The sequence below is a fragment of the Cupressus sempervirens genome, chromosome 10, assembly GCF_028749045.1.
Source record: "Cupressus sempervirens isolate cs-2001-9-10 chromosome 10, ASM2874904v1, whole genome shotgun sequence".
Classification (NCBI taxonomy): Eukaryota; Viridiplantae; Streptophyta; class Pinopsida; order Cupressales; family Cupressaceae; genus Cupressus; species Cupressus sempervirens.
The window spans coordinates 787,025,155-787,097,243 of NC_143127.1; positions in this window are offsets into that span (position 1 = coordinate 787,025,155).

Below are 72,089 nucleotides of genomic sequence, written 5' to 3' on the forward strand. Positions count from 1 at the left end.
AAAAGGGAGCGCACAACCACAATTAGCAAGCCCAATGTATGTAGAAGCCAATACACTATTTGATGGCAAACAAGATGTTGAGGAGACACATCAAGCACACTCATGTACTGAATCCATGGAAGTGGATGCTACACATAATAGTTGATACTAAAGAGGACCCTTTTGCAACATATGGAACACTCATTGTTGGAAATATTACTGTATATACCAATTTTGATGAAGAGGATGAAGAAGAAGAAAGAAAAAAGGAATGAAGAAAAGAAAAGGTTAGAAGAAGAGAAAAAAAAGAAATAGAGAGAAGAAGAAAAGAGGAAAGAAGAAGAAAGGAAGAAATGGAGAGAAGAAGAGAAGAGGAAAGAAGTTTAGAAAGGAAGAAACAAGATGAAGAAGTAAAGAGAGAAAGATAGGAATGAAAGAAGACTCAAGAGGAAGAGGAAAAGAAGAAAGTAGAAGAAAATTCTGAGTTGAAGCAAAGATGGAAGATTATAATGCAAGAATCAACATTCTTGCCTAATCTGACACGTGGAAATAGAATCTTGAAAGGTAGAGTTTCAGCATGAAGCTGCCATACCTTATGTTGCACCAATAGTCACAACTATTACAACATCAATAACTATTCCATCATCAATAGTCAAACTATTTCCAATATTATCTAATGATGATGATTAGAAAGGACTAATGAGCTCCTTGAGAAAACTTTTGGAGAAGATAAAGTTAGTTAAGGCTCTAGAGAGAACACTAAAAAAAGTCTTGGATAGAATGCAAAGGATAGTTCACACAACTATTACAAATCCAAACTTGCAGGCTAAGGCAAAAGAGTTGGTGAATATTTTTGATGAAGAATTCACAACCTTGTCAAAAATTGCTTTAGTACAAGCACAAGCCAATCATGATGCATCACTGCTTGATATAGTATGCACTATGTGAGAAATGATATAAAATCACTTGATGTATACATCAAGGATTTGTGGAAAAGCATTGATTAATGTAAGAAATTGTATGGATAGTGCATACTATCATACAAGTATAGTACCTATCAAATTTTGAGGATAAGATCAGAGGTCAAATGAGGGAGCTTCAAACACTCTCTACAAGGTTGTAGTTACTAGAGGGTAACATTGAAGATTTTGGAACTAAAGTAGAGAAGATTCACAATGCTATCAACAGATCAAAGTTGATAAAGAATAAGTTATTTGAAAGTTCTCTACTCTTAGAGAAATTTTTTCACCTAAGATTAGCATTTTGTAGGGGCAATTGGAGAAATGAATGAAATTATTATTTGTCTTTCAATGATGGCTTTACAAGATAAAATTATACTTAAATAAAATGAATTTTAAATAGCATTTTACATTCAATAGTTCATTCCAAACATTGTCTTCAACATCCACACATTGTGTAGTTTCATTCCAAGAAAATCCACTTGTGTTTCTCAAATATTTCATGATTCAATATCCCATCTTCCAAGTTTTGAGTTTATTTTTAAAATTATCCTTGCTAAAATTAAGCTTTGATTCTTCATTAAAGTGTTACTCAATGGCAGTCCAAGCTTCATTTTGAATCCACCTTTACCTTTTCTACCTAGTTAGATTTTTTCATGGAGCAAGTCAAGGAACTTGCATTTCCATTTCAATCAACCATACAACCCTATTTGAAGAAGGAACAACATTAGTTTTCACCTCTCAAGTGATGCTTTTGAAGAAAACAAAAAATCATCAAGAGTAGAAATTCAATAAGTTGCAGATTTTGTGAGATTATAAAGAGGATGAACAAGAGGAAAGAAAAAAGAAACATCAAAACAAACATGACATAATCAATTAGAGTAAATCAAAAGTAGGTTATAACTTAATTAATTAGAGTAAGTCAAAAGTAGGTTAAACCTAAGTTATGATAAAAAAAATATTAGTCAAATTTCAAGGATACTAATTCTAGTCAAAGGTAAAGACATCGAGATAAATCTATAGCAATGCCTATTTGAAATAATGGAAGTTGCAAAGCCTATTTGAAAAAATATATGAAATAAAGTTGTCTAGTACCATTATACTATTGTACAACAAAAGAACATTATAACAACATAAGAATGAGCAATGAAAAGTGCCTTGAGAATGATCCATTATACCATTGTCTAAGATCTATTATCTTTTTTTTATAGGAGATTAAGATTGAGCACTGGCAAGTGCTTGGATAATGAGGGTCTTACCTTTTGAATAATGTATCTAAAATTCTTTCATGAGGACAAAGAAAATAGAACCATAGCTAGAAATGGAAGATACAATTTCAAAAAATGTATTGCTACAATAGGTCCCCAAGGCCCAAGCAAAGCATCCTATCTAATTAAACTAACCTCCTACACAACTACATTCTCTAGTCAAACATGACAAAGAGAGTGACAAAGATAATTGCAACTAAGAACCTAATATTTAAATAAAGAAAATGTTATGCATAAATGTGAGCATTGAAAGATTTTAAGACAGATTTTCAACATATTATGGAGGGTCCAACAAAATTGGTTTAGCCTCTTGATCATGCACCATACATAATGTAACCTGAAACATCATAAGGCAAGTTTCAAGGGAAGCTCCTTTGAGAAAATTTGTTTCATTTTGACACAGTAAAATTAAACATGCTACACAAAAAATTGAGCATGTATTTGTATAGTTGGTATCAATTCTCTCATACTAAAATGTCACATGCAATATTTGCAATGTCCTAATGGGTACCTCTCTCCATTTTTATGATAATTTGTGTGTGGGGGTACCTAATGGGTATTAGAAAAGTAAAACAATAGAAACAAAGAGGAGAATGAAAGAACTTCTAGCTTGTTTTTATTAAATAATAGATGCCAATTTATACAATGTCTTGACTCAACAATATTCCTAAATGACTGCTAATTAAATTGACAAAAAAATACTTCATGATTGACAACACAAACTTGATAGCTAACTAAAATTTATGGACACCTAATGTGACACATCTACAATAAGAATTTGACTCAAACTAAAACTCTTTGACTCAATCCTAAACTAAACTTGTGTTGCCAGCAACTTAACAAGGCTTGCCACATGTGCAATAATTATTATTGATTACCATTGGAACATTAACTCCAACATCCCCACTTAATGTGAAAACTAAAGGAAACATTATTTAAAAATTATAGTTTGAAAATATGTCATACAGGAGTAAGACTTTCTCATAATTATGAAGATATTATCCAACTTCGAAACACCATTGAACACATCATCTCTACATGAAATGTCTCATAAACAATGCCAAGCTTCTAGAATTTCAGATCTCCCTGAACTATTGGACACACTATCTCCACATGGAATGCCTCATAACCCTCATAAAGATATAGCTTCTCTGACCCTATAGCACCTCAAACTATTTGAACATACATCTAACCTCTACCACATCTTTTCTATTTTCAGAGTATAGACTTCTTTAAAATAAAACAAGATCTTCATTTTAATGCTATCATCATCACTAATAACATCAGTTGATTCAATATGAACAACAACTATATTTGTTGATTCTTTAATTTTTACCTTTGAGAAGGTCATTTGCATGAATTTTACAATTCATTGCAATATGTCCTACCTTTTTACAATAGAAGCATTCAATTTCATTCTTACCATACATTGTCTTTCCCATATTGTTCTTTGATTATAATCACATCTTGTAATGTCTATGATGACATTTGACTGAGAGTAAAAAAACATTTCTATGTTTTGAAGCCAAACTATTTAGCAAGATAGCTTTAGCATCATCTTTATCAATTACAATACCAACTTTAGCAAGCTATTTGATTAGAGATCTCAAATTACTAATGTGGTTAGACATAGTAATTTTATCAAACATTTTAAAACTAAATAGCTACAACTTTAAAGAAAATTTTGCATTTGTTTTTTTAGCTCCAAACAACTTTGTTAGTCCATCCCAAAATTTTTTAGATGGTTTCTCTAAATCAATATGATGTAGTTCTAAATCTAAAAGAGCAAGACCAATAATAGACTTAGCTTTCTCACCTTTGCTTTCCCAATCAATCTTCTTTTTAGCATCTGTAGGTACTATATCAGTGGCATTAACTATGCCCCACAAACTTTTATTTATCATATTCTCACAAAAGTAACTTCTTTTGAAACAAAGATGGCTCTGATACCATATTGGAAAAGTAAAACAATAGCAACAAAGAGGAGAAAGAAAGAACTTCCAGCTTATTTTTATTGAATAATAGATGCCAATTTATACAATAGCTTGAATCAACAATATTCCTAAATGACTACTAATTAAATTTACAACAAACTACTTCATGATTGACAATACACACAAACTTGATAGCTAACTAAAATTTATGGACACCTAATGTCAGCCATCTACAATAAGAATTTGATTCAAACTAAAACTCTTTGATTCAATCCTAAACTAAACTTGTGTTGCTAGCAACTCAACAAAGCTTGCCACATGTGCAACTATTATTATTGACTACTGTTGGAACATTAACTCCAACAATGGGTTAAAAATTAAGACCTCACTCTCATTCGATATGGGTTTGACACAAAAAAAAATTCAAAGGTATATGTAACTGGTTTTCATAGAGAATATGTAATAAAAATCATATAATTAAGAATAGACCAATATTTGAAATTGACCTCTATTGACCAACATTTTAGTAGCAGTGGCTACTTGTTGAGGGAATAAAAAAAGAAAGGTTTAATATTGAGTTTACCAGGTTGGCTCAAATTGCCATTATGCCTTTCAATTGACTTCAACATAGTAATGAAGGGTCTGCCACTCAGTGAACTAATTAACCTCTATATGTTTATACAAACCTATCCTTGTAAAATTAGTGAAGATCTGATCCAACACAATGTAACAAAGAATATGTAAAAAGTTAGTATGATATAAATAGGAATTATTTCAAGTAAATTGAAAAAATTATAATAAATAGCTCTATGATTTAAAAAACATTAATTAGTGAAGAACTAATCCTAGTAGAATGTAATAGAGAATATCATTAATCTGCAAGCCCTACCTTGACTAGAATAGGGAGATTGGTAGAACTATGAATACAAAAGGTAACATCTGGTTTTATATCTATGTGGGAAAACATCCAAAACTACACTTTTTTTTTTAAACCAAACTTTTTTCCTAATGATTTTATTAATCTGATCAAGTTTCTCAACATAGCAGTGTTAAAAATAGAACAAGCCATGAAAACAAAGGGATCAATGGTAGATTCATGGAGACTATACATCCTTTAGCAAGTGGAAGATCTTAAATCAGTGATAATAATAGCACCTATTTTTTTATCTAGAATAAATATATTCATCTTCTTTGATCAACTTAGCACATTATTTGTATTGCAAGAACAAACAATAGACAAACACCTGGGAAACAACTTCAAAGTCTCTGCGAGTTCATTTGGGATATTCACAATGCTAGTTCTCACACCATTCTTACCATTCTCTAAAATATTTATGGTGCCATTCAGCAGGCAAGTGAGCAAGGGGAGAAAATAGATAACACTTTTGTAGAGAATAGGGGTGAGATTGTTCTTGTGCATCATATCAATGGAAATGGCAGTGGTATTTGAGACAAAGTGACGGAATGTGGTAGTGAGCCACAATTTAATGGAGAAACCCACTCAACAAGGTTATAGGTGAATTGTTTTCTTAATGGTTGTGGCTATCATAGTATAAATGTTATCCAAATGGGAATGAAATAGGTTACAAGTAAATTGTTTGACAAAATATAATGGGCACTTACCACTCCATTCATATAAAATACCAAATCAAAGAGGATGAGCTGATATTATTTGTTGGAGTCTCTCAATTCTAACTCACCTCATAGGCTGCCACAATAGTAGGAAAAACATGTGCTTCAAATAAGGATTTGGAATAATGTGTTTATATTTATCAACACTTGATCCAAGAAATCACATTTTGTTGTTGCAAAAGTACTGTTATGCCTAGGTACACAAAGTATGGAAGAAGAGATGACATGTTTGAAAGATGAGATCGGTAAAATTTTGACATTATATTGATGAAGGTACAAATTAATGTGAAAAATTTGAATACCATGTAAAGAATTTGACTTCACAATATAAAATTTCACTTGGCACAAGAGGGTGCCAAGTGGTAATTTTCTTGGCACACAGTGGATGCCGAGTGATAGGGAAATGGTACTGAGTGAATCAACACATGAAGAAGCCAAGTGAGCTCGACACTAAGGGAAACTTGGCACAAGAGGATGCTGAGTTAGCTTGATCAACAAAGAGAAAATGGAGCTCAACACAATGGTTGCCAAGTGAACTCAATCTCTAAAAGAGGTGGAGCTCAGCAAGCTCGACACCCAACCAACACATAGATCGAGTGAAATTGGTCAACAAAGATATTGAGTGAAATCAATAAAAACAATAGAATAGAGAGCTTAGTTAAAGAGTAATCCAAGTGAGTTGTTTAATAGACTTATAGTCTGAGCATTTTCACCATTAAAACATAGAGGGCATAACTTCAAAACTTGCAAGTATGAATATCTCAAGCACAAAACATGTAATATCAAATAGAAGGGAGACAATAGTAAGCCAAGCATGCCCTCTTTATTTCTTTCTATTCAACTAGGTTAAACTATCACAAAATCTGGGAGCATTCAACTTGAACCTGAAAAACACTAAAACATCAATCGATAAAACTTAAACTTACAACACTAATGGCTACATATAATTAGGTCTGGAGCAATCACTACTTCACAAGATGAAAAAATATGAACTTATAAAATGACAAGGAGATTCAACATGTGCTACTACAAACATGGAAAGGGAACCTTCTTCCTATCCTCTAATCTTTGTTCTAAATATTTTTCCTTTGCTATGATTTTTTGATCTTCTTCCTTTCTCTACACTCTACTCGACTCTTCTCTGATCTCTCTCATTGAATATCTCATTGAATAAATTAGGTTCATTCCTTTTGTCAAATGTTTTACCTCTCATTTCAAATTCAAACTCACCTACCGAGTTGAATGCTATCAGATAGGTAGGTGGATGTTTGGCTCTAGGTCAACCGACCAAATGCAATAAGTTTCTAACACACCCCCTTTCTCTTGAACCAAACAAAACAAGAATCACTCCTTATCCAAATCAACTATACCAAGACTCTCTCTTAAGTGCACAAAAGTTTCTATGCCCAAAGACTTAGTAAAAATGTCTACTAACTTCTACTCAGACTTACAAAATTCTATTTTGATATATCTATTCTCCACCAAATCTTTGATGAAGTGATATATGATCTCAATGTACTTTCTTCTCCCATGGAAGACTAGATTCTTAGACAATGTAATTGAGGAGATGTTGTCACAAAAAATTATGGTTCTATCCTCTTGCCTTTCATTCAAATCTGTCAAGATTCTCCTTAACCAAATAGCTTGACATGTTGTTGCATTCACTATTATGTATTCAACCTCTTCTATAGATTGAGAAACAATAGGTTACTTTTTGGAGGCCCATGAAATTGCACCCGATCCCATATGAAACATGTATCTAGAAGTGCTCTTCCTATCATCTAGACTTCTAGGCTAATCACTATCTGTATAACCACCCAACCTAAAATCATTATTTGCAATATACAAAATCTCAAATCCTTTAGTACCATTTACATACCTTAGGATCCTCTTTCCTGCTTGTCAATGGGAGTTCTTTGGTGTTTCCATAAATCTAGATATCAAACTTATTGCATGCATCATGTCAGGCCAAGTTGCTATCAAATACATCAAGCTTCCAACCATACTCTTGTATAGTGTTGGATTCACACTTTTGCTGCAATCTTCCTTGCTCAACTTCAAACCTACTGGTGTTAGTGTTGGGGCTACCTTACCATTCTACATTTTGAATCTCTCCAAGATCTGCTTTGCATATTTTTTTTGAGAGATGAAGATACCATCATGCATTTTTTTTACTTCTATGCCTACAAAGTACTTCAAGAGACCCAGATCTATCATCTCAAATTCATTCCTCATAGCCTATTTGAACTCACCAATTAGGAAATTATCATTTCTAGTAAAGATTAAGTCATCAACATATAAGACAACAATCAACACTTTACCATTTTCTACATTGATGTAGAGAGTAGGCTCACCATCTCTTTGATAAAGTCATTGTTCATCAATTATGAGTCAATCCTTTTGTAGCATGCCCTCAAGCTTGATTGAGCCCATAAAGAGCTCTCTTCAATCTATACACCTTGTTTTCTTTATCCAAATTTTCATAACTAGGTGGCTGCTCCACATAAACCTCTTCTTTCAATACACCATTTAAGAAGGTGAACTTCACATCCATTTGATATACCTTCCATTTGTGTTGGGATGCAATTGCTATGATAGTATGCACATTTTTCATTCTTGCAACTTGGGCATATGTCTCAACATAATCTTTGTCATACTACTACTTGTACCCCTTGACCACCAAACATACCTTATGCCTATCTATTTTTCCTTCAACATTGAACTTGGTCTTGTAAACCCATTTCACTCCAATTACTTGCTTCTTGGGAGGCAATGTAGTTAACTCTCATATCTTATTTCTTTCAATAGCATCTATTTCCTCATCCATGGCATTACACCATTTCTTCTCTTTCACAATTTTTTCAAAGTAAATTGGATCACTCTAAAAAAATAATGCAAAATTGACACTCTCATCATAATATTTCTTATACCTTTCATCTTGGTATATCTCCCTTAGACTCTTAGTCTTTCTTGGTAATAGAGAGGTGAGAGTGGGATCTAAATTCTTAGTATTGTTGCTGCTACTATTTTGCATACTAGCTTAGGGCTATCTTGAAGTGCTTGGAGCTATCACTTAGAATGTAAGGGGTTGCTTGCCTTTTTGCCTTTGTTTGCAATCCATGTTTTTTGCTCCATCATCCTACTCATCATCAATATCTTCCTATTCCTCATCAATACTCGACACTTTGCTTGAAGTGCTTGAGGATTCATCAACTAAGCCATCCCATGACCAATTTTCAAGCAACTCCATGTGTCTTAAAATGATCTTCTTGGTGATTGGATCATACAATCTATAAGCCTTTGATTCTAAGCTATAACCCATGAAGATATACTTCACTTCTTTTTCATCTAGCTTTTTCCTTTGTTCCTTGGGCACATGTGCATATGCTACACATCTTAACACTCTCAAGTACTCAATTGTCTATCTATTCCTTGACTAAGCCTCAAGAGGAATCTTTTCATGAACAGACTTTGTAGGACACCTATTAATCAAATATACTACTATTGCTATAACCTTTACCCAACATTCAATTATGAGCTCTTTTGCTTTCATCATACTTCTTTCCATTTTAACAATGATCCTATTCTTTCTCTCAGCCACTCCATTTTGCTACGGAGTATAACTGGCTATAAGCTCCTTCTGATGCCATTCTGTTTGCAAAAATTTACAAAAAAATTGGAGCTATACTCTCCTACTGTATCTGATCTAAGGACCTTAACATAGTGCACATTCTTTTTCAGCCAGAGCTTTAAATTCAACAAATTTATCAAATGTTTTAGATTTTCTCTTTAAAAAATAGACCCATGTTCTATGACTGAAATAATCTATAAATGTCATAAAATAAGTACTCCCCCCAATAGAAGTAGTTTGTATAGGGCCTACTAAATCAAAATGCACCAATTCTAATTGTGCTCTAGCCCCTCTATAATTTTTAGAATTAAAGGGAAGCCTATGTTGTTTACCCAAAATGAAAGCCTCACACTTGTCATATGAATCTACATTGCTTGACAAACCATCTACCATTCTTTTCTTGAACAAAATATTTAAATGATCAAGGCTAATATGTCCATACCTGAGATGCCAAAGCTTGGAGGGGTCTTCAATCATGCTCCTAAGAGCTAATTTTTGATGTGTTATTGTACATGCATGCTTGGGAGGTGCAACGCTAACTTGAGAAGAGAAGCATGTCTCTATCCTCAAAGGGAACATTTGGTTCTTTGTCATTTGGACTGCTGCAAGTAATCTATTACTCCCATCCTCTTCATGAATAACACACTTGTCATTTTCCATGAGCACCTTGTATCTATTTTGAATGAGTTTTTCAATACTCATCAAGTTGTACTTCATACTAGGGGCAAAATATACATTGTATATCTACTTCTCACCTTGCTTGATGTGGACCATGATAGATCCTTTGCCCACTATGGGAATGGTTCCATTATTTCTCATCTTAATTTCAAACTTAAAAGTCTTATCAATGAAATAAAACAAACTTTCATTACCACTCATGTGGTTGCTACAACCGCTGTCCAAAGATCATACCTCAAGGTTGCCTTCTTCACCAATGTTGCACATTATGAAGGCTGTAAAATTATTTTCATTTCCCATATTCACATCAGCCACATTATCATTCTTCTTTGACTGATCACCTTGCTTCTTCTAGCATTCACTAGCACAATTCCCATACTTATGATAGTAGTAGCATTATACATTTCTCTTACTTGAGTTGTAATTCTTCTTACCTCCTCTAGAGTTTTTTTGAAAGGTCCTTGTTCCCTCTTGGTTGCTGGCTTATCCTGAGCTTTTTGCACTAGCATTTCTTTGACCATTCTTTCCATGACCTCTACTTCTTGAGTCACTACCAAAGCCATTTCTTCATCTCCCCCTACCTCTTGAATTCTCTTGAGCCTTGAAATATTGCTCTTGAGAAGTTTTTGTTGATCTATTGATTTGGTGCTCATAAGTTTGAAGAATTCCTATCAACTCATCTATGGTCAATGTGGTGAGGTCCTTTTCTTCCTCAATGGTCATCACAAGGTTGTCATATTTATGAGGTAAACTCCTCAACATCTTCTCCACAATTCTTTTCTCTTCATAATCTTCTCCATTTGATTTGAGTTGGTTTATCAAAGTGAAGATTTGTGAGTTGAAATCTATAATAGGTTCATTATCCTTCATCTGAATGTTCTCAAATTCTCTTCTGATCATCTAGAGCTTCACTACTCTAACCTTATCAGTCCCGTTGAAGTTCATCTCAAGGATATCCCATGCTTCCTTTGTATAATTTTTTGCTGCAATCTTGGGAAAGACTGTCTCTATCATTGTTGCCTCAATCAAACTTAATGCTTTCACATCCTTTCTCCTTGACTCCTTCAACTAAGTCTTCTACTAGTTTGTGAGGGTAGTATACAGTGCTAGGATAGTACAATCAATGAACCCATTGATCACAAACTCTAACAAACCATTAGCTACCATTATGGTTTTCATCTTCTTTTTGTACATATCATAATTTTGTCCATTAAAGGACGGTGGTTGTTGCCATGTATTTTTGGCATTTCCAACCATGTCAAATATACCTAGAAAATAAATTCCCTAACTCACTATGGATGTGGGGCCTCAAAACTCTGATACCATGGGAAAAATTCAAATACCATGTATAGAATTTGACTTCACAATATAAAATTTTGCATAGTTTTCTCAGCACACAGTGGAGGCTGAGTGATAGGGAGATGGTGTTGAGTGACTTGACACATGCAGAAGCTAAATAAGCTTGATATTAAGGGTAACTTGACACAAGAGGATGCTAAGTGAGCTTGACACAATGGTTTCCAAGTGAACTCAGTCTCCAAAAGAGGTGGAGCTCGGCAAGCTCAACTTCCAACCAACACTTAGATCGAGTGAACTTGGTCAACAGAGATACCAAGTGAACTTGGTAGAAGCAATAGAGGAGAGAGCTTAGTTAAAGAGTAAACTGGGTGAATTGTTTAATAGACTTACAATCTAAGCATTTCTGCCATTAAAAGATAGAGGGGATAACTTCAAAACTTGCAAGTATGAATATCTCAAGTGTAAAACATGTAATATCAAATAGAAGGGAGATAATAATAAGCTAATTATGCCTACTTTCTTGCTTTCTATTTGAATAGGTTAAACTATTACAAAATCTAGGAGTATTTTAATTCAACTAGAAAAACACTAAAAAACCAACTAAAAACACTTAAACTTACAACACTAACGACTACATATAATCAAGTCTAGAGAAATCACTGCTTCATAGGACAAAACAATATAAACTTATAGAATGACAAGGAGTTTCAACATGTTCTACTACAAACATAGAAAGTGAACCTTCTCCCTCTACTATAATCTATTGATTTTCTTCCTTTCTCCACACTTTGCTCTACTCTTCTCTAATCTGACTCAATGACTATCTCATCAAATGAATCAGATTCATTCCTTTTGCCAAATGTTTTCCATCTCATTTCAAATTAAAACTCACCTATTGAGTTGAATGTTTTTAGGTAGGTTTGTAGGGATTTGGCTCTAGGGGAAACCAACCAAATGCAATAATTTTTTGACAATTAATGCAGTGTCTAAAGGAAAAAATATAAAAGTAGAGATAGTCTATGGTAATAAGTTGTACAAAAAGTTGAGTAAGGGAAGAACTTCAAAAAGTATTTCAAATGAAGGAAATTCACATCTATAAAGCCAAAATTAAGAATTTGGAACACCACTTAATTTTCCTATGTCAAAATATGGGCTATAAAGAAAGTATGTGCATGCACCAAATGATGGTAGTTGGAATATTTAAAAAAAATTGTATAGATTGAAGAGGCATGTTCAACATACATTCAAAATATGTAAGCATACATAACCCATGAATTATTTGGACAAATGTCTCAAAAGGAGGTCAACTTAAGGAAATAGATGAAAAATTAAGATTGCATTAACATTATTTTGCATATAATAAGTCATATTTTGCAAGGATGAAAAGGTAGTTACAAATATCCAAGAAGCAAATATGTTATTTTAGTCTCTTTCAGTCATTCATGTAATATGTTTGATCAAGTAATATTCAAATACCATATTATTATGTTGGGAAGATAAACATAAACATACACCAGATTCTATTAGAACATTTTGTTCCATTCATTTAAATCATTTGTTCAAGGTATTCAAATACCATCCAAGTGTGAAGCTAATGCCATAAATATTTTACAATGTATATTATACAAAAAAATGTATAATATATCTCAAGTACAACTAATCTTGAGATCTATAGTCTTGCCACATCCTCCACACTATTTCATCTCAAAAATTCCCCCAATCATCTCTATCCCACTTACTCATCCTATATGTCTCAACTATTGGTACATTTACCCCCTCACACTGATCATCCTCTTTAATTTAAACTTCATATGGAATGTCATCTTCTATCATAATGAATTTGTACAATATGCAACCTGCTAATACAACCTCTGTTTATGTCATGATTGCATAAGATGTTGCATACCTCAATCTAGGAAAGTGTTGCTTCAAAATTCCAAATGTATGTTCTATTGTATTGCTAAGGGAGGAGTTTCGGTGGTTAATTAACTCTTATGGAGTGTTTATCAAATTTTCTCTAGAGAAATCCTTTAGGTGATAACGCATACACCGATAAGGGGTGAGAAATCCTTTTACGTTTGAATATCCTACATCAACCAAAAAAAATTCTTATAGAAACACACATAAAATATATTATTGTAATCTTGATACATTTCTTGTAAACTTCACCATATACTTAAAAACAAGATGGTTCCACATACCATGGGGAACTACCAGTGGATCCAATCTTGAGAGAACAAAAGCAAGAACATGGGTATCTACAACTAATCCTTCTCAATTAGTGAATGTATTGGAACTTATAATCAAAGGAACACACACCCTTAAAATTTTATGATAGGTTACCTTTCCTTTTGTGATATTTAGGTTGTATGTCCACATCAATAGTAACAAGTATATGAGTTCCATTAATTGCTCCAATACAATCTTATGAAAAGAGAATTTATAATTAAAATTGCACTAGTACAATTTAAGGTTGACAAATAAAATATGTTCCAATAGGAGAGTTACCTTGAAGTGGGGATCAAATTAATGGTCCTTCCCAATAATTTTAGGAGTGGTTGGAGCAACACGTATCAAGTAATTGACATGTAGCATTAATATAGCTCGCAATACCTTATGGAAGTGTCAACTTATTGCCTCTCTCAAGGGACCAAATTTATGAGAAATCTTATAATTCTTCAAATTATGGCCAAGCCTATGGAGGAGCATCACTAGTTGTTCTTCTAACAATATATTTATTGTATCTTTAATACTTCCATTTCTCCTTAGAATTTGTGCTAGATGAAAGAAGGCTGTCCTAGCCATGCAAATTTGGTCATGACAATCTATCTCATTTGAGTGGATAATACAATTATAAAATGGAATTTCATCTCTTATGCACTTACGCCTCTTTTGTCTAGCTTCTTGTATAGATGCTACAATCAATATTGCATAGGTGATAGGAGAAGTTACAACAACAAGAATGATTCTATTCTTCCTAGAAATGAGTCCATGAATCCTCAGATCATTAGCAAGATCCATCTCAATGACCTAAATGCACATTAGAAATAAAGATTTCAAAATGCATTCACTCTAGATAATAGATATAGGAAATTTAACACAATAAATAAGAAAATCAATCGAGATAATGATTTCAAAATGCATTCAGTCCGAAGCATTATAAAATGCATTCTAACAAGTCTTCTTGATGCAAGAGGATCTTGCATTAGAAAATAAAGGCAAACATAATTTTTTTAAAGTAAAAAATTATTTTAAAAAATAGAAATATAATGGAGGAGAGAGAAAGTGATAAAAAAGACAGCGAAGAATGCATTTACTAGGTGGCATTATTTATTGTAACTTGTGGCTTGAGGGCTTATTTAATGTAAGGGTTTATTTAATGTAACTTGCTAGGCTAACTTGTGGCTTAGTTTCATATAAGTAGAGGGTCTTGTCTTGTCATTATCATTCAGCACGGAGGAAATTAATTAGCTAGAGAGAAGTAGCTAAGAAGAGAGAAGTTGAGAAGAGCTAGTAGGTGCAGCTTGGAAAACAAGAAGATTGCTTGGTGGCTTGAGAGAACAAGTTTAGATTATTCTTGTAGTTTTAACTAGATTGTGGATCTAGGATAGCTAAAGTTTGGATCTTATGATATATTGCAAAATTACTATTGTAATTTCTTATGTATTTGGTCATAACCTAGAAGGCCTTACAAAAAAACATGTTGGATGTAAATGTTATGATTATATTATAAGAGTTGACATTATTTGGATCTAAATCTATGTATTACTCTTATTCTTTCATTGTTTGATGATTTTTTGGGGGCTAGGACATCTCCTTTGGGGATTCTCCTGCCCTACACTGCATCAAGTTGTATCAAAGCTAGTTTTCTTGAGCATGTAGATAGATCATTTAAGTTGAAGCATTTTGCACCATGACCAAGGGTGAAGATTATCAGAGTGGAGCTTTATATTGTGGTGGATCATTCATTCTAAAGTCCTATATATCTTTTTTGTAAGGTGGAAGATTGTGGTTCTAACTTACATTTGGAGAGGACTCACAGATGGATCCTAATATGGAGAAATGGTCGTGAAGATGGAATGTTGATCTTGTTGAGTGAAGATTGGATTTGGTTGGAGCTTTTTGGTAGAGGGTTTGTAAAGATCTTGGAAGATGGATCTAAGAGGATTGGACCCTAAGGTGATTGAAAATCTTCATGATGTGGTGGAGAAAAAGATTTCATAGATGTCTTCTTGGTTGGAAGCCAGTTTGACTAATCAAGTTAAGAAATACATGGTTGAATTTTGTAAAAAATTATAGAGCTAGGTTCTACCAATCTAGAAATGAGTTGTCTAGCCAGTTAGAAGAATTGTTTGGGAGAAAAGAGGGCATGGCAAGGTCGAGGTAGAAGTTGGTTTTGTTGATAAGTTTGAGTGTGATGCAAAACCTATAGAACAACTTGTAGTTGTTGCTAAGGATATTCCTAACCACTTTGATGCTAGGATGGAGACTTTTTTTCATGATTAGTTGGTTATGTCTAACATGGAAATTTTAGAGAACTTGGTCATGGATAATTAGATTTCTATGGATGTGAAGTTCTATTTTGCTGGTGTAGATTCACTAGTTGATGATGTGGTTAAGGATCTACATGATATTGTAGATTTTTATGTTCTTAGTTTTCATGTGGTTTATTTTGGCTAAGGATTTACATGTTTCTTTGAGCTTACATGTTGTTGACATGGATTCCATGTTTGAGGATGTTATCATGGCTAGTTGTGATCAGTTGTAGAGATTGTTGGTGAAGCATTATGTTAAATTTGTTCTTGGGAGTGAGCATGTTGATTGGGTTACTGAGACTCACTCTATTCTAATGTTTGAGTGGAGATTTGTTCTCTTGTCCTTGATGGATTGAAAGCCTTTGGTGGAGATGAAGATGGTTGCAAATATTTCTTTTGGTGTCAAAGTGTGGGACACACTTTTCTATCTACCTAGGGAGTATGATGCGGGAGCATCTTGCATGAAAAAATAAAGGGGGACATAAAAGAAATTTAAAGAAATTTTTCAAAAAAAATTATGGAGGAGAGAGAAAGTGATGAAAAAAGAGAGAAAAAGGCATTTAATAGGTGGCATTATTTACTATAACCTGTGGCCTTAAGGTTTATTAAAAGTAACTTGCTAAGCCAACTTGTGGCTTGGTTTGGTATAAGTAGAGGGTCTTTTCTTTTCATTATCATTCAACATGGAGGAAGTTAGATAGAGAGGAGTAACCGAGAAGAGAGAGGTTGAGCAGAGCTAGTAGTTGTAGCTTGGGAAACAAGGAGGTTTCTTGGTGGCTTGTGAGCACAAGTTTAGATTCTTCTTGGGGTTTCTACCAAATCGTGGATCTGGACTAGTTGGGGTTTGCATCTTGTGAGATCTTGCAGAATTAATATTATCATTGCTTATCAATTTGGCCATAACTTGGAAGGCCTTACGATCAAGCACTTTGGATGTAAATCTTATGATTATATTATAATATTTGGCATTATTTGGATCTAAATATATATTTTATTCTTATTCTTATTTGCTAGGGGCTAGGACATCTCCTTTGTGGATTATCCTACCTTATACTACATCACTTCTACGAACACACAAATATTTCTTAGAGAGATTTATGGGGCTCAATCAATATAGCTAAAATAGAGTTAAACTATAAAGACTGCACTTATAACTTGGTGTAATTCTCTTCTAAGAAATATAATAAATCAGAAAAACATTTGTGCACAAGCATTCCATGAACACCCAAATGTTATGTAATGAATTGACACTACATCAGAATACTTTGTAATAACATAACATTTAGTGAAGAGTGAACCAACTTCATTTCCTCAAAATGAAGAATATTTTGTTCCAACTTATAAATTTGATTTAGAAATGATTGAGAAAAGTTTTTAGATTATGCACTATGGAAAAGGATCCTAGGCTCAATCAATATAGGTTATAACTTTTTGCAATGCTTTTCTAAGAAATGCAATAAATTAGAAAAATCTCAATAATAAGCATTTTACGTGCATGTGTAAATTTGTTTAAGGCTAATTAAATTATGCTCCTAAATCTTTTACCTTTAAAATATTATCTATTTGTTTTTTGGTTTATGTGATCAATTTTTTTACTCTATCAGCCCATACTGAGTAATCATATTGTACACATTAAGCACATTTTAATCATATTTTTTAGCAAAGAATTAGAACCTATCATTAATTAACTTGTTATTAATAGTCACCCATTGAAAATCCTTGCTCTTGTAGGACACTTTGGGTAAAAAAAATTGTACTGGGTATTTTTCTTCTAAGATAGATGGATATGTAGAGAGTGTAATTAATAAATGTGACTAAAAACACTACAAGGAAAAGAAATAAAATAAAGGCAAGAAACAATTTTTGGGAGAAAAGTTTACATTCTACACAACCTATTCATCATAGCTATTCACACGGTGCCCCTTCTACCAATCATCATCAATTTATAATCATTTATTTTACTCTCGCACTACATCTTCTTTACAAGTCTCTCCTAAACTAAACTGTAGTCCCCTACATTATGCTTGGATGTGGTTGGTATGAGCTATTTATGAGTTTTGTTTAGATTATTGGCAACAAGTTCTACAAGTCATCCAAATAGCTAAAAATATAAACTAGATTAAGGTCTATTTTATTATATGTGCTCTGGAAGTGTGCATGGATCAGTATTACTAATTATATTAAAAAATTCATTTGGTTGAGAGAGTCACTTGCATTTGAGTTAGAGAAAAACATAGAAATTTAGAAACTGATGCAAGAGTGATTGAAATAATAGTTGTAAATTTATATATTAGCATTTGTGTATAAAGAAATTGCAATGATTAAGTTCATAGAGATATATATTGTTGTTTAGAAGAACTTCTCCATTCGCAAGAGTGATGCTTGAGCAGAAATGGGGCTTTTGACTGAAATAGGTGTATGTGCTATATTTATTGGTTACCATGTAAATAGGGTTTCCTTAACTTGAAGGGTTGGTTTGCTGACATAGAGAAAGGGTAGTGTTGTGTGCAAAGCCCTAAGTTTTTGGGTTATTTCTTTGTGTAGGACTCACACTGGTATGTCCCTCTAATGAGCCATTGGTATGGGGTATGCTTCTTGGTTACTCTACAAATGGGGTTTGCTTAACATATAGGGCTTGTTTGCTAACATAGAGCAAGGGAATTTTAGTGTGTATTAGGTGACTCCCCATGTTATGGTGTACTAGATGGTTTGATAGCTTTTGCTTCTAATTAGGAATTTAGCTATAGTCTTTAAACAACAAGAATATCTCAAATGTCTGAGCACTTTGATGTAAAGCACTTTGATTACTAGATATATATTCAAATAATAATCTACTTGAAACCATGATTTTTTTAATTTTTACCTACTAGGTATGGTATCATTCAAACATTTTTCTAGCTTAAAAAACTCTTGGAGAATGAGAACTCAACTTTTTAAAATTTTCTTAGGGCTCTTTTGAAAGCTATACAATTAAGCACTGCTAGGCTTTGGGTGTGTTATCATTATCATGTGACTTAGTTTAGTTGTTAAAAGAAACATGAATAATATGGTACCAAACCCTTTGAGCATAGTCATTGAGCAATTCAATTCTAGATTAAAAGCCCTACAAGATTTCCTATTGTACCCACTAGGTTTAGCTGAACCTTAAATTTCTCACCAAACCTCAAATACTTTTGTATTGCCAGTTCTCTAGTCTCAAATTCTTTGACCACTATACCATTGATAAATTCTAAGGTTTGGGTGCTTTATCATTGTCATATGACTCAATTTAGTTGTCAAAAAAATCAATATTCTATTATCTAACCCTCCAAGTCATCATTGAGCACCCAACTAAAGTCCTACAATATTATCATTGTACCCATTGGGTTTGGTTGAATCATAAATATTTTCAGAAAACTAGTACTTCAAATCTCAAATTTCTAATCACTATACCATTGAGAATCAATAGGGTTGGGTGCTTTATCCTCTAATTAGGTGTTACAGTCCTTGTGATTGCTTATCATTTGTAGTCACTAGGTTTGGATAGTTCTCAACAACTATAGTTAGGGAATGAAGAAAGGATGGTTGGTAATAGAAGAGGGTAGGTGTAATGGCTTCAGATGGATAGTTTTTAAGGTGATTACTATGTTTCTTATACTAGTAGTACTTGTGTATAAGCTGCTGCTAGTGGGTAGGAAGTATCTAGGTTTGCTTATGCCTAAGCCACTTCTACAGGCCTATGGTGCTTGGTTGCAAGATTTTTTTTACAAAACCCTAATGTTGTGATAGAAGAGAGTTTTCCAGTAGTGGAAAAGGGAATTTAGTGTTACCCTAGCAAGACTAATAAAAAAAACAATGTAAAAATCCTAAAAAGAATGAACAACAGGGCAAGTACAAGATTGTAACCAACAAAAAATACAACTAGAAGCATAGTAAAACATGAAGATCAAGAAAAAAATTCAAAAAAAAAAACCTTTAGGAAGCAATGGAGTCTTGAAGGCCATTCGCAAGTAGTGGTCCATAGGATGCCTTTGGAAACTCACAATGATGAATAAAAATAATGCCCTCCATTATCTACAAATAAGGGTAAATTAAAAAAAGAGAAACTAAAATAGAAAGCATGGTGTATAATGCAAAAGCACGAAAATGGTAGTGGCTCCACAAGATCCTTACCAACAACAAGCAATGGTGAATACAAATGATGGTCTCTGTTGGCTACGAACAAGGGTGAATGACAAAAGTGATCTCTATTGTCTTCAAATACTATAATTTTACCTCCAAATACTAGAAATGATTTCCCTCAAAATAGTAATGAGCGGACTTGACAATACATCAATTGAAGTTTACCAAAAGACGTGGGCAAAGTGTGGACCCTACAGTGCATCAAATCGAGTTTATAAAAATGGTGGAATAAGAGTTCATTTCTTATTCCATCATTAAAGAGGTAAGAGTGCCCATCCCATTTTGGGCTAAAATTAGCATAGTATCATTATTATTCCATTTTTAAAATGTACAAAAAAATTTCGAATTGATGCATTCAAGTATTTGTGTTTTCTAGTTCTAGCTCAATTCCCACTACCAAATGGGCCTTAAGGGTCCTTTTGGATTGCAGATTTGAGTGGGAATTAGAATTCAAAATCCTCAAAAATTCCCAATCCATTGTTTGTGTCTGAAAAATAGGAATTGGAATTCAGTGAAATGTGGATTCAATATCCCCATTTGACCCCCAAAATAAAAATTCCATCTCATCTCAAAATACTTGTTATTTGGAATTCTCATTTTAATTCTCGTTTTAAATATCATTTTTTGAAAATTAGGATTCCAACTAAAGTGAAATTTAATTGTGTTTGACAGCCAGATGCCCATTTGGGAGCACCTACTTTTGTACATATTTTTAAAATTTAATTAAGTTGTAACTAAGAGAGTGATGTGTTTCAAGAAACGATACCCTTTGCATCTACTTTGGGCACCCTTTGAACTCCATTTTGTAAAAATTAATAGGTGCCTCTTGAAGAAATTAGAAAGATTATTGTAAAATTCATGTGAATATAATTTTTTTAAAATTGGGGGAAATTTTTTGGCTATTGTTGCACTTGCTCATATGTTTGGATTAAATAAAATAACTAGTACCACAAATACCCAATTTCTTTGGTCTTTCTTTTAACTTTTTCTTGAATTTTTTATTTTGCAATTAACATCAACATTTTTGGCATGTGTGGAGTTGGAAGTACCATGAACAAGACCTTGAAGAAATTGGCGATATGAATTTCCTTTCTCACTATAACTTTTATATTCACTTTTTGAACCATATATTCATATTTTGAACCAAATAGGCTTGGAATAACAAATTTTGAATATCAAATATTTTTGGGTTTGAACCAAATAGTCCTAAATAAATTCCATAAACTTTAATATGGATTTCAAGTTCTAAAATCCCAAATCATGGATTTTAGTTTCCAATTCCTAAATCATATTCCAACAACCAAATGGGCCCTAAGTGAATAAGAGCCTAAGTAGGTGACTTTCATTCATGTGAAACCTAAATTATTTTTTTCATTTCTACCATGAAGTCCCTCAAACGCAAAAAAACTTGTGAAAGTGTTCTAAAATGTGTTAGGAGTTCAATTATACCAATCAAAACTACATCTTGAACTTAAAAAATAATTCTCTTGGAGTAATAGGATTTTTACCATCCTACATTTTAATTACCTAGTTAAAATATACAATTTTGGATTATTTAACACCCACCTTAGTGTGTTTCCTATAGTAGGACCTCATATGACACTTAATGGATACCTAATTCAAATGTGTACCTTCCTTCATTTCAATCTTGTGAAAAATTGATGTTAGTTCTTATTTATATGTGTCATTAATTTTTTTTCCTGCAATTAGATAATTCATTTCATCACCAATATCCTATGTTACCATTAGTGATCTTTTTTATTCTCTCCCAACATTGAAACTAATTTTGCTCCCAGATCCTACATGCTCTCATTGTCGAAGACCCTTAAACCTATTTTGAGGCATAATTTGGTAGAACAAAATGTTATTAATGCCTTGTTCCCTTACTTTTTCGCACAAATTTGAACTAGAGGTTTTCTTGGTGTTTAGGTCAGGGTTTTTGATTTACAATTGACCTAATTAAGGTTTATACTCTAAAATATTATGAGAGGTATTTAAACACCCCATCTCTTCTCATTTTTAAAGCCACTATCAATTATTATTCATCTAGTATCATAATAAAGAATTCATAATTGAGCTATCAAGTGCTAGGAATTAAATCGAGTTGATAAATCATCAAGCAACTATGCCCAAGCATTAAAGATCTAGCATTCTTGTCAAGAATTCAAGTTGTTTCTCTTCCATTGATCTATTTTCTTTCCCCTATTGGAAGTAAAGAAAAGGATGTTTTTAATTAAGGAAGGAGATCCTCATTCATCCAAGTCCACCCCCACCCCTTCCCCACTCTCTCTCCTCCTCAATCAAATTTTATGGCAAATTAAAGTATCCATTATATCAAGATTTTCTTTTCATGATTTCCATTTAGGTTTTTGTATGAAGTAAAATTTATTTTGTTAGTATTCTTGATCACATCTAGACAAGAATTCAAGTTTTTCTGGAGTATTATATACTTTATTTAATACATCTCAAATCTGCTAGATGATAACATACTTTATTTTATTTTATTTCATTTAAATTTTGATTCCTAGACATCGATTTGGAAGAGGAAACCACCTTTATCCAACCTTCTTCCTTTTTTTATGTGCTGATATAGGTTATGGGGCTTTTGCATGAATTGCAAAAAAAAAAAAAATTTGTTGGACGATCTTGAAAAATTTGAGGCAAAAACATATGGAACAAGACATCTTTTATTTTTTGTTCTCAAGAATGAGACATCTTTTTTTATCTTGTTCCTTGAAAATTAGGATCAAATATATTTTGGAGAAAAATTGTACAGGTTATAGATTCCTAATCTATACTAAGAGGTATATTTAGATTATACCCTCCCAATATTCAAATCTAAAAAATATTTTCTATTTTAATTTTTATTGCATGTAAATCTATCTTTTTTTAATATATTTTTTCATATCATCGTCTTCTCTATTCACTTTTACATATTTAGTGAAGAACAATTGACCCTTTTAGTTCTTGGGACTGTCCTACCCTAGTGGGACACATTTCTTCTTAAAATGCAACTATGAAAAGGAGAAGTGATCTACCACTTTGCATTGGTTCCCTTTTCCTATTATGTATAGAATTGAATAATAATATTATTATAATATAATTTCCCAAGCTACATACTAAAGTATTCTCCAAAAATCCTTACAAAAATCATTTATCTCACCTTCTACTAGATCAAACGATGTATTGAAAAACTTATTTATTGTGCACATGAAACAAAGAAACATATAGTATTTAAATAAAAAGAATTATTGAATTTAGAAGTTCAAAATCAATTTGATCCCCTCATGTTTACATTATACATCAATAGTAATAAAATAAGATAGGCAATTGATAATGACTAACTCAATATTGATTATGAAAAACCATGTGATCCTACCCCACACCTATCCATGTCATGCTTGATACTCTTAACTATAATCATATTCTATATAGAGTTATGAAAATTCATGTATTTCTATTGAAAAAGAAGTAGGATGTATCTCTTCTTGCATTCTTATATAGAAAAATGCTCTCACATCAATGAAGATTTGTTAGAGAGAAGTTAGGTTGTTTCATACTTTACTTATTATGTGGAGAATGTAAGACCCAAAATTCAAAACTAAAGATTTAAAGGAGCCTTGTGTTGAAATTCTTTAGAATAACTAGGGGGGAGGGGGGTGAATTATTTATCCAAGGTCCAGATGTACAAATAAAATTTTTTTGTGCTAATCAAACCCATATCCATAAAACCTTATCATGCATGCATCCATTGGATCATACAATACCTTAACTTAATAGGTTACTATCCTAGGTCATAATAAATTTGCAAAATTGTAAACATGAAATATCATAAGAACATTCACACACTTTTACACAATGATTTTATGTGGAAACCTAATTTGGGAAAAACCAACAATAACATGCTACTAATTCTCACTCTTTTGAAGTGATTCCCTATGAAAGGCCAACCCTATTAAAGGTTACAATACACACTATTATATGTGACCTAGTTAAAGGATTTCAATCACCATGTTAGTAGTGAGCCTTGCTAGAGGACTTTAGACCATTTCATTAGAATGTCACCCAGTTAAAGGATTTACAAATGACTATTAGGTCAACCTTAATCCAAAGGATTTTATCCACACTAGTAAATTTGTAGAAAGTAACAGTAGGACATGATCTGATAAAAACTTACAACTCACTTGCATATTATAAATCTCTATTTCAGTCCTCCATTTTGCTTCATATTCATACTCTTAAGCTTGGATAGCTTGTTCACCCTTCAAGCATTCATCCCCTTAAGCCTTCTTGCTTTGAATTCCAACTACAGTCTCTTCTGTTCAGCCACTTAGATGAAATAATACCCTAGACTCCTTGTCTTCCTTAGATTCTTGCACATGAAAACCTTTGATTTTGACCAACCATCTCTATAAATAGATAATTTAGATCTTTTGCCACTTAACTACAAGTGTCCATTCTAGGGTTAGGTATGATTCAATGAATCTACCCACTTTTCCATTTTGGATCCTCTAGAAACTTCTTCTACAATATTCCTTGAATTTGCCTCAAAATGGTTTACCTTGAATTCTATGCCACCAACTCATCATATTCATCTTCCACAAACTTCACACAATTCAAGAAATCAAATTAGTTGGCTTAGATTCGTCAAATCTTCAATTTAACATTGTTTGTTGTCACTCAACATCTATAATGTTCTATCATTCGGCCAACACTAAAGTTTATTGATGCTTGAAACCAACTAAACTCTACTTGGCATATACTAACATTCACTCATCTTGCACAATTTTTCTTCTTTGCTCAACACCTATTTATTTTTCACTCGACTTCTATTGATTCCTTCTCGGCTTGCACTGACTGCTGGACAAGGCTTGGTAGACACTTTTCTTAGTCAATTTTCTTCTTGTCTTAACTTGAGTAATATTTTATTTCATAATTTAAGGAGATAAATAATACACTATAGTATCAATGTCTTACTTGGTCTTAGTGCTCCTTTTATACACCAAATAAATCAACCTTTCTCTAGGTGCTCTTGTTATCTCCTCCTTTCAAATCCTCTTCATCAATCAACCACATGATAGCATTTAGACCAAAAATAAATTGTCTCACCAGCAGGTAGTAGGTTTGACATCATTGAAAAATTAATGATTGTTCCATTGCAGGTTCTTCACTTCAAAAGAATCTCTTTTCAACAATCTCACTCTTCTTTGAAACTTCTCCCTCTATCAATATATGTCCTTCCTCTATATAAGGTAATGTGATCTATGTCAATATCCTTCAATGTATCTCTCTTATATGTCCCTCATCAAGTTATTTCTCTTTTTTCTTTCTCTATCTCCCTCTTTCTTATATCTCCCTCTTTGATAACAATTCCAAAGACTTGTCATCTCTTCATCCAGATATAATCAATTTATGTTCTCCCTTTGTCGCCTTGCATGTGACTTATAATTTTCTAATTTAGCTCCTTCATTACTTTAGGAAACTCCTAAAGTAAGATCCAATGCATCAAGTTGTAAGATATGACATTCAACTTAGTTGATGTAGGGCACTACTCATGCTTCTTAAGTAGCTTGGGATAGGGATATCACCCCTAGTTTACCTCTAAGATATTCATGTGCATCCTTAGGTAAATATTTTTTGAATATATCAAATATATGCTCTTTTTATTCATATGATCCATCCTCACTTATTTTTCTTGAACCAACTCTCTCAAGTAATGATACTTGATTGCAATGTGCATTGTCTTTAAGTGTATCAGAGGGTTCTTTGATATGTTTACAACACTTGTATTATTGCAATAAAGTACCATAGGTTCAGTGATTTCCTCCTTCATACCTTTGAGTATCTATTTTATCCATACCACATTTATACAATTTTCTACAGAAACCACATATTCAACTTCAATAGTAGATTGAGATATGCAATTTTATTTCTTACTAGTTTAGATGACCAGTCTCTTCTCTTTCTGTCATCAATGTTTCTAGTCTAATCAACATTTTTATAGTCTCTCAACTTAAATTTGTCATTTTTCTTGTAGTATAGACCATAGTCTTCTATTCCTTTTAGATATATCATAATTCTCTTAACAAACATAAAATGATTCTCCTTAAGATTTGAAGAAAATCTTGCAACAATCCTAATAACTAATGTAATGTCAGGTTTGGTATGTACTACATATTGCAATTTTCCAATCATAGATATTTACAATGTTTGGTTCACTTTAGTAGAATCATTATTCTTTGAAATTTTATCTCCTATCACCATAGGAGTGCTAATTGGTTTTGAATCCTTAAAAAAAAAGTTTTCAATATTTCCTTTAGATACTTAGACCGGATGATGTATGTATCATATTTCATCTGATATACTTGCAAACCAATAAAGAACTTGATCTCTACAAACATAGACATCTCAAATTATTTCTTCATTTCATTTGCAAATGCCTTACATTATGCATTTTGATCTCCAAATATGACATCATCAACAAAAATTTCAGCTAGTAAAATACCTTTACCTCCTCTTGTCTTTAAGTACAGATTGATGTTATCAGTAGTCTTCTTAAAACCAATCTTCACAAGATAATTTTGAAGCATTTCATACCATGCTCTTGGGGCCTTCTTTAAACCATATAAAGAATTGCATACTCTACATACCATGTTCTTGTTGTTTGACTCAACAAATCATTCAGGTTGTTCAATGTAAACCTCTTCTTTTAGTATACCCTATAGAAATGCTGACTTCACATCCATTTGATAAAATTTGAAACCTTTGAATGTAGAGTAAGCAAGTAGAGTTTTTACTCCTTCCAATCTTGCAACTAGGGAAGATGTTTTTGCATAGTCAATTCTTTCTTCTTGTGCATACCCCTTGCAAACTAATCTTTCCTTATTCCTTGTGACCTCACCATTGTCATCTAACTTGTTTCGTACACCCACTTGGTTCCAATCTCATTCTTGTTCTCTAGTCTAGGTACTAGAGTACATGTCTTGTTCTTTCAATTTGATCAATCTCTTCTTGCATGGATGTTGGCCTTGTTTTTCACCCTTAGTGATAAATTGTAGCTCATAGTGAGAACCCTAGGATTATGTTTCAAAATTTATGAGTTTTTTAAAACCCTAGTTGAAATCTCCTAAAAAGTTTCATAAATCATCATTTTTATTCCCTAGCCCTAAAAAGTAACTAAATATAATTTTCAAATAAATTTCATGGGACATGCTTATCACAATTCTTATTTCCCCAAGATCATTTTATTTCTTTCCACAAATTAAACCTTTTGTTAAGCCTGCCCTAACTATAGTTACCTTTCTTTAAGCCTTTTTGCATAGCATCTTAATTGTGGTGTTTTGTTTTGATTGACCATTGATCCTTCCAAGATCAATGGTAGGCACATACCCACTGTATATGCTACTTTAGTATGTTAGAAACACTAAATTAAAACAATCAAAAAGCATTTGCATACTAATTTAACATAACTTCATGAGAGACAAAGTGAAGTCCTCAAATGAGAATATGAGCCATGGATAGGCTCTCTCAATGAGGATGATCAATTGATGGAGAGGTGTGTCTAATAGCTAAGATGACTTGATTATGTATGTATGCTCAAATGCTCAAATGGGCTTCAATGGAGGATTTTTGATAGATTTTGGTGAATGGATTTGATGTAAAAATGGCTTATCAAAATGGTATTATGGCTTTTCTTTCTAGATATTGTTAAAATGGCTTGGGAGAGGATTCCTTAAATAGGCAAAGGGCTTGAGGGATCAAGGGCTAGGATGCAAGGATGGGAGAAAGCTTATGGAAGGTCATTGGTTGGAGCAAAAGGGGTTGAGGGGTCAACAAAGGAGGCTCAAAGCTCATTTAGACCCTCATAATGGCTTGTAAGAGAAATGAATGGGCATGTAAGAGTCATTTATGGCTTTGTGGGCTTCATAAAGTTTTATGGTTGGGATATTTGTGAGAGAGTTGAGATATTTTGACTTGAGTTGGATTAAGAAAGTCTTAAGCTTGACTTAGGAATGTGCAAATGATTAAGGCTTGGATTAGGCTTGGGTTAAGATTAGATTAGGCTTGTTAGAGATGGGCAAGTGGATGGCATTTAATGAGGGTGGGTGAAGGAGGAGATATTTGTTGGCTTTGGCTTAGGTTAGCAAGTCTTAACCCATGTTTAGGGAATGTGACAAGGTTAGGAGGGGATTAGGATTAGGATTAAAGATAAGGATTGACATCTTCTAGAAGAGTCTAGGTTTTGGATGAGGATGAAGACTTTCTAGAAGAGTCTAGAACTTCCTAGGATGAGGATAAATAAGATTTTTAGAAAATAAATAAAGTTTTATTTATTTCAAGGGTTTTTGTTGAGGAGATATTTATTAAAATATTTTTAATAACCATAAGGATTAATATTTAATCTTAATTAAATATTTTGAGTTGGGATTAGGGGTAGGAAATGATGGTATTAGCCTTTAATCAAAATTAAAGAAGGATTAGAAGATTTTGGAAGAGGTTAGTGGTCTTAAGAAAATTGGCCAAGTTTTGGGCGAAAAATAAATAAATTATTTATTTTTGGATTTTTGGTCAATTTATTAATTAAATAATTAATAAATAAGGAAATAATGTTTAAATAAGATTTAAACATTTTTGGGAGAGATTCTTTAATTAAATATTTTTAATTAAGATAAAGGGATTTAATGGCATAAAAATTAATTAATTAATTAATTAATGATGATGTCATCAGGGACTTTTTCAAAAAATAAAAAATACTTTATTTTCTAAAGGATTTAGGTGTCTACATTTTGCCCCTCTTTGACATAGTGTTGAGATAACACTATTTCAAAGAAGTTTGAATGTAAACGACACAAGGAAGATGACTTTATGGAGCAACACAGTTTCCCCAGTCTCAGGTAGAAGAGAGGGAATGGACTACATGATGCCCCCTCAAGAAGGCGAGGGGGAGAGAAAATGAGGCTCAATGGCTTCTTGAAAAATACAAGAATCTGGGATGAGCAAGGAGACTTAGATTGGCAAAGAGAAGGGGCTAAATTAGCTCAAACTCTCACTACGGGAGAATGATAAAGGGAGAATCAGAGGCACAAGAGTAAATAAGGTTAAGATTTTAGGGGAGATGGAGGATAAAGGAGCAGAGCACTATAAAAAGGAATCCATGATAGGGAGAAGGATGAGGAGATTATAAAGCTAATGCAATAGGATTTCAAAAAGTCAGATTGGTGGAAGATGGGTTTCGGAGATCCCTACGACTAGGATTTTGGATCTTGAAAGATAAGGCTTGGTGGATTGATTAGATTGGTGGATCCCTAAACCTAAAAGTGAAGATTGATTCTGAGAGATAAGATTGCACAAGCTGGAGTAGGAGAGACGAATGCTGGATATGGATGGGGGATAATGGAGATGAAGGGAATCCATTGAAGCTTTTTTAGCAGGGGGATACTTCAAAGAGAAGTACCACCATGTAGTTGAGCACTATATTTGCTATAAGACTGTTGGTTAATTGCCAAAGTTACCAAGAACATCAAAGCTATGTCACCAACCATCTAGAGGACTGACAGACTGACTCGAAACAAACACACAAGGATTGTCCCAGCATCACACATGAAACTCAAAGGAAACAACATGGAACCGATACTGGGTAACCCACAAGCAAAAAGAAACAAATGAAAGACTTGATCAAAATTGTATGCTCAGAGTGCCCCATTCCCAGCATACCATGATATGGAAGATCGTGGCAACCTTGAGGAGGGAACAAAAATATTGCTTGGAAAAGATACTTCAAGACCCAAAAGGGAAGATTCCAAATCAAAACAAAGGGAAAATCCAAAAGAGAACCATTTGCCAATGAGATGGGTAGGACGAGGTACTAACGAACCAAGACCGGACATGAGGAAAGCTATATCCTACAAAGATCTATCAGAGAGCACCTAAGCTGGTGGATTTGGATGAGTGATGTGTCTGGCAAGCTGAACTAAGAAGGATAACACTTTGGTGACAGGAGATCTAGCTAAAGGATGCATTGGAATAGCTAACCAAGATTTGTGCGATGTGTGCATGATGTTGATCAACGATGCACTGACACGAAAGCTGGTGATGGGGGTACAACCCAAGCACAGAATGGACACAAAAAGAAAAGGGAAATTGTATTAACAATGAAAATAAGCTAGTACATTCAGCATAGAGAAAATAAACTTCAAAACATGCCCTAAGGGCTTACAATAGCACAAAACTAGAGATAATTTATCCTTTTGGTACCTCCTCTCAATTTCCACTCCGAATTGCCTTTTACAATGCCAGAAATGTCCTTAAATAGACCCTGGAGGGTTAAGGACTAGGAATACATTCTAGAAAGTGCTAGTAGGCATCCACCGACCAAGTAGAAGGCTCCAAAAGCTGCGTTAGAAGTTGGTACAAATCTAGAAGAATCCAAAAATGGTAACTAAACTTCCAGGAGGCATAACTTTTGAATCATAGCTTCGATTGATGAACCATTTGCTCTCGAAGCGCTCTTTAGCCCTATGGACTAGCTTTGCTCATCCCCCATTTTTCAGCCCTTTTTGAGGTCATTTAATGCCCCTAACCTGACTTTGAAGCATTCTTAGGAGGTCTCTAAAACTTGAAAAACTGCAATAACTTTCAAACCGTGGGGCCTTTTGACCTGATTCTTTTTCTGGAATGCTCTAAATTATAGTTACATTCATCTAGCCAATTTATACCTCCTAGTTAACCAAAATGATGGCTTAATTACATACTCCTATTTTTTTGGCATTTACACGTATCCCAAGGTGTTCAAATACTCTATCCTAAAACACTGATAGTGGAACTGTGAGAGTTGGAACCTTTATTTGACCCAAATGGGTATCCAAAAATGAAAACACATGAAACAAAAACTAAGTCTAAGTATTTTTTTTGGGTGAGACATGATTGCCCTTATACCTCTAGATGCTCCTGCATCAGATGACTATCCTTTCCACTTGACCAAATACTCTTCATACTGCCTATTTCTGATGCTTGTACCCACATGATGATCTAGAATTTCTTCTATCTCCTCCTTCTTAGAAGCAGGAATTGGACATGGCTCTAACATCAGTTCCTCATCTACACCATCATCATGATACTCTGTTAAGTCTACAATGTTAAAAATAGGAGAAATGTGAACACCATCTAGCAGCTCCACCTCATATGCATTTCCTGAGTCATGTTTTTTCAAAATTTTGCAGGGGCCATATTTCTTCATTTTTAGCTACTTGTAAGTACCGGCTGGAAATCTTTCTTTTCGTAAGTACACCATGACTAGATCCCCTACTTGGAATTCCTTATGTCTTCTACTTTGATCAGCCCTAGCTTTATACTCTTGATTCATCTTGGTAATGTGTGCTTGAACCTCCTCATGTAGATGCTTGATATGTTCAGCAAATTCTTCAGCTTCAGCACTTGTCCTTTCCCCTTGCTCTATCTTCCTCAATTCTGGTGCAGTCCTTGGGCTACTTCTATATACAATGTGGAATGGTGATCTACCAGTACTCCTATTTATAGAGTTATTGTAAGCAAACTCTACTTGTGGTAGAATAAAATCCCATCCCTTGAGCTTATCCCCAACTAAACATCTCATCAAATTGCCCAGACTTTTGTTTACCACTTCTGTTTGGCCGTCAGTCTGTGGGTGATGTGTGGAACTGAATTTCAAGTTTGTTCTCAACTTTTTCCACAATTTCCTCTAGAAATACCCAACAAATTTAGTATCTCTGTGAGAAACTATACTCCTTGGAAGACCATGTAGTCTTACCACCTCTCTGAAAAACAAGTCTGCAATATGGACAGCATCATGAGTCTTGTGGCATGGAATGAAATGTGCCATTTTGGAGATCCTATCAACCACCAAAAATACCGAGTCATTACTGCTTTGTGTCCTTGGCAATCCAAGAACAAAATCCATACTTATGTCCTCCCATGGCCTTGATGGAATAGGCAATGGCTGATATAGTCCAATATTGTGACTAAATCCCTTGGCAACTTGACAAACCTGGCAACTCTGTACAAACTTCTTCACATCCTGTGAAATTTGAGGCCAAAAATAATGTTCTCTAAGAATGGAAATGGTCTTATCTCGACCAAAATGTCTTTCCATCCCTCCGTTGTGTTTCTCCTTAATTAGATTTTCCCTCATGGAACTCCTTGGAATGCACAATTGACTACCCTTGAACAACATGCCATCCTGAATCAAATAGTCTAACCACTTGGTTCTATCTATAGCAATAGGATCTTTACAAGCTTTCCATGCTTCAGCAAAATCAAGATCCTCAGGGTACAAATTCTTAAGTTCATCAAACCCAACTACTTCAACTTGCATTACTGTAAGCAACAACTGTCTCCTACTTAGTGCATCTGCAACCCTGTTAAATTTTCCACTTCTATGCTTCAACACAAATGTATAACTCTGCAAGAACTCTACCCACTTCATATGCCTCTGATTCAATTTACCTTGGCTATTTAGGTACTGTAATGCCTAATGATCAGTATACAAAACAAATTCCTTTGGCAACAAATAATGTCTCCATTTTTTTAAGGCCTGAACTATTGCATAGAACTCTTGATCATAAACAAAACACTTCTTCTTTGCATCATTCAATTTTTCACTAAAATATGCAATAGGATTACCTTCTTGGCTCAATACAGCCCCAATAGCACTGCCACTAGCATCACAATCCACCTGGAACACCTTTCTAAAATTTGGAAGTGCCAACACAAGTTGTTCTGTCACCTTCTTCTTCAGCAATTCAAAACTTCTCGCAGCTGCTGCACTCCATTTGAACTCTTTTCTATCCCCTCTTATTGTGTCAGTTAGGGGTGCACATATGCCACTAAAATTTTTAATAAACTTCCAGTAAAAACTAACCAGACCATGAAATGATCTTACCTTAGTAGCAAACCTTGGAGTAGGCCATTCCAAGATGGCTTTTACCTTCTCTGGATGCATTTTGAGACCTCCAGGTGATATAACAAACCCCAAATAGACTAACTCCCTTTTTGCAAAGATACACTTCTTCAAATTAATTAACAGTTTATCTTCCCTTAACCTTTCAAGGACACTATGAATATACAATAAATGTTCTTCCAAAGTCCTTTTGAAAATTAAAATATCATCCAAATAGACAGTAAGAAATTTTTTCAAGAACTTCTTAAGTATCTCATTCATAAGCCGCATGAAGGTGCTTGGGGTGTTTGTCAATCCAAAGGACATGGGTAACCACTCATAAAGACCCTCCTTGGTCTTGAAGGCCATTTTTCACTCATCTCCTTCTCGAATCCATATTTGGTGATAACCACTCTTGAGATCTATCTTTTTGAAGTACTAAGCTCCACTCAAACAGTCCATAAGATTATCCATTCTTGGAAAAGGAAACTGGTACTTGATGGTTATCCTATTTATAGCTCGAGAATCTGTACACATCCTCCACTCTCCATCCTTCTTTGGTGTGAGTACTGTTGGTACTGCACATGGACTTAGGCTCTCTCGAATGAAGCCCTTCCTCAATAGCTCTTGAACCTGTCTGTTTAGCTCTTCTATTTCAGTAGGAGTCATCCTGTAAGTAGCCTTGTTAGGAAAACTTGCTCCTAGAATCAAATCTATTTGATGACTAATTTGCATTACTAGTGGCAATCCTTTTGGAACGTTATCAAAGATAATATCTCCAAATTCACCTAGTAAATCTAAAACTTCAAGTGGTATTTCACTACAACCTTCTTTATCTTTCCTAGGAATCAAAGCATAGCACATACGCTGATGTTTCATTCCATCTAAAAACTTCCTTCCATCAACAAGACAAATCCTAGCACTGCTACATACCTTTTCACCTTCCCTTTTCATGGGCTTCAGTTTGTGGTGAACTCCATCCTTTGTTAGAGAGTATGTGTTTGCATGACCATCATGTACTGTATGTCTATCAAACTGCCATGGTCTACCCAACAATAGATGGCAAAAATCCATTGGAATAACATCACAGAGAACTTCATCAGGGTAAATCCCAATTTTAAATTTCATGAGACATTGTTCACTTACCAGGACCTTATGATCATCTTTTAGACAAGCAATCTAATAGGGCTAGGGATGTCTCTTCCTCTTCAGCTTAAGCTTAGAGACCATCTCTTCTGATACCAAGTTATCAGTGCTACCACCATCAATGATCACGTCACAACATTTATCCTCACACTTGCATCTGGTACAGAACAAACTCCTCCTTTTTCCTAGTTCAATCTCACCACTTAGTAGGACTCTTTCATTCACCAAGGTCTCTCCTCTTTCTACATCCTCTAAATGTGATGATTGTGCATCCTTATCCACATGAGCAACCCTAGCTTGGTCCTCAGCTCTCCTATCTATCCTTCCTTGTCATCGAGGGCATTCAAAGGCATGATGACCTTCTTCATTGCAATGGAAACAGGTACCACAGAAGCCTCCTCTTCCTTGTCCACATCTTCTACCTCTTCCTCTCTGATTTCCAAAGTCTTGATCATGGTAGTGGTTGAAACCCTTATTCCTTTGGTTCCTGCTAGTACCCACATCTTCATTTTTCTTTTGGGTTTCATTTCGACCTCCAGATGACCTACCGCTTCCCCTGCCTCCTTGACCACACCCTCTTTGTCTCCCTTCAAGCCTCTTATTTAGCTTCTCTTCAACTCGTAGGGAAAATTGGTATGCCTCTTTAATGCTAGTCATTCTAACTAGACTTAATTCCACCTAGATGCTAGGTCGTAACCCACTAATATAACAAGCAACCTTCTCCTTATTTGCTTCTGCATGCCCTGCTCTAATCAAAAGTTGATAAAACTCCTCTGTATATTCTTGGACTGATCTTCCTGCTTGCTTTAACCCATGCATCTTCTTAAACAAATCAAGCTCCTAGTCCACAGGAATGAACTACTTCTTCAATTTGTCCACCATGCAATCCCACCTTGTGATCTTCTCCTTTCCTCTTTGGTTTCTTTCAAATTGTACCTCTTGCCACCAGATTTTGGCATGGCCTTTCAGTTTGGCCTTTGCAAACTTAACCCTATCTGGGTCCCTGATATCCTCATACTCAAAGTATTCTTCCAGTTCATTGATCCAGTCAATCAACTCATCTGGTTTCAGATTTCCTAAAAATACACCCACATCAATTTAGGTCTTTTCCCAAATTTAGTAATGGCCCTAAAAAGCTTTCCTCTACCTGATTCAGAACTTCCCTATCAAATTCTCTTTCTGGTCCAATTTCTTCTTCTTCATTGTCATCCTCACTATCATCACTTGCAGCAACATTTGCTCCTCTATGGAGCTCCTCCTGCAATGCTTGTACCTACCTTTGGAGGGCTCTAACCTCCTTAGGATTAATAGCTCCGGCCCTTCCACCACACTCTCTTCATGGAGGCATCTTCTTAACTCAAACCACAACCACACAATCCTAGTGCAAACTACCTCATAGTCGGCGCTCTGTCTACACACTCAGGAAAACTTACTCTGATACCACTTGATGGGGACACAACCCAAGCATAGAATGGACACAATAGGAAAAAGAAAATTGTATTAACTGTGAAAATAAGCTACTACATTTAGTACAGAGAAAATATACTTCAAAAAATGCCCTAAGGGCTTACAATAGCACAAAATTGGAGATAATTTCTCCCTTTGGTACCTCCTCTTAATTTCCACTCCGAACTGCCTTTTACAATGCTAGAAATGTCCTTAAATAGACCCCGAAGGGTTAAGGACTAGGAATACATTTTAGAAAGTGCTAGTAGGAATCCACCGACCAAGTAAAAGGCTCTAGAAGCTATGTTAGAAGTTGGTGCAAATCTAGAAGAATCCAAAAGCAGTAACTGAACTTTCAGGAGGTATAACTTTTGAACTGTAGCTCCGATTGACGAACCGTTTACATTTCTGGAAAGCTCTCAAAGAACTCTATAGCCCTATGGAGAGCTTCACTCATCCCCCATTTTTCAGCCCTTTTTGAGGTCATTTAATGCCCCTAACCTAACTTTGAAGCATTCTTAGGAGGTCTCCAAAACTCGAAAAATTGCAATAACTTTCAAATCGTGGGGCCTTTTGACCTGATTCATTTTCTGAAATGCTCTAAATTCCAATTACATTTATCTGGCCAATTTACACCTCCTAGTTCACCAAAATGATGGCTCAATTACATACTCCTATTTTTTCGACATTTACACGTATCCCAAGGTGTTCAAATACTCTATCCTAGAACACTGATAGTGGAACTGTGAGAGTTGGAACCTTTATTTGACCCAAATGGGTATCCAAAAATGGAAACACATGAAACAAAAACTAAGTCTAAGTACATTTTTTTGGGTGACACGGGATTGCCCTTATACCTCTGGATGCTCCTACATCAGTTGGATAGATACAATGGTACTAAGCTAAAGAGGATGTAAAAGATGACAGACCAAGATATGGTACAAATGTATGTTGAGATAATGGGTGTTGTACACATTGCATAATATTATTATTTTATTATTTTATTTTATTATGTAATGTTGTGCTTAGATGGGCATGCAACATATAAAGATTCCCATGGAATATTCTTGATGAGTTGTATTGTAACATTGTAAAAATATTTCATGTAATTATTTAATATTGGAGAAAAGAATTAAATGCCCAATATTAAATGTGGGGTCAGTGGGTTAGGTAGCACATGGTTTATGTAATACCACTTAGTGGTTTTGTGGGACTTGCTATTATATAAGCAGCCACAAGGGTAGTTGTTGTATAGAGAGAGAGAGTGACAAGGAGAAGACAAAAGGCAAGAGTCGAGCGGAACAAGGCTTGACAGGTTAGCCAAAGGAGCATTTGTGAAGGTTGAAAGCATGGCATGGGATGTGTGGATTCATGCTTGTTCACATAGTTTTCTCGGTTGTGGCTATGGCCATGAAGGCTTCCATGGTTGTATGGAAATAGTATTTTTGCTGAATAATACATGATGATGGATGCTTTTGAAGGCTGGGTTTTTCCCTCAATGAGGGTTTCCTAGGGTATATCTTGTGTCACAATTTTGTGGGTATGTTGTCTATTCTCTTTCATGTGGATTTTAATTTCATGTTTATTTCAGATCTATTATGGGTTATGTGGAAACGGTTATATTCTTTGTTGCCAAGTTTCCTTACAATTGGTATCAGAGCTATGATTTTATTATTGTAACCCTAGATTGAATCCATGGGAATGCATGAGAGGATAAAAGAAAGGGCAAGATATATGAATGATTTATTGCAGATCTAAGGGCTTTCGGTTTGCTATTATGATGGGATGTTAAAAGATTTGGGCATGTGAAATTGTTGGACAAAAAGATTTTTTTGGATATTTCATTTAAAATGAGAGTTTTGGAGGGTAGCTTGCAAAAATGACCTCCTGGGTAAAAACAGACCTCGCCATTGGATCCGGGTTGACATTTCCATACATTTTGATATATAATATGCCCTAGTTTGGCCATGTTCAGAGGAAATGAAAGATTTTTTTGGTTTCAGCCCATGATGGCCGTCAAATTTAATCCTATCGGAATTTTCGTCACAGAAAAAAAAATAAAAAATGAAAAATCGCACTGAAAATAGTAAAAAGACTATCTTAGTAAAATGGCCATAACTTTCTCTCAGAATATCGAATTTTAGAGTTCTTAAAGGCGTTGGAAAGCTAATTCAGAGTACTACAAGATGGTGTAGGTTTGGTTCTATGATTTTGAAATTTTGTCAGGTTTTAAGAAGCCCTAAAGTCAAATATTATTTATTTTGAGCACGGATTAGGGCATAACTTGGGCATATGGAGTCGGATTTTGGACTTCGAGTAGTCAACGGAAAACTCTTGGAGAGCTCTACACATTGGTTTAGATTTGGTGTAGGTTTGGCATGATTTATTTGTTGAAATATTGATCTGAACAATTTATAGGTATATTTTGACTATGGTAACATTGTGAGTTTATGGCATTGGAGATTTAAGATTTGATGTCATTGTATACTCAGTTCATATTTTAGTTTGGTCTCATGATGATATGATTATCAGTGTTTGGTTTGGATATGCATGATGACTTGTTGGATCTACAAGTTGTGCAGTGTTGTAAGCGGTTTATACTTACAGGTTGCATTTATAGCTTGCTTGTGAGTTGTCTTTGCCCATTGATCTTTCATTATTGATGCATATTCAGATTGGTGGCTTGGTTTTGGGTTGTCTATGCCCTAAGTCACATGATTTACTATTTTTTTCATGTAGAAGGGATGAGATGTTGTTACCAGGTACAGTCATGGTGGAGGATTGTGGTTGACTATTTTATGCTGACAGATTGGACACTTTGAGAGCTAGATGCTCAGTTCATGGATGTGATCATGGTGTCATAGATTTTGGCATGACATGATTGATTATACAGGTACATCCTTGATGTTCATTAGCTTAGATTTCTGATTCAGTTATGGTGGTATATCTTCTTGGTTGAGGATCATGGTTATTTAGTTTTTTTTGAGGAGCTCATGATGTGCACTTTGAGTTCTTTGATGGTTTGATGCCTTGGTTGATTCTCATGGTTAGAGGATGGTTATTTTTCATCATTATGTCATGGATAGCTTGGATATATGGTTTAGTGGGAGCTTGTGACAATGATGGGGTGACAGTGCAGGATTAGTTCCTGGTTTGTTTTGGATCTTCATATAGGAGATCGATTTTATGATGCCATTGGTGACTTGGTACCACGGTTGAGTGGGAGTTTTTTTTTGGCATTGATATATTTATTGAGTGTTTGCAGATGTTGGAGGTTTATCTTAGATCCTATTGCTGCAGAAGCATCTTTGACATTTGCATGGTGCACTTGTTATCTTCATGGTGTTTAAAGATGGTTAGATCTTGAGGACTCATGGAGTTCTTGGTTATTTTCATGGTATGTGGAGATGGTTCTTCCTGGTATGTGGAGATGGTTTTCTTCATGGTGTATGGAGATGGTTGCATCTTGAGGACTCACAGGGTTCTTGGCAAAGGTGTGGTTTATGCTTTTATTTGGCATGTTATCCTTGGTATGAGGATGGTTTCATTATTATGTCATGGTATACTCTTGATACACGTTTAGAGTTGTGACATGTTATGATATGTTCATATGGAGCATGTTATCTCTTTAGTTGAGATGGTTAGATCATGTTGTCATGTTTATGTTCCTGAGGCCATGGTTAGAGCTTTAACATTGATCTTGGTTTAGTTTCTTGGTATTGAGTACACTGATCATAAGCTGAATACTTCATGATATTGCTATGTTGCATTTGGAGTTGGCATGGATTGATTAGTTACAGGTGCTCATGGATACTTAGAGATGGTGGTAACGCTGATTTCTCTTGGATTAGAGAAGTATTTGTTGGGACGATTGATGGTTTCAGCAGGAAGTCCGAGGGGCAGTCACCTGATATGGACATTGAGAGGAGATTGTTCTTAGATGAGTCTTGGTTGGAGACTTGGGTATCTTGATGAGCATTCTCATTCCCCACTCTTGGTCTACTCGGCGGTTTGCTACTTGAGAGGTATAGCCCATTGTTTCTCTCAGTTGCATTATATTTATGCTTGTTTTTCATGGATATGGATCTTGAGCTATGGTACATGAGTTAGCTTTGGAGGGTTAATTTGAGAGATGGTTTAGCATTGGTTATCTCCATGTGCATATGTTTTTATGTTGGTTGAGTTTGGGAGATGGTTTTATATTGGGCATTTTCCTTGGATTAGGAATGGTTATTCCTTGGTTTAGGAATGGTTTATTGAGTTTGATCTTCTTGTGAGAGGCTTACATCCATGATTAACTATATGGTATGGTTTGGGTGTTGTTGAGGCTTCTTGTTGGGGTTTTATGGAGGAGATCATACTTGCACAGTTTACATCTAGAGGTGTGTGTAGAAGGACATGATACAGGTTTAATTTGCATGGTTTCTCTGATCTTGGTTATCTTCTTGGATGTTTAGTTTTGCCTACATTGGATTTGAGATTGGTTAGAGATTGTGATCACTGGTTTGTGCTCATGTATGTCATGTGAGAGATGACATGGTTATTTCTTTCTCTTTCCTCTATTGGTTGTGGTGAACTTGGGAGAGCATTGGAGACTTGTTATGAGATTTGTTCTTGCAGGATATTAGTTTATGTATTGTGGATGTCCTTGATACTACATGGATTCACTTCTTTGAGATGTTGTGAGTGAACTAGTTATAGATTTGACATTATCTTATGCAATGGGAGCTTCTTGGTGTATATGTGGTAGGTATTGCTCTTGAGGCTTGTGATTGTAGGTTATAGATTGGATATGTCAGTGATATAAGATTCACTTGTTATACCTTAGAGGTATGGATAGTTGGATGGGTTTGGCACTTTGTTGTGAGTGCTATTTCAGCTATGGATATTTTGACAACTACAGATACATGTGATTACCTTTGGATCAGGTTATTGGTGCTCGAAATTTTTCAATTGGTATAGGATTTTATGATCTTCTAATGCGACAGGTTGGGTGGCTTTCTCTTTGGATGGCTTCTATGTATGTCCAGTGGGAGTGGCACAATAGGAGGTGAGATCATTCATGTTTGAGATGCTGGATACTTTGATTTTGTCACGGGTACCAAGATGGAGCACTTGGTGTATTTTGATCCATGATGGTGGATGTGCTGGGAGGGATTGTTCCCTTGTTCATTTATGTGGCTACGGGTTGACCCTATGCAATGTATACAACAAGTGGGAGATTGTTGAGATAATTGGTGTTGCACACATTGCATAATATTGTTATTTTATTATTTTATTTTATTATGTAATGTTGTGCCTAGCTGGACGTGCAACATGTAAAGATTCCCATGGAATATTCTTGATGAGTTGTATTGTAACATAGTAAAAATATTTTATGTAATTATTTAATATTGGGGAAAAGAATTAAATGCCCAATATTAAATGTGGGGTCAGTGGGTTAGATAGCACATGGTTTTAGCACATGGTTTATGTAATACCACTTAGTGGTTTTGTGGGACTTGCTATTATATAAGCACCCACAAGGGTAGTTGTTGTATAGAGAGAGAGTGACAAGGAGAAGACAAAAGGCAAGAGTTGAGTGGGACAAGGCTTGATAGGTTAGCCAAAGGAGCATTTGTGAAGGTTGAAAGCATGGCATGGGATGTGTGGATTCATGCTTGTTCACATAGTTTGCTCAGTTGTGGCTATGGCCATGAAGGCTTCCATGGTTGTATGGCAATGGTATTTTTGCTGAATAATACATGATGATGGATGCTTTTGGAGGCTGGGTTTTTCCCTCAATGAGGGTTTCCCAGGGTATATCATGTGTCACAATTTTGTGGGTATGTTGTCTATTCTCTTGCATGTGGATTTTAATTCCGTGTTTATTTTAGATCTATTATGGGTTATGTGGAAATGGTTATATTCTTTGTTGCCAAGTTTCCTTACAATGTACAAGTTGTTTTGGACAAGATTGGATATACAAGCTATGATACAAGGTATGATACAAGCGTTGGATACAAGATTATTTACAAGTTGTACAGGGGCTCTAGATGATAAGATAGTAGGATGGCTCAAGTTGGTGCAAGATGCAGAAGCTAAGGATGAGGTGATAGTGAAAGATATGGATTTGGTAGGATGCATCCAATGATGATGATAGATGTGTGACCAAGGATGGGGACAATGCTAAGGTTGGTGGTAACTGAGCTAATAGATGGTGCTAGAGTGAATGGCTAATGAGAGGATGACATTGGATTTGCATGAGGATAGCCTAGAGCGAGATACTAATGACAAGGGAGGATGGACAAGACAAGATCTCCAAGGAATATAGTGCCCCTAGTTAGAAGATGACATGCGAAAGGAGGTCTTATGATGGATTTGATAGGATTGAAGCTAGGATGGAAAAGTTGAAGGTGCTAGGGAGATGGATGATATCTGGGATGATGGGGTGAGGTTGCAGAAGATAAGTGGATAGTGATAGATAAAATTTGGAGGATGAAAGATAGGTGGATAAATTGGAAGATGGAGCTAGATGGCAAGATGTGACCAAAAGCATGAGGATGATAGGCTAAGCTGGGGATGGTTGGATTACACATGACACTTGTTTGCCAAGTTTTCATCATGGTACTTGTCCAAGGTACTTGAATTTCCAAGTTTTCACCAGTGGATGCTTTATTTTTCTTTATTATTTTTTTTTAACTTTTTGACTTTGGACTTAGCTGGAATGATTTTGGCTTTCTTTAGCTATTTTTGACTTTTTTGGGATTTTTCACTGGCTGTTGGAATGTTCAATTTTGTTGCTAGCTATTGGTACACCAGATGTGTGATTTATGCAATAGATCAAATTAGATGGGATTGATGGTAGGATATGGAGGGATAAAAAAGCTTGAAAGGAGCATGAGATGGGGATGCTTGCAGGATCAACATTGGCACATGTTGGGATGGGTGTGAAAAGAGCATATGGGGATAGATGGTAGATGCGGGCTTAATGGAGGATTTGTGGAAGTGCACTTGGGGATATAGGCACCCAATATGGAGTTAGGAGATGGGGGACATGAGTCATTGGATGGGGGATTAGCAATGGTGGATACCATAATGCATTGGGTTTCAACTTTTTTCTTTGGGATCCACATGGTTTTGGATTTTCTTTTCATAGGCTTTTGCATTGTTTTGCATTCTTTGATTGGATTTTTCCTTTTTGGAGTATGTCTTTTAGAATAGGCATATGATTGCCTAGGATGTGGATTTTTAGCTTTATGCATTTTTAAGTTGGCATTCACATTGTTGTGGTAAGCTTTGAGAAGATGGTTAGGAGAAGCTTTGTGAGATGGAGAGGATATGGAAGAGCATGTAGGGGGATGACGATGGATGATGTGCCCTGATATGTGCCTTTTTTGATCTTGCATAGGAATGGAGGGAATAGGATTTTATGATGGCTGATAGGAGGATGGAGGATGGCAGATTTTGAGACATGGGGACCGAAAATAGATTTAGTGGATGGAGGGGGGATATGGTAGGTTGTTTTGGGTTGCAAAGATGGTGGAGGGGGGATGACATAAGATTTCTTGAAGGAGTGATGGGAGGTTGGCATGGTGGGCCTAGAGATAGGCTTGGTTTGGGGATGGCATGTACCAACACTTTTAGATGGTGAGCCTTTGGATACATATCCAAGACCATGAAATCCTGGATTCTTTTGTGCAATAATAGGCTTTCTGATTCCTTGCTTTTGTGGTCCGAAACCTTGACCTTGATAATGCCATCAATTGAGCATTTGAATGAGCCGAGGAAAAAAATTTCTTGTAGAAAATGGTAGAAGTGCTTTATTAGATGTACTACAATGGGGAGATACTATTCTTAATTCTTCTATTGAGAGGGGGCCACCATGGATGAATGTAAGTGAACCAAGAGGGTAGATTATAGATGGTGGAATAGCTTGGATAGGTGGTAAGATGGAAGCATGGAGTGGAGGAGATGGTAGGATAGGATCTTGATTTAGCTGATGGGATGAAAAGATATCCTACAGTAGAGGAGGTATGGCTTGAGGTTTTGGAGATGGAGGGGATGGTGACTGCACTATGGATGGAAGACATGGTATGATGATATCTTCGTTTATGCTTTGGGGGATGTCAACATGATTTTGGGCAGGATCTTGATAGGATTGGATTGGAGTGGATGGTGCAATAGGAGGTGAAGGGATGGATTCTTCAAAGGCAACAGATGGATAGATGGGAGATTCGGTAGTGGAGATGGGTGAGTAGAAAATGGATGCATAAGGGTCATTACGGGAGATTTGGGAAATGCTTGGAGGTGATGTTTATAGGATTTGGAGGGATTTGATAGGTGGTGAGATTTTGATGCTTGTAGGAAGTGGAAGGATTTTAAGAAATTTGATGGATGGTATGGGGATGATAGCTATGGGAGATGGAGGTGATATTATAGATGGGGAAGCTTCATCATTGACTACTTCACATGGTTGGATTAGATGACATGGCTTATCCACTATTGGAGGCAGCTTTTCTTGTATTTCCTCTAGGAGATTCTTAGGAGACTTGTGTGTCGGAGGTGGAGGTGGTGGATTGACAGGAATAGCTAGTGTGATGGGGGTGGAAGCTTGGAAGCTTGGTTGATTGGGTGATGGAGGAGAAGCTGGGATATGAGATGGCATGACTAGATAGTTTGGAGTAATTCTTGGATTTTGAGGGATGGTTTGCGGAAGGCATCTAAGGCTCTCAAGATACCCGCCATAGTCAATAAGATTTTCATCATCATTGGAATAGGATGTGGCAGGAGAAAGGACAATGCGACCAAACTCATCATGATAGGGTTGGGATTTCATGTTTTGATGATGAGTTCGATGGGGATGGGGTCTTGCATATGGATGAACACAAAAGCTCATGGTTGGATTTGGATTAAGCGTAGATTTTGGATTGGCTGATGAAAGATTTCCTAGGGAGAGTCAAAGCTACATGACAGACCTAAGGAGGATTGGCAAGAGATTTTTTTCTTTCCTATGGATGGAAGACTTCAAGGGTATGCTGTCAAAAAGTGAGAGTTTTTCTTTCCTATGTGCATGATTGGTGGATTTTGGTGTCAACTTGAAGATAGAAAAATGATCCTATGGGCATGACACAAGATTGACCACTTGTGGATCCCAACCTTTAGCTTAAGGTGATGAGGGATGGCAAGTGACAAGGCTAGATTACCCTAGACAAAGCTCTATCAAAGGGATAACCTTGGGGAGATTGAGGGATTTGGATATTGATTGGATAAAAAACTCTGGTAGAGTAACAACAATTCCTTAAAGGCTTGGGTGATTTTGGATTGGGTTGCTAGCTGGTTGGGGGGATGATTTGGATGGACTTTGGATTTGGGATTGTTCTAAAGCAAAGAACTAGATACATTTGGTTGTAGTGGGGGAGCTTGGATGATTTTTTGATGAGGTAGTGACTACGCTAAATATGCCTTAAGTTGGAAGATTTCTACTTTTCTAGGATTTTGACCAAAGTTGGAAAACATTCATTCAAAATCTATGAACAAACAAGCAAACAAAAGTTTGGAGCAAGCACGTCAAACACACCAACATCCTAGGAAGCTTTCTACAAGGATGAAATTTGGTTTAGCTAGGGAGTCCTTGAGATATGCAAGGTACGTGAGGCCCAAATCTGTAGATGAAACCAAAAAGATGTCACACAGTTGAGAGGAGTGGTAACCCACTTCTCCTCTTTCACTTCTCAAGGGTATAAAGTTCCTTGAGGCTTAGCCTGAGTGACAAAATTTTGATCCCAAGAGAGGTGTCTTTGGATTCACCTCCTGATCTTTATACTCCACCGGAACACTGGAGGTGAGGTCGTCCCAAGGGGTGATGAAATCCTCAAGCAGGCCTCTTCAAACTTAGACAAGATTTTGGATCCTAATCTTATGCACCCAAAATGGCCTCTAAAGATGACAAGGGGAGAGAAGACTTGGATGATCTTGGGCTAAAAGACAGAGTTCTTTTCCAACTAATGCTTTAAGTTTTTTGATCTAGACTTTTTGAAAACACACATGATTAAGATGCAAAGGTTCAATTCCAATTTGAAATGTGCCAACAAAAGAGAAGTGATCAAAGAATGAATACACAAAGGAGAGTTAGGGTCAACAAGAAAGTAAACCCGCATGCTCGGAGGCCCTCCATGTAAAGTGTCGATTAATTTCCTTTAAGGCATTCAAGAGTTGGTGTTTGTTCATTTTAAGGCCAAAACAAAGATGTGTGTAAAGCTTGATTTCAAGCGCGCACCCGGAGGCCCTCCATGTCAAGATTTGTTCATTTTTTATGTCCAAATGAAATTTAGCAAGACTAATGTACATTCAAGAAATTTTCTATCTTAGAAAAATAAATAAAAACTCAAGCGAGTGGAATTTGATTTTTGTGGAGCACTTAACACCTTCTTAGGTAGACCCATCCCCATATATGGTGCTGATATTGCAACCAATGGTTAGAATTATGGGTGATTAAAGAGGGTGAGTCCAATAAAAAATTCACTCAAAGTGTCTTTATTTATTTTTATAACTTAGAAAGTTTCTAAAATGTGGATTCTTTTTATGCCCCAAAAGATGATTATTTGATCTATGGCATTCAAGATTGAATTTGTTGTTTTAATCATGCATTCATAAATAAATAAAACTTCATTTTAATCCATGGCACTCAAGAGTGATTTTAGCAACATGCATTCAAAGACAAGTGATCAAACATTCAATTTTTTTCCTTTGAGCATTCAAGATTGAGATTTTGCGTGTTGTTTTAAGAACTTTGAAGTGCTTTGTTTTAACCTTAGATCATTCAAGATTGTTTTGGACTCAAAAGTGAAAATGTCTCTTTGGACTTTGGTTTTCATTCAAGATTTTGTGTTCTAGTTTGCATGTTTTAAGCCTAAAAAAATGATATTCCTAGATTTTTTTGATGCATGAAAAACCTAGGAAACATTCAAGATTTTTCAACAAGACATTTGTTTAGAACAAATAACAAAGCTTTTAGGACAATTTTGGCAACCATTTAGGACTCTTAGTTTTCATGAGATTTTTAAAAGAACTTTAAAATATTTGCAAATGAGGTTCATTTTATCCTTGATTGATGCTTTGAGTTTGATTTAGATTTTAGTGTGCACTTAGTGTTGATTTTGAACCATTTGAAATGGAAACTTGAAGTTCTTTTTAAATTTTCAAAAATGAAGTGTTACTAACTTTGCATGAATGCATCTAAAATCTTGATGTTGCAAGGATGCAAATGATTGGATTGGTTTAGTTTCACTTGTTAAAAGATTTTATTTTTTTTTACAAATTTTTAGTTTTTAATGGATTTAAGTATGATTTGGGGGTTCATTTTAAGCACTTAAAAAAAAGTGTGTATGATTTTGCTTCCTTAAAAAAAAAAGGCCAAGATCCCTCAAGAAGAAGAAGAAGAAGTAGATGGAATAGAAGAAGAATATAGACAAGAAAAGGAAGAAGAATTTCAAGTTCTCTGTCCACCTATAAGCTTGAAAAATCTGCAAACACTATGAGATAGACTATGAGTTCCTTTGTCTTCTTCATGCTCATGTGGACCTGCAAAACCAATTTATACAATCCTACCAATCACAAAAACAAGCAAAATTAGCCAAAATTAGCAAATGACATACAAAACTTGACTAAAAAAGCTAATGAAGATGACCCATGTGGGGTCCCACCAAACGTGCCAAAATGTATATGCTACTTTAGTATGTTAGAAACACTAAATTAAAATAATCAAAAGCATTTGCATACTATTTTAACATAACTTCATGAGAGAAAAAGTGAAATCTTCAAATGAGAATATGAGCCATGGATAGGCTCTCTCAATGAGGCTGATCACTTGATGTAGAGGTGTGTCTAATAGCTAAGATGGCTTGATTATGTATGGATGCTCAAATGCTCAAATGGGCTTCAATGGAGGATTTTTGATAGATTTTGGTGAATGGATTTGATGTAAAAATGGCTTCTCAAAATGGCATTATGGCTTTTCTTTCTAGATTGTGTTAAAATGGCTTGGGCGAGGATTCCTTAAATAGGCAAAGGGCTTGAGGGATCAAGGGCTAGGATGCAAGGATGGGAGAAAACTTATGGAAGGTTTAGATTGAATGAGAGGAGAGCACATGGATTGTGCTTCCTTACAGCCAATCATGGAGTGACACATATCACAAGGTCATTGGTTAGAGCAAGAGGGGTTGAGGGGTCAACAAAGGAGGCTCAAAGCTCATAAAGACCCTCATAATGGCTTGTAAGAGCAATGAATGGGTAGGTAAGAGTCATTTATGGCTTTGTGGGCTTCATAAAGTTTTATGGTTGGAATATTTGTGAGAGAGTTGAGATATTTTGACTTGGGTTGGATTAAGAAAGTCTTAAGCTTGACTTAGGAATGTGCAAATGATTAACGCTTGGATTAGGCTTGGGTTAAGATTAGATTAGGCTTGTTAGAGATGGGAAAGTGGATGGCATTTAATGAGGGTGGGTGAAGGAGGAGATATTTGTTGGCTTTGGCTTGGGTTAGCAAGTCTTAACCCATGTTTAGGGAATGTGACAAGGTTAGGAGGGGATTAGGATTAAGGTTAAAGATAAGGATTGACATCTTCTAGAAGAGTCTAGGTTTTGGATGAGGATGAAGACTTTCTAGAAGAGTCTAGAACTTCCTAGGATGAGGATAAATAAGGTTTTCAGGAAATAAATAAAGTTTTATTAGGGTTTGGGTTGAGGATATATTTATTAAAATATTTTTAATAAACATGAGGATTAATATTTAATCTTAATTAAATATTTTAAGTTGGGATTAGGGGTAGAAAATGATGGGATTAGCCTTTAATCAAAATTGAAGAAGGATTAGAAGATTTTGGAAGAGGTTAGTGGTCTTAAAGAAATTGGCCAAAAAATAAATAAATTATTTATTTTGGGATTTTTGGTCAATTTATTAATTAAATAATTAATAAATAAGGAAATAATGTTTAAATAAGATTTAAAATTTTTTGGGAGGGATTCCTTAATTAAATATTTTTAATTAAGATAAAGGGATTTAATGGCATAAAAATAAATAAATTAATTAAATAATTAATTAATTAATTAATGATAATAGCATCAGGGACTTTTTTCAGAAAATAAAAATACTTTATTTTCTAAAGGATTTAGGTGTCTACACCCACATGATGAATTGATTCAAAGTTTGAGTAAAGCAACCAAGCACCTTTTTGACATGTAGCACTTGGTGACATGGGTTGTAACTTCGCCACAAAGACCAAAGTTTGTCAGAGCTTGTCAATAATTTTGTAGAATTGTTAGTGCACATTCCATTTCTTAGCAATATCATTGGTTAGCCCATGTGGTGGATTTGTTTTGCTATCATGTCAATAGAGTTGTTGATCTTTAGAAGATCAACGATGGGCACATTACCACTTGATAAAGATGCAAGGATCAAAACCAAAGTAGGGAAGTGCCTTGGTGATACCTGTCCTGGATGATGTCATGAAGGATGTTTCATAGAGTTCAAAGGACATAGGTTGTACATTATTGATTTCAAAAAGATCAATGGGTAGTGCATGCCCACAATATGAAAGTGAAAGGATTTTAACTAAAGTGGACAAGAACCTCTTTGACGTATGGCATATGATGATGTCATGGATCCACTTCTTTAAAAAGTAAATAATGCAGTTTGTTCTATTAGCAGAGTTGCAAGACATGTTGGCACAAAAGCAATGCATTTATTGGTTGGTATGGCTAACTCAATATTAAGAGGCATGATTTTATCACACCATTGATCTTGGAAAGATCAATGGATAGTGCTTCCCTACATTACCAAGATGATTGAATTTTAAACAAAGCAGGGAAGCACTACCATGCCATGTAACATAGTGGGACCTATTGCTAAGAAATTTGTCAAGTCATGCCTAGGTGGAAAAGGTGATAAAGTGAAACACAATAATTGGTTGGATGATACATGTACTTGCTAGGTCAGAGATGAGTATGCTAGTGGAGTCACATTTTAAAAGCTTATTTGCAAAACTATGATGATTTTTTGTGATCATCGATCTTTGGAAGATCGACGATTGGTGCTTCATTATATTATAAAATTGCTCATAGTTTAAGTAATGTTGAAATGCACCTATTTGATGTGTGGCATAATTTATAAAGCTTTATCGTAGCTTTTTAGATTTCAAAGAAGGTTGTTCAATGATCGAGAATCAACAGTCAAAATACAAATTTTATAGTATGGCACAAATTTGGATTGTGCAATATTAATCCTAATCAATGCTACTTCATGTGAGTTTAATGCTACAGTATAATTCTAAATTCACCATTACTGAGCCACAAAATTGCAAAATTCTCAGAGTGCAAGGGTTTATAGAGCTAGGGCACGAGATTCTCCAGGGTTTCCAGTGATTTGAAGAGTGATTCATAGAGAAAAACAAGCAAGAATAGGTAGGTAAGTGGTATGGAAATTGTGAAAATTGAGAAATTATAATTGTGTTAGGTCAAATTGAGAAGATGCCTCCTTGTAGGGAATTTTTTGTTATGAAGGATTACTTAAATAATCTGTTCATGATGAATTTCTTGAAAAAATGCCTCCCTCTATAAATGAATTGACAAAGGGTAGAGAGTTCATCCCTAAAAACCCTAGGTTGCTAGTTTGTGAGGGTTTTTATGACAAGGCTAATTATTTAAGGGATGTAGAATTTTTAGTAGGGGGTTTAGAATTATTCAAAAAATGGTTTTTAGAACGAAACTTGGACACTCCAATGAGAAATTGTGGGAATTTAATATAGGAAAATTGGTTGTTCATGGAGTATTTTTTGATAGTGACCTATTAACTGACATGGCTAAGAAATATGACCCTATTACCAAAATTGTGAAAAACCATGATAGGGATAACCTCTTTAGGGTTTCACCCATACTAATCAAAGAAGTGTTCAAGCTCAACCCTAACCACATCGTCCATGAAAAAATTGGCATGGAAGAATTCCAAGCTAGGTATGATGCATAGAGGGTATACTTAATGGGAGGACCATTGTAACAACATTTTGTCAAAATTGGGTCACTTCCTTTGGTTACACCAAATATCATAGAGCCTTTGATGAAGTAATATTTTAATCCTAGGGCACATGCCCTACATTTTTCTCTTTGCAAAATATTCTGAATGGATGAGCAAGATTATATTCAAGGCTCTATTTTTCTTATCATAGCTTAGACCTTGCAGTTTGGAATGAGCTCAATTCTTGATTTTGCCTCCTACCTGGTTGAGGAAATTTACAATGGTTTGATTGGAATAGCACAAGCTAAGGTTAATAGGCCTTTCTACTAGTATTCTCTATTGATTTATATATGTCTATATAAAGGAGTTACTTTTTTCTCCAAGGAAATGAAGTTGGAATTAGAGAGGGATGGAGAGAAACTCTTGGTTTAATTATGGAGCACTAACATGATGTGGGAAGTCACAAATGCCAGTTATGTTAGATTTGACAAGTATTTTTCTTCAAGGCTTATATTACTTTTGAAAGGAGACAATCCTAGAATCCCACAGCCCTTGTTAGAATTGATAAGACCCAAGGACCATACTAAGGGGCTATTGGTCAGTCATAATTGGGGGGATATCATCCCATACCCTATTTCCACTATCTTAAGAGTTTATGACTTTTTGTGAAAACCCCATGTACTACGCTACCATGTGCCTTTAAAGATAGGAATTGCAGAGTTATTGTGGTAGATTAGATCAATTGATGAAAGGGACATGCTAGGAAAAAGGCAAAGGTACATTCTTCCTAGTGGTCACTATTGTGCATGAATTTGTCTTTGTTAAGAAAGGATGGAGAGGTTTGCAGAAGTTCTTGGATAAATACTAAATGGCCCAATCACATGCTCACTACATTGATCTAGAGGGATTCTATGACCTCCTTAGGGAGAGAACTAAAGCTAAAGCTCATATATAGATTATGTATTTCCTGGAGGATGTCATTAGAAATACATTTTCATTACAACAATAGGAAATAAGAAAGGAAAAATGGTTGGTTTATAGCCAGTTTTCTGACTTCATCAATACCTTTGAGCCCAAGCATAACCCTCTAGAAGACATGAAATATTGGGGAGCCAAAATGGAAATGTTGATGAAAAATTTTCCTGGATATTGCAAACTTTGAATGAAAAGAAATACATTTTGGCAAAGGCACATCCAGATAGTGTTCCTAAGATAGAAAGGAGAATAAATAGTATAATGGTTGTTACTCTAGGCTAGTATACATTGCAAAGGAGGGTTGGATATGTTGTAGCTCAAAATTTATAGCACATCACCCCTTACAAAAGGCCAAGATCAGAAAGCCCATCTGACATAAGTGCCCCCAAAAGATAGAGGTTAGAACAAGGACCCTCCTCTCAAGTAGGAGAATATTCACCATCACAAACCCCAATCAGAATAGATAATGAGGCATCCTTGAGAGAATAGTTGAGGTAGATCAGAGGGGAGGGAGGCATAAATATTACAACTACTGATATCAAAGGAGACCTTGAGGAGCCTCCTGTGCCATCATTTGACCTCACTATTGCTAACTATAGAGGTAAAGAGATAGATCAAATAATTGCACAAGCATCTCAAAAGTTTATAGATGGTGATTTTTAAAAAAATTCTAGGGCCTTTTCACAATTCTTATGGAGAATAAATATAGGCAATTTTGAGGAAAAATGTAAGACAATAAAAGCAGAGCAACCAAATGAGTTGGATTTTGAAATTGAGGAGGAGGTTAAAGCTAAATTTTTGGAGGACTTTGCCCAATTAACCCTTGAGGCCAAAAGACTATCAGTAAAAGAATCAAGAGTTTTGGTTTTACCTGAATGGGACATAGCTAATGCTATGATTTTTTATTCTATTAGAAAGGAAAAGGATGTGCAATATAAGACTGAAGAGGAAATTTCACAGGCCCATAGAGGATTTAAATTCAACAATGATCATCAAGATTTGGTGATTTGGTCCATTAAGAAAAGAAATAAAACTAGGATGCAAGAAATTTTAGATGCTAAACATACAGGCACCCTCACAGTCTATAGGGTAGATGAAGTTGACAATGATGAGGTCAATAAAATGACTCAAGAAATGGTAGCTTTTGGGATGGTGGTAGCTGGAAAAGAGAAAGTAGATTCCTGGAGCTCAATGCCAAGTTTGAAGAAATGCTAAAAGCATATGAGGAAAGAGGGAAAGGATACAACTATTGGAAAATGAAGTATCCCAAATGGATAAACAACTAGGAAAGAGAAAAGTAGGAGAATCTAGCAGACCTAGGATCGTATATCCCTGCCCCCCAATTGAACCATTCAAGTCTACTCCAATTTTTGAGTTGCCTAATACCCCATAGAAAATTGAATTTTATACTACAAAATAATTTAAGAAGAAAAGAATAAGTTATGGGAATTGTAGGTTGAGTTGAATAATCAATATGAGGAAAAACTCAAAAAAACAATCTTATACTTAGTAGATAAGATTGACTAGCCATCATTCTATGACTAGTTGGTGGGGATACTTGATATATGGGATGAAATAAGAAGTTTTGAAGACATTCAAAAACCCATTTTTCAAAAATGGAGTGAGAGAGATAAAGATATTACTATTATGTATATCTCAGTTTTCCATTTATCTTGTGAATAAATAGAGAAGAGCTTTGATATAACCAATAATTTTATAGAATTTGATGAGAAAAGGTTTCTATCCAAAAAATAATAATAATTTGTTTCTCAAAATGTATAGGAGAAAAAATTGATCTTTTCCCTAGTGCACTCAAAAGGATTGATAATGTAAAAGAAAAGGAAGAGTGGGGGAAGGAATTGGATGATTTACTTTGTCATAGAATGAATGAAGTTATTAATGAAAAGGACGTGTTGTGGGCCATGATGAATGCAGAATATGTCAAAGTAAAGCTATTCTACAATGATATCAATTTTTTTTTGTTGAAATAAACAAATTTAGAGGCTTTGTAATCAAAAAGTAGCTTGAAATCCTAAATTCTGATTGGCTTGATGATAGTATTTTCAACAAATGGAGGGAAGACCTTGTGTCTTCAGTAGATATGGAAGAAAAAGAAGAGGATGTCAGCCAAGAAGAGGATCAAGGAAATAACACTTCAATAGAAGAAGGAAAAATAGAACAATCACCCTCAGTAATAGAAATAAAACAACCAATCACAACTGCTAGCTAGGCAGACCAAACTGAGGATGTGGCAACTTAGGCCTCAGAAATAACTATTGTCTTAAGAGTTCATGATGATGAAAGTGGAGAGCCTTGAGTTGAAGTGAAGATACAAAAAATAGAGCTAGATACATCATTAAAAAACCTAATGGCTAAATATTTTGAGGAGTTAGAATTATAAAAGAACCAACCATGGAATTTGTAGCATTTGAAAGTGTAACAGAAAATGGGCCCACCACAAGAATATTATGGTGTAAATTTTTTCTGATGCACAAAATTTTGTCTCTTATGATAGTAACAATTATAAAAATCTTTTTTCTAAAGGATACGTGTCAATTTTCTATACTTGAAGCTTGTCGCATCTCACACTATATAAGTAGGATTCCATGGCTAGAGAAAGGGTCTGAATTATTGCATTATTCTAGTTTTTACTAAGTTTGTTTGGTCCAATTTCTTGATGTAATCTTTATGGTGTCTTTCTCTACAAATATCTGAGAATACATTGTTCTTATAAGATCTTGAGGTCTTATCTTGAGTCATTCTGAGTTTTGTTTCAATTGTATACAATTTTCAAAGGAAATTAATACAAAGATGAATTGTCCCCATATTTTTTCTTACTAAATCTTGTCTCCATTTTCTTTACTAGTCATTTTGAGGTTGTATGAGAAAATCTTATTCAATTGAGTGTAATTAAATCAAGTTATATGTCAATTCATTATTGCTTCAATGAGATTGATAGGGTTTCCATGGTAATAGGAAGGATGTCTGTAAGAATGATTTTTAGTGAGAATTGCTGATAGTATTGATTGTAATATAATCAATTGGATCTAGAAATTGAATGGACTATGAATCCCAATGGATGAAGCACCAATCTATTGATTCAGTCTATAGATAGAAAGATCATAAACAAACATAAAGCTTAAATTCAAAATCAATTTTACTTTATTGTTTGAGGAATGTCAATGCTGGTCAGCACTTTTTTTCATTTAATCTTTGTGTCTTAGTTAGCTACTATTGCCTAGAATTATTAGTAAATCTAGGAAGAACTATGACCAAATCTGCTATAAAGGATGTGTGTTGTTGTGAAATATCATGAAATGAATAAAATTAGTATGTAATATTAGATTGAAAATCTTTTATCCCTCAGGTGCATCTGCCTTAGTTTTGGAGAGCCTAAAGAGTAGAAAATCTCTTATGATTTTGTTGAAGTTGGGTTCAAATTTAAAGAACAAGTAACTATTTATGGGAAGTAGCTGAGCCTTAGGTTATTTTATTCTTTATTATCTTGATATTAAGTATCTTATTTCTTAATAGTTGAAAAACACCAACAATGGCTTTACTCCAATCCTCATTCTAAGTCATCTTTTTTAATCTTAGTCTCATGCATGCTCAACAAACATCTATCACTTCTCAGCCTATTCCTTGTCATTGGTCTAGCTTCTTTATCTCCAATAATTTTTTCAATAGGGTGATGTCTTCTAGCATACTTTAACAATCTTGGTTCTTCTCTTCATTCTTTTGTGGGTCTGTCAACTTTAGATTCACTATTTACTTCTCTATCATGTAGATCGACATTCCTTTCATGTACACTTATCCCAAAATCTGAATATACCTCAACTTTTGTCTACAACTCGGCTCCTAAATGTAACTCAATTCCTGAATGCAACTCAACATTCATTGTATGTGACTCAGAAGTCATTAATACTTGCTATTGATTTACAACTTGGTTTACAATACCTTCATTAGAAGGCATACCTTCATAAAAGTATATCAAGGATTTGTACTCTTCAGGCTCCTTCATAGGTTTAGCTTCATGTACCTCTGTGTATTCATCAAACTTCACATTTTCACTTTCCACAACTTTGTTAGTGTTAGTACTTAAACACTTATAAGCTTTACTTCTTGTGGAATAGCCTAGGAATATACCGTCTTCACTTTTAGCATCAAGCTTACCATTCCTATTATCTTTAAGAATTTAACACTTGCTCCCAAATACCTTAAAATATTTAACATTGGGTGAATATCCATACCATAGTTCAAAATATGTTGAATGAGTGCCTTTCTTGACTTGTACATGGTTTAGGGTATGGATAGTTGTACTTACAACTTCTCTCCAATATTTCAAAGTAACATTCTTCTCCATTATGAGTGTTCTAGCACAACCCATTATGGATATGTTCCTCCTTTCAAAAATTCCATTTTGTGGAGGGATCCTAGATGTAGGAGTCTATCTCTTGATTCCTCTATCATTATATAATATCTTAAACTCATTTGATATAAATTCTCCACCTCTATCAGATCTTAGAAATTTCAAGCTTTACTAGTCTCCTTTTCAAATCTAGCCAAGCACCACTTAAACATTTGGAAAGCATCAAATTTTTGTTTAAGAAACATAACTGTCATCATCCTAGAATAATCATTAACAAATATGATAATGTATTTGTCACATTTTTATCTTTGCACATCAATTGGTCCACACAAGTTAGTATGAACTAATTCTATAATTTCTTTAGAGGAGAGAGTCTTACTTTTAAAACTAGATTTTGTCATCTTTCCTAACTAACATTTTTTGCAAATCATGTTGTTAGGTTGTTTCAATTTAGGAAAATCTCTAACTCTTTTCATGTTATTGATACTAATTAAGTTATCAAAGTTAACATGACATAACCTCTTTTGCCATAGCCACGCATCATCAAATTCTACAACAAGACAAGTAGCATCGTTCATGTCAAGATAAAATATATTACCTCTAGTGTCATCACCTTTTCCAATTAGTTTCCCATTAATTTAATAGATATTTTATCTCTTATTTTCAAACTCAAATTTGCAACCTGACCTATTCAGTTGTGACACATTCAAAAAGTTATAGTTAAGTCCTTCTACATAATAAGTATTGTCACACATGACCTTCTATTTCATTTTGATTGATCCTTTACCTTCTATTATATAGTTAGAATTATTGCCAAATATTACACTATTTCCAATTTAATAATCAAGGGCAATGAACTTATTTTTATCTCCAGTCATGTGATGTGAACACCCACTATCAATGATCAATCTATCACTCTTGTTCACATAAGATACCAGTGTAGTTGCATCATCCTCATCAAAATCATCCTTCATTACAGCATACACCATTTCATCATCATGATCATTAGATAAACTTTTGGTTTCTTCTTCAACAATATAGCAAGACTTCTTTCCTCTATCTTTATAGTATTTTCTGTCCTCATCTATTTTACTTTTGTATTTGTCTCCACTTCTATTTTTCTTCTTCTCTAGACATCTAGCAACAATATGACCAACCTCATTACAATTAAAGCACATGATAGGTAGCTTACCTTTGAATTTCCCTTTTCCTCTGTGAAATCTCCTTTTTAGAAATGCTTCAAGATTTTCTACATCCTCATTTGTATCACTATCACTAGAAACATATTTGACCTTTTTCTTTCTTTCTTTAGGTTCCTTTAATGATAGTTTATCTTGGAAAGAAGATTCAACATTTTCAATTTTGGAATTATCAAAATTAGAGAGTTCAAAGGTAATAAATCTACCCATCAATCCTTTAAGGGAAAAATTACTACTAGGTATAGATCTTAGTTCTTGTATGGAAGAAACTCTAATAGGATAGATAGGTAGTAGTGTTCTTAGTACTTTTCTAATTATAGTCTCATCATCAATAATATCATTAAATCATCTAATAGAATTCACACCATCTTTAATTCTTGTGCAATATTGAACAATGTTCTCACCTTCTTGCATTCTCATGTCATTGAAATTCTCTCTTAAACTTTCAAATTTGGCTCTCAAAACATTTGTATCTCCTCCATAAATTGTTTGTATAGCATCCCACATCTTCTTTGCAGTTTCACAATCTTTGATGCCATCAAACTCTGAGTAGCTTATGGTAGAGGCAATCTCCATTGCTTGATAATGTTCTTTATTCTTTTTCAAATTATCATTAGTTAGGGCTCCAACATGATCAACATTCTCAGTGATGATGGTAGATTGTGCATGGTCTCCGAGACCTCCTAGGTGTAGCTTCATCAAACTTTGCCATGCAGGAAAGTTTTCCTTGTTCAGTTTGGGCACCTCCTTTTTATACATCTTGATCTTTAGCTTTTAGTACCTTCAAACTATTTCCTCTCAAGCACTAGTGCTCTAATACCAATTGTTGGAATTCTTTAGAATAAATGAGAGGGGGGGTGCATCAATTATCCAAGGTCCAAATGTACAAATGTACTAATCAAATCCATATCCATAAAACCTTATCATGCATGTATCCATTAGATCATACAATACCTTAACTTTATAGGTTACTATTCTAGGTCAAAATAACTTTACAGAAATGTAAACATGAAATACCATAAGAACATTCACACACTTTGACACAAGGATTTTACATAGAAACCCAATCTAGAAAAACCACTAGTAACATGCTACTAATTCTCACTCTTTTGAAGTGATGCCCTATGAAAGGCCAACCCTACTAACAGTTACAATACATATTATTAAATGTGACCTGGTTAAAGGATTTCAATCACCCTATTAGGAGTGAGCCTTATTAGAGGACTTTAGACCATTCCAATAAAAAATCACCTAGTTAAAGGATTTACAAATGACTATTAGGTCAACCTTAATCCAAAGAATTGTATCCAAACTAGTACAATTATTAGAAAGCAACAATAGGACTTGATCTAATAAAAAAATATAATTCACATATAGATTACAAATTTATGTTTTAGTCCTCCATTCTTCTTGGCTCTGATAGCTTGTTCACCCTTTAAGCATTCATCCCCTTAATCCTTCTTTCTTTGTATGCCAACTGTAGTCTCTTCTGTTCGGCCACTTAGATGAACCAATACCCTAGACTCCTTGTCTTCCTTAGGTTTTCACACCTGAAAACCTTTTCTTCTAACCAACCATTTCTATAAATAGAGAATTTAGATCTTTTACCACTTAACCCCAATCATCCATTCTAGGGTTAGGTAGGATTCATGTATCTACCCACTTTTCCATTTTGGTTCCTATAGAAACTTCCTCTATAATCTTCCTTGAGTTTTCCTCAAAATGGTTTACCTTAAATTTTGTGCCACTAAATCATTATATTCATCTTCCACACGCTTCACAAAATTCAAGAAATTAAATTAGTCATCTTAGATTTGTCAAATATTTGATTTAACATTATTTGTTGTCACTCGGCATCTATGTTATTTTGCCACTTGACCAACACTAAAGTTTACTGATGCTTGATGCCAACTAAAATTTACTCAGCATATACTAGCATCCACTTGGCTTGCATGGTTTTTCTTATTTTCTTGACATTTATTGATTTTCATTTGGCTCCTACTGATTTCTTCTCGGCTTCCACTAGCTACTCGACAATGCTTGGAAAAACCTTTTCTTACTTGATCTTCTTCCATTCTTAACTTGAGTAATCTTTCATTTCAGACTTGAAGTAGATAAACAATACACTATAGTATCAATGTATTACTTAGTCTTAGTGCTCTTTTAATACACCAAATAACTCAACCTTTCTCTAGGTGTTCTTGTTATCTCCTCTTTTCAAATTCTCTTCATCAATCAAACACATGATAGCATTCAAACCAAAAAGCAATTGTCTCACCAAAAAGTAGCAGGTTTGACATCATTGACAAAATAATGATTCTTCCATTGTAGGTTCTTCACTTCAAAATAATCTCTTTTCAACTCCTTTTGTTTCACTTTTACAAAAAAAATTCTAAATCCCTCTCAACATTTTCTTCTTCTAAGAAGTATGTTAATTATAGTTTAGGCTCTTTATAAGTAATCCAATTGAAAAATAAGAGTGACCCTCTACTCTTGATATTTTAAAACTACTTGGGACCTTACATTTAATTTGGATAATCAATAATATGGATTTTGTTTTTGAATTATTTCTAAACATGAATATAAGAGATATGGTTTGAGATTTATGCAACAAAATATTGAGATTCATGGTAAATCTACATCACAATTTTCTAAACAAGGTCCATGTTTCCAACTTCTCTATTGTTGACACTCGTTGTCATTGTGTAATATATTTATGTAATCTTCATCTAGATTTTATTTGTATATATGATCAAATACACGGTGATTCCAATAATGAATGCCCTCTCTCTTCTTAATAAAATTTAAATTATATACTCCACTTGATTTAATGAAAAAAGTCCAACATTTTCAATCTTGATTATTTTTAATAAAATTAAATTAAAAAAATCCTCTACCTAAAATCCTATTGTTAAATTATGGCTAGGCCAAATGGAAGCATAAATGTCGCCTAATAGAGAAAGAAAAGAAAGTAGTGTGAGAATGCAATATGTTTCTTATCCTCTTGTTAAATCTATAGACCACCTTGAGCATGTATAGATCCCTTTTAGAGCTTTCTTCAATCCATCAATCTTTTCTCTCATGTATCGAGCCGATTGCCCACAAATTAGTAGACATGGACGAATTTGTTGAAGCCCATACTCCCACCACTCATTCTTTCCTCTTTGGATTTGATCCAAATAGCTATATTGTATCTAAAAATATTTCTTGTATAGAGTGGAGTTCCCTTGAGGATATCTAACATGAGTTGGATTCAAGCAACAATGAGCACTTCATAGAGATGATCAACTAGAGTATGGTGTGTATTATTTTATCTTCAATTCAACCATTGTAGAACTCAACATAAAATAATAATCAAGAGGATTTAAACCAAACAACTATGAACTTGATCTTCTCTTGCACATTATAGTTATCAAGCATCCTTATCCTCTAAAATGTCAAAGGCTTCTAGATCATGCACAATCTTGAGTCAATGGTTCTATCCAGCCTACATGAGCTCTATAATCCCTATACTCCTAAGGTCTTCAGTCACCTAGCATCCAAAATCCATTTGTGATTTCTGTCCACTAATGGGAAACTTATATATCAATAATACATACATTTTTGCAATGATAGAGTCCCCTGTCAAGCCCTGATAACCCTTTCCATAATTTTCCTCTCCTTGAAACAAAGTTTGTTAAAAAGAATCCCATTCTTTTTCAAAATTGTCTTTTTGAACATTTAGTATATGACACAAAATCTCCAAATTTTGGTCCAAACAAAATAGTTGGCCTGTGAGTAAGAAATTCTTTTCCTTCAATCTCACAAATTTTCCTTTTCTTAATCCTCCTTAGTCTTTACCTCAACTTCTTCTACTTCATCCTCACTTGTTTTAGTATCCTACTCTTCAACTAAGTCCAAAATTTTAAGAAATTCTTCAATAACAAAACCAACTCCTCTTGCTCCTCTATCTCTACTCAAGCCAAAAATTGACTCTAATATCAATTTTAGATTCAAAAATAAGCAAAGAAACATAATGAGAAATAACTAAACCAAAACATAAAAATAAACCAAAAGAATAATACACAAAGGAGTTATAGTCATTCAACATAACTTGTGGCTACATCCACTGTCAACAAGAAATTCAATTTATTATTCACCAAGCAATATCTAATATGTGACTATGCACTTGTATATATACAACCATGTTTAGCTAGAAGATGAAGAATATGAAGAATCATGAGACCGTTGGACTTCAAATTCCCAACAAATAGTGCCCCATTTCTTCGAAAGATACATAAAAAATGAAATGCTCCTACCTATCTCTACATTAATTGAGACCAAAATGGAAATTAAAAGTCTTAATTGCACATTTCCTACTCTACAAGAATAGATTAAAAAATTTAAATAAAATTTAAATATAATTAAGAATTCCCCAAAATTGGTCTTGATTAAAGGCAAAACTTGAGTGTAGAGAAACTCATCACCCAAACAATTCCATAAATGATAATGAATATTTTTTAGATTCAATCAAGATTGTGGTAAAGGGTGTAGAATTTATAATTTTTTGATTAAAAACATTTAAAAAACTAAGTCTCGTTAGACATAACAATTTGATAAATGAGGTAGAGCATATATCATCATGGTAAACCAATTCTGATCCTATGATAATAATTCTCAGTTATAAGCATTAGCCTATAGCGTTTGAATTCCCTGTTGATTTTCTTATGCAAAAATGCTAGAGAAATTTCTCAAAAGAGAAAACATTATTCAGCAGCTAGAATCATCTTGATCTATAGGGAAACTATTTTTGTCAGTACAAAAAAATACTTTGAATCGGCTAGCACAAAGTTGTTGAACCTATTCATAGTACATGTGCTAGAATATTCAAAAGGATAGCCCTACAAGAAATACATAACCTCATTGGGATTTTTTTTTTTCATAATAGACTAGTTTCAAATTCTATTACACAAAAAAGGTTAAAATCAAAGCAATAAATATTTAATTTAGTCAAGCCCCAAAGATAGGCAACCAAATGTATGAGGCATCCCCTGACCTCCCAGCACATTTTACAATCAACATAATTTTTGAATCTCCACTTCTATTCTATGCATGGTAATTCACAAATTGTGCTAATATTTCACACAAGAATAATCATTGCATACATGGAATAATGAGAATATAATGAAGAACCTCAAGCAATGTACCTTTTTGGCTCTTTGATCTATTTGATATCTACTGATATGAAATTTAGGGAATTTTGATGTAGATTCATGTTTTTTATTATATAATAATGATTTAGAATAAATGAGAAGGGGGTTGAATCAGTTATCCTCAGGTCTACATGTACCAATTGAACTTTATCTAACTTCAAACAACTTAATCAAATCCAAAAACCCACTTGGTCTATATAGCATATCATCAATAATTCAACTTTTCATGCAATTTACTAACTCACTATCTCTATATGGGCCAATTGACAGTAAATAAAATACTATAAAATATATAAAATTCTTATCTTCCATGTGCTTTGACTAATTCAAAATTCCAATTGAGTTGACCTTAAATTCAAATCTTTCATTAACTTTAACTTTTAATGTTACCCATCAATCACTATGTTCTTCAGTTAGATCATCAATATGTAACTCAATACACACTATATTGTCTCACTCGGAATGAACATGCTCACTCAGTCATTACTATGTTTAGTCCCCACTACACTTCTCATACATTTTTTTAGCAATAACTAAACTCTACTTAAACTATTTTTTTTGGCTTCTACTTAAGTTCCTTAATCTTCTACTTCATCTCCTTCATTGACTATACAAAACTAATACTCATTCAAGCTTATCATTATGACTTGTTTTATCTCTAAACTTCATCCAATTATCTTCTTCACTTCATGTATTGATTGAACAAAACATTATCTTGTCAAGGACTGACTTATCAAGTTCCCATTGTAGTTTTATGATACTTAACACATTTCAACTCAACTTTTCACTAGGTCATCTCATGATCTTTTTTTTTTCAAATTTCATTCATCAATCAAATGATATAACATTCTAGACTATTAGTAAATGGCTCTCCAGTAGGTTTGACACTCAGTCTTGCCAATAGGTTTAACATCAATGACAACATAATAATTACTACAATTGTAGTTTCCAACAATCTCCTTAATTAGGATTGATGGTAAACTAGCTACCATGCAATCCAAAAGTCTTCAACACTATATTGTCAACTACCTCTGTGTTTGTGTTCTCTATTCTCTCTTTCTTATCTTCATTTTGATTCTCATCCATGCAGTCTTAGGATGTTCCCTCTATAAATAATCATTCTCTTCCTCTTACTGATCAATATTCTCCCTCTATGTATCTATCAATATTGTATGCTATATCTATCAGTAATGTAGGTTAACCTATGTGTTCTCTCCCTCTTTGAAAATAATGTCAAAGACATTACCATACACACAACTTCATCATGTCACTACTCTGACTTATATAGCAATGCCATCTCTTTATTAACTCTCTTGAAGCTTCATCTACTCATATTTTATTGTCTTACATTTCACTCCTTTAGGAAGATGATAAAGTGTGACCTTCTACATCAATGTTCAGTATATTCTACTTAAAACATTTGATTTAATGCAACATATCTACTCAATTTTCTTTAGGTAGGGGGATAACCCCTAATTCACCTCTTAGATACTTAAAAGTGTCCTTAGGTAGTGCCTTAGTGAATATGTCAGCCAATTGCTCCTTTGTGTTCACATATTCTAACTCACTTCTTTGCCTTGCACTAACTCTATCATGTAATGATATTTGATGTCAATATGCTTAGTCTTTGTATGCATCACATGATTCTTTGATATATTAATAGAGCTTGATTTGTCACAATATATCACAACTAGTTCAATAATTTCTTCCTTCATTCCTTTTAATAATTTCTTGATCCACACAATATTTGAATAGTTCATTGCTACAACAACATACTCATATTTTGATATAGACTATGAAATATAGTTCTTCTTTCTTGCCCATGAAATCAATCTTCTGCCTAAGAACAAATCTTGTCCACTTGTACTCTTTCATATCATCAATATTTCCTTCCCAATCAATGTTTGTGTAAACTTTCAACTCAAATTTATCACTTCTCTTGTACCATAACTCATAGTCTTGTGTTCATTTTAGGTATCTTAGTATCTTCTTTATTGCTATCATATGGTTTTCTCTAGGATTAGCAAATAATCTAGCAATAATATAAATAGCTAAAGAAATTATAGGCTTGTTGTGTACAACATATTGTAGTTTTGCAATCATAGACATGTACAACATTTGATTCACCTCAGTAGAATAATCAATCTTTGACAATTTGTGTCTAGTCATCATAGGTATCCTAAATGGTCTTGAGTCTTCCATGCCAAAAGTCTTCAATATTTATTTGATATACTTTGATTGAGTAATGAAAATACCTTTTTTTATCTAATACACTTGTAATCCAACAAAGAACTTAATCTCTCCAAACATTGACATCTCAAACTCCTTTTTCGTTTCATTAGAAAAAGACTTGATCAATGCATCTTTTCCTCCAAATATGATGTCATCAACAAATATTTCAGCTAGCAATATCTTATCCTTGGATTCACTTTTCAAATATAGATTACTATTGTCATAGTTCTTACAAAATAAAATGTCACCAAGTAATTGTGTAACCTTTCATACCATGCTCTAGGGGCTTGATTTAAACCATATAAAGCTTTGAGTAACTTACATACCATTTTCCTTTTGTTTGGATTAAAAAAAAAATTCAAGTTGTTCAATGTAGACTTATTCCTCCAAAATTCCATTTAGAATTGCAGATTTTACATTCGTTTGGTACATTATGTATCATTTCTAATTAGCATATGCAAGAAAAATTCTTACTCCTTCCATCCTTCCAACTGGGGAAATTTTTTCTCGGTAGTCAACTCCTTCCTCTTGTGCATAACCATTACAAGCTAGCCTTTTTTTTTTCCTTTGTGACTTCACCTTTCTCATTCAGTGCCTTTTGAACACCCCCTTTCTCAATCTACTCAATTTCTTCATTCATCGTGTTGATCCAATCTTCATTCTCCATAGCATCTTTTATCAATTTGGGCTCAAATTCAGACAATAAACATGTATCATTCTTCAATCTCTATCTCCAATAATTTGGTCTGGTGCATGATGTCTTTTTACATACTTTTTCAATACAAGTTTACATCTTGGTTATTCTTGTTGTTGTTCACTAGATTCTACATGTTCAACCTCTTCAATTTCCTTTGGCTACAACTCAACTTCTTCTATCTAGTGCTTGAAAGTCTCTATCTGTGACTCAGTTCTTGTATCTTGATGTTTAGTAGTCTGTTGATGCTTGGTAGAACTCTTCTATAGAACCTCAGTAGTGCCTAGATGTTGATGATCAATAGCCACCTTTTATGGTTTAGGTAACATTCTAGGCTCACCTTTATAGATATAGACAAACATTCTATAATCTTCAAGTTCTTTTTTGCATTATTCTTCATTTTTCTCTAAAAAATACCAACTTTAACATTTTCACTTTCCAGAACTTTTTTAGTGTTAGACTTCAAACACTTATAAGATTTTTTCTTAGTGGAATAACCTAGGAATATGACTTCATCACGTTTTTCATCTAGCTTACCTTTTCTTGCACCTTTCAAGATGTAACATTTTCTTTCAAAGACATTGAAATAATTCATATTTGGTTCATAAACATACTAGAATTCAAAAGGTGTTTTTTTTGTACCCTTCTTCACTTGTTCTCAGTTCAAAGTATAGACTATACTACTAACAGCTTCTCTCCAATACTTTTGTGAAACATTCTTCTCCATCATTAGTGTTCTTGTATAATCCATAATAGATCTATTCCTTCTTTCAGCTATACCATTTTGTGGTGGAGTCTTTGGTGCACTTATTTTCCTCTTGATTCCTTTGTCCTTACAAAATATATTGAACTCATCAAAGATGAATTCATCACCTCTATGTTATCTCAAAAATTTTACACTCTTTCCTATTTATTTCTCAATTGACGTAGCAAGATACCACTTAAAAAATTGAAATGTATCATATTTTTCCTTAAGAAACATCAAAATCATCATTCCAAAAAAGTCATCAAAAAATAAAATAAATTATTTATCACCACGATAGCTTGAACTCCAATAATACCATATAAGTCAGTATAAATCAACTCCAAACTATCATTAGAAGAATAGGTCTTTCTCTTGAAACAAAACATTGTCATTTTATCCATTTAAAATTATTTTCACATCACTTTATCAAGTTTCCTTATCCTTGGTATTCCTCTAACTCTTTTCATTTTACTAATGCTTATCAAATTATCAAAGTTCATATGACATAGCCTCTTATTCCATAGCCAAACATCTTCACATTGTGCAAATAGACAAGTATCTTCAGATAGGTCTAGATAGAACAAGTTACCTCTTATTTTCTCTCTACTTCCAAAAAGTTCACTAGTAGCATCATAGATATTTTCCTTATTGGTCTATAAATCAACTCTACAGCCTTAAATTATCAACTATGCCACACTCAACAAGTTATATTTCAAACCATCAACCCAATATGAATTGTTACATTTGATCTTTTCATTTAGTTTAAATCCTTTACCTTTCACATAACATGGTGCATCATTACCAAACTTGACACTACTTTCATTATAATGTTCCAACTTATCAAACTCACTTATATCACCAGTCATATGATGTGATAACCCACTATCAATTATCCATCTATCATTCTTACTCACATGTGAGATCAATGTAGTTTTCTCATCTTCATCATAAGCATCTTTCATTGTAGCACAAATAACTTCTTCATCATGATCATCAAAATTGCTATCAAAACCATCCTCTTTATCAATATAACACAATTTTTTACCTTTGTCAATGTAGTCTCTTCTATCTCTATTGTCTCTTCTTCCTTTGTATTTGAAGTCTTTCATTTCCTCTTTGTCATCTTTTTTAGGATATCTAGCAACAATATGACCCACTTTGTTACATGTAAAATAGATAATAAGAAGTTTATGTTTGTATTTTCCTTTTCCTCTAGGAAGTCTTCTTGTCAAAAATGCTTCAAATTCATCATTAGATTGTCTATCACTTTCTACATATTTTTTTTCTTCTTCTTATTAGATCTGTCAAGGGTTAGTTTAGATTTGAATGCAGATTCAACACTATCAGATTATCTAGTGGTATATCACTAGTAGGTGTACATATTAGTTCTTGAATAGAAGATACCCTGATTTCATGGATGGGAAGTAAATTCCTCAATAATTATAGTCTCATGAGTCATTTCTTTTTGGATCCTCTGATAGAATTCACAACTTCTTTGATTCGGCCAAAATACTATACAATAGTCTCACCTTCTTGCATTCTCATGTCATCAAATTTTCCTCTCAAGATTTCTAACTTTTCTCTCAGAACATTCTTGTCTCCACCATGAATTTTTTCCAACTTATTTAACATTTTCTTAATATTAGTGTGTTCCTTCACCTCATCAAATTTTGCATAACTCATGGTTGTTACAAGTTCAATTATCATTTGGTTGTGTTCTTGCTTTTCATTCAATTGTTCAATTGTCATAGGTATAGAAACATGAATGGATGCATTGTCTAGGTAATAAGATGTGGAATCTCCAATACTAGATAAGTACAATCTCATTAGCCTTTTCCATGCTAGGAAGTTCTCCTTGTCTAGCTTAGGTATCTCTCTCTTGTACATCTTGATTTTTAGCTTGAGTCCTTCAAACTTTTTTGAAAAGCACCAATGCTCTATACCAACTATTATAATAATTTAGAATAAATAAGAGGGGGATGAATCATTTATCCTCAAGTCTATATGTACAAATTGAACATTTTTTAACTTCAAAAAACTTAATCAAACTAAAAAACCCACTCAATATATATAACATATCATCAACAATTGAACTTTTCATGCAATTTCCTAACACATCATCTTCATATGTGTCAATTTCCAGTAGATAAAATACTATAAAATATATCATGCATAAAAAAAACATCCACACATGAAAATAAAACTTCAGCACCAGGATTTAATATGGAAATTCAATTGTTACAATTATCCACAGATATAAAAATAGTTACATGCAAATATAACCAATATCAAAAAATGGTAAATCACACAAAAGAGAACACAAAATACAAGTATTTAATGTGGTTCACTTTTGTGGTGTCACAATACATGCACCATTTCTCCAACAAATGGGGACCCCTAGTAATTTTTGCCTACCAGGATCCTAGTCCAGAGTTTGGGTCTTTTTGACTCCCCTAGACATCTAGGTCAGACCCCAGTATTTGACTTGGGAGGTTCAGAGAATTAGAAACAACATAAAAAATGAGGTTTTATGCTTAAAATTGTGCACTAGCACACTTGTGCACATGCACATGTTTCTACTACGCCTCATTCCCAGAGATGCAAACCTATAAAATTGCACACCCACAAAGGTGTGCACTAGGCTTGGGGTCTAAATAAGACCCCAAATCCACTTTCCCTCTTCACTTGTTATCTTCTTTCCCTCCTAAGAGAATCTCCATAGCTGTTCACTCCACAATCCTCTGCATCTTTTACATACAAACATTAACAAAGGTCAACAACTCACCATGAAGGTACTAACATGCACACCTCTACATAGATAAAGAAAAAACTAAAAACCTAAAAAATAAATAAGACTCCTAAGACAGTGATGATGTATAGATGCGCATCTCCACAAAATGTCCATGTGCACACCTTCCCTCACACTTAAGAACTAAAACTAAAATTACTAATGCTAAGCCTTGGGAATCACCATGAAGGTGCACACATGCACACCTTCATGTTCTCAAGAGCTAACTTAAAGAATCCACTATAAAATACACCCTGTAGTTGTGCATGTGTGCATGTATGCACCTCACATAAGTGCTTATGTGCACAAATACACATAAAATGCTAGTTAAAGGCCCAAATAGTACACCTATAGATCTATAAGGGTGTATAGGTGTGTTGAACTACATTTAAGGTAATTTTGGGGGGATGTAATGCTTTATGTTTCATTTTGACTGGTTTTGGCCTATTATGGAGTCAATTAGAGTTTTTTTTAGGTCAAGTTTTAACCTTCTGACTAATGTTTTCTTTCTCTTGTATAGATAAAATGGCATCATCATCCTCTTCAATGTTAGAAAGTATAGCTCTAAAACTAGTTGCATTCAAGTACTAAGGGGCACCAAGGAAATCTAGGTTTCAAGATGGGCACACCGAGATCAAATATATAGAACTTGAACATATAGACTAGAATGTGTTCCTCACAATCTCCAATGAACCTAAAGAGAAATCTACAATGGTGGCAACACTTAGGTGTTCTAGCCTTGTAAACATGACATCTCACCCAACATCAGTTCAATTCTTAGAACTGATAATGATCCTTGTGAAACACTATGTATCTGAAGAAAATATTGTCGAGAGTCTCATGGGAGACATAGTCCAAGACCTCTGACCCCAGAACATTAAGAAAGTGTTTCATCTCCCAAGGGAAGATCAATATTTGTAGATTTCATATGATGGGGCTGAAAGATGGTACAAGGAGAATGAGAAAGAGGCAAAGAAAATAGTTCAATCCTCCTTCCTGATTGACAGAACACCAATGGGCCATAGAGTCAATAAAGTTGATATAACAAGGGGTATATGAAGGATGACATTAGATATGAAATTTTTCTTATGAGTAGAGCTATGGGACTTCCTATAATAGGACACCTTCAAACCTGGATGCTCCACTTTATAGAAACCATCAGAATGGAAAAGATGCCAATTGATTGGGCTACCATCCTAAGTGATAACTTGGATGAGCAACTAGTAGCCTTCAAAGCCAATCCATGATTATACATGACATCATATATGGTATACTTACTAGAAGCTCAAACCATAGATTACACAAGACTCTACAAGAAGGTAAGCATGCATGATGAAAATGCTTGGCCCTATGTGGTATATCCATGATTGGTGAAGAAAAAACTCCCACTATAAAGTGTAGAATACAGAGTTGTGAATGATGGTTTTATCTTTGCAATCATCAGGTTTATATAAGGTGATTATGCCAATAGAATGTTAGTAGAGGTAGTAGCTAGGATTATAGAGGTCGATGCATACTAGATTGAGTTTAAGACCTTCACCTATCTTTAGGTAGTAGTACTCTATTGTGGCCAAAGAATATCCCAAGATATCCATCTAATAAGCTCATTCTTCTAGATATTGCACAATAGCTCACTTATACATACAACAAAATGAGGAGACAACACAAGGAGACATGGGTGTGGCACATCACAATCAGTTCTTTCGAGGTGAAGAAAAAACAAGAAATTTCCACCTTTGATTTTGAGTGGGAGAAATATCCCTTGGAAGAATACAACTCCCCTTGCCCATATTTTGACAACATTGGGATGGTACAACCCTTTGCAGGGAAAGAATGTGTACATGAAGATGCATTGGAGGACCATTGGATGAATGTTGTAGATGATTACGATGTCTATATAAGGGACTATTATAGGATGACTCTATATTTAGAAAAACTCATGCTAAAGATAAAGACCCCTCTTAAGGCTATGGAAAAGGATATTGAAGATATCATGGATCATATATACAACATGGACAAGATCTATGACTGACGAATGATGAATATAGAAATAGGGATGGATGAGAATGTAGATATAAATCATTGGTCTAGGCACATAGTTGAGCTTACTAAGGAATGGATCAAGAAGCCATTCACTATAGATCTAGTTCCTTAGGCCATACCCTATAGGCTATAGTAAGGCCGATCAAAGGAAAAGGTGTGAAAGTCATAGTTCCAACTTTATGTGCTCAATCTCTACTAATGTTGGAAAGGGTACACTAGCATGAGCTAGAGGTTAAGTACTTCAAAGATGAAAGGAGAAATAAGAGAAAAAGAATAACTTCTAAGGCAAGGAAGAAAATAGATTAAGCACAAGTGCTTGTACAAGAATATGTAAAATCTCAACAAGCTGAGCCACAAGATGAGCCCGAAGCACAAGAGAAAACCCAAAAGTCACAAGTGCCTCGACAACTAGAACAACTAGAGGAAGAACAAATAGAAGAGAAGAGGGTACTACCAATGGTAACTCAAGAGAAAGAAGCCTCCCCCTCTAGTTCAAATAAGGAAAGAGTTGAATCAATTGTGGTGGGAACAAAAAGAAGGAGACTAAAGAAGAAAAACACTCCATCACCACAAGTACCTAAGACCATCCCAAAAGAAGAGGGTGAAGAAGAAGGGGAGAAAATTGAATTTTTACCCTTAAGCTAAAGAACCCACTCGGCTACAAAAATAGAAGAAGGGAGGAGAAGAAGCTCTACAGTAACACCTTCATCTTGTCTAAGGGAGCATATCTAGCTATCAACTTTAGAGGATGAACAAGAAAGATGGATAGATAATTTGAAGGGTTAAGATATTGATGTCTTCAACCTCTCCAATTTTGACTTTGTGCCAGTGGGGACTAAGATGGTGGGAGACAATATAAGAGATACTCCCACAAGTGAATCCATAGGAGAGGATTGGAATTAATTGTCATATCTACCTCAAGGACCTCTGGGAATTCCTTCACCACATTCTTAGGATTTGGTAGTTTTGGATAAGGGTTTAGTGACTCCACTTCCTCAGGCTACATAAGAAGAAGACAAAATGATCAAGGAAATCTAGCCTCAACAAGTGCATGTTGATGAAGTATCCAAGGAAGGGAAAAGGCTTGAAGAGCCTCATCAAACTCTTCAAGATATATAGGTTAGGACCTTAGCCCAACAAGACACAAAGACACAAACTAGAGATCTTTCTTGACAAAAGAAGAATCTAGAGAGGACTGATTAGGGAACAAAGCCTCTAATAGTGACAACCTCTTCAGTTAGGTATGTGTGGCCGATGGGAACCACACTAACATGGTTGAATA